Source organism: Helianthus annuus, chromosome 12 (assembly GCF_002127325.2).
Source record: "Helianthus annuus cultivar XRQ/B chromosome 12, HanXRQr2.0-SUNRISE, whole genome shotgun sequence".
Taxonomy (NCBI): Eukaryota; Viridiplantae; Streptophyta; class Magnoliopsida; order Asterales; family Asteraceae; genus Helianthus; species Helianthus annuus.
The window spans coordinates 91604743-91676831 of NC_035444.2; the positions used below are offsets into that span (position 1 = coordinate 91604743).

The window sequence follows — 72089 nt, forward strand, 5'->3', positions numbered from 1 at the left end:
AATAAACCAAAGGGGTTTAAATACTAAAGATTGAAACTTTAGACTTAAATTGCCAAAGATTGAAACTTTAGAGTTAAAAAAAAAAAGAAATCAATTTCAGATTATTAAAAAAAGAGATAATTAAAGGGATTAAATTGCAAAAGACGAAAACTTTTAAATTAGAAGTGAAAAATCAAATTAATCAAAAGGGGTTAAAATACCAAAGATTGAAACTTTAGACTTAAATGGCTAAAGATTGAAATTTTAGAGTTAAAAAAGAAATCAAATTCAGAATATAAAAACAAAAGAGATAAATAGATTTAGTTAAATTGATATTTATTATTATTATTATTATTATTATTATTATTATTTAATAAAAGAGATAAATAAAAAATAAAAGTGAGAAATTACCAGAGAATAACACGTGTCCAAAAAGGATTTTTATTTATTAGTATAGAAAGATTTTTTTTATTATAATATATTTTATCATTAATTAATAATTAGAGTTAAATGACATTTTAGTCCCCGTGGTTTGTTTCATTTTACCAGTTTAGTCTAAAGGTTTTATTTTTCGTCTGTGGGTCCGAAAAAGTTTCACCATTGCCATTTTAGTCCATTGGGTTAAGTTCATCCATTTTTTCTGTTAACGAGAAGGGCGGTTCAGTCATTTTATATGTAATTTTGTTAACTAGAAGGGCAATTCAGCCATGCACACACACCTTAAAATCTACCTTTAAATATATCTGTTGTTCATTTTATGGGATTTAAACACACATAACTTTGATAAGGATAAATTACTAGTGCCACTAGGTCAAGAGGTCTTCGACTCTTTAAGCGACCTTGAAAATGTTATGACATTGTGCTCAGATGATGCATTTATAAACCCGGCATTATTATATGAATTGGATACTCTAAGGCTATGGGGGTGGTGGATTGGATCATGGATCGTCATGTGGGACATAAATCTTGTGGTACACCGCCCCCATCCGAAACCATAGGGGTTCGCATGGTTTAATCCATGGCAACCATGACTCTCGTTCAATTAATTTAGAAGAATTCGATTGGTGGGTGATGATAGTGGATGATAGTGGGGGTCATGGTCGACACCATATAGGGTGGTGGATTAGGTTGGTGGATTAGGTTGGTGGATGAGGATGCGATGGGATGGGATGGCATGACACTGATGTGGAGGGTGGAGGTGATCATTTGGGTCATGACCGCACCTAATAGCCTTATACACCGGATGTTGACATGTCACTTGATACTAGTCAATGTACAAATGTGCATCAAGAACAATACACCAATCTAAAACCATATCTTAGGACACTAGGGGCAACGGTCGATTAAGAGCTTCGGGTACTTGGGTTAATCAGGAACACTGGCACACTGGCGCTAGCTTCTCGAGAAGCGAAATCGGGAAATCAATTTGGGTAGATGGTGTGAACTACAAACCACCCCCTCCCTCGGCTTGAAGGAACCATTTGATCTTGAAAAGCTCTCGAGTATCTAATGGATGATTATTGTTTTGTTTAATTTTTCATTTGAAATTAATTAAATTAGTTTTAACTGTGTTTGAAATATGTAACTTTGTTTTAATGTTAAAACAATTAGGTACTTTTAGTTGGATTTTGGTAAAAATGACGTGGCTATCCATCATTGGTAGATGTTTTTTTTAAACGACCAACAGAATCAATCCCGAGCACTCTCAGGGCATCCACTGGACTAAACAGAGTACTCCGAGAGTAACTCGAGTCCACCACCAATTCTGGGGAAAACCCGGTAACCCACCTCCCGTAGACACGACGGTGAAATTACCGGTAAAACCCGTTTGACTCAAGGATCGAACCCAAGTTTCTCTGGATCTCCTATCATTGCCCACCAGTGCCTCACTCTGCACCAAATAGGAGTTGAACTTGCATCTTTCAAGAGAAATGCAAGTCTTCCACCACTTGATCTAGAGATCATTGACCATTAGTAGATATTAATTGGGTACTTCGGGTACATTAGGTAGTGTCTTTAGTACCCTTAGGATGAGGGAGTGCCCTACTCAACCATCCCTTTAAGTGGATTGAGTAAACCGGGTAAATAGGGGTAACACCACCCCCTCCCTTCCAAGTATCAAAATCGAGTTGCATAATTGGGTTTCCATACTCGATCATCTTGTGCGTCTTGTAGCCGTTGTTTAACTGTTACAAAGACATTATTTAAAAAAAAACAACTTTTTAAAACTATATGCATCTCAACATTTTAGCCTTTTTTCCTCACAATCTTTTATACTCTCTACATTTTTCTATTCCTCACAATCTTTTATACTCTCTACATTTTTCTATATATACTCTCTACAATTTCTATACCAAAAATTACACAATGGATGTTCCATCTAATTCTAGTACTCTTGGGTTGCCTTCGGGTTAACCGATTCCGACAATTACTTTTATTTTTATTTTTTTTCTACTGTATTTTATGTTTTTTCTTAATTTTTGATTGTTGTATTTTCTTTTGCAGTAAAAAAGTGTAGTTTTTATTTTTAATTATTGTATTTTTTGTGTTTTGCATTAAAAAAAAGTGTATTTTTAATTTTTAGTTAATGTTTAGGTTTTTCAATTTCTTTTATTTTTAATTAATGTTTGGATTTTGTATTTTTTTTTTAGAAAAAAAAACTGTAGTGAGTACCTGAGGTAAGGTGTCCCTTTTCCCTTTTAAAATTTTTGAGGTAACAAACTTCTATTGACAAATCATATTAAGTACTCGGGTAAATGAGCAGGGTGTTCTCTCTATGAGTTTTTTACTGAAGTGCTGCCGATTTCAAAAATTTAATCAAAACTAATGTTGCTTGCCAAAATATTTCACAATTGATGCCATTGCCATTCAAAATGGCGATTTTTTATGGACTTGTAGGCTGTGCAGAACTTTTCAGAGAATTGCAGACTTTTGCAGGGAATTGCAGGACCAATCATTGGCCCAGGAAGTATCAGCCATTACAAATGGCGAATTTCCTGCACATATGCCATTAATAATGGCGATTTTTTTTGAATCCTGCACACAAAACCATTCTTAATGGCAAAACATTTAATTCTCTGCACAAATCGCCATTGTTAATGGCATATGTGCAGGAAATTTGCCATTTGTATTGGTTGATACTTCCTGGGCCAATGATTGATCCTGCAATTCTCTGCAAAAGCCTGCAATTCCCTGAAAGGTTCTGCACAGCCTACAAGTCCATAAAAAATCGCCATTTTGAATGACAATGGCATCAATGGTGAATTATTTTGGCAGGCAGCACTAGTTTTGATTAACTTTTTGAAATCAGCAGCACTTCAGTAAAAAACTCCCTCTCTGTCCTTAGAGACTCAACCTCGTGGTAACCATATTGTTTCAGATAAGAGACATGCCGAATTTTTTTTCCCATTGACATCCCCGTTTAACCCTTTTAGAACACATGTCCCGGTTAAAAAGAAATCAAGAAAATATAACATATTCAGTAAAAAAAACTAGCTATAAACATCTATAACACAAATTTGAATGTTTATAAAAATAAATAAAAAAGTGATTTTTTTATGTTGGATAAGTTATAAATGGAACCAAAGGAGTATATTCTAAAGAAAAAAAAAACTAGAAAGTGAAACAATTTTGTCCGTGTATAAAGTTAGTGACACGTGAGCCGACATCCAATATTTGACGTGGTTGCGTATATGAGTCATGGTCGCCATGTACACCATCTTATGCTCATCGCACTTGACAAATGGAAAATCCACCTGCTTTCCAATAAACAAATGTTTTATTATTCTTTTTTTATAACTAGAATTACCACCCGCCGCAATGCGGCGGACAATTCATTAGTTATATATCATGTTAGATGAAAAACAAATGTTTGTCACATGACCACGAACCTATGTATAAAACCAAGAAAAAATAATTAATCGCACGTTGCGACAGACCTATTAAACGGGAAAAATAGACGCTCTGCGACGGACATGTCAAACAGGAAAAAAATAAATGAAAAAATGGTGAACCCTACACGCCCGTTGCGGCGTGTTAACTCGGGAATTTAGAATGACACGTTAAATGAAAAACTTATGAAAGATGAAAAGTATATATAAGAGACTAAAGTTGAAAGTAACAAAAGTGTTGAGATTAAATTGCGAAAGATGAAAAGTTTTGGGTTGAAGGTAAAAAAATTAAAGGGGTTAAATTGCAAAAGATAAAAACTATTGAATTAGAAGTGAAAAATCAAATTAATCAAAGGGGTTAAAATACCAAATATTGAAACTTTAGACTTAAATTGTCAAAGATTGAAACTTTATAGTTAAAAAAGAAATCAATTTTACATTATGAAAACAAAAGAGATAAAAAGATTTAGTTAAATTGATGTTTAATATTATTATTACTATTATTACTATTATTATTATTATTATTATTATTATTATTATTTAATAAAAGAGATAAATAAAAAATAAGAGTGAGAAATTACCAGAGAATAACATGTGTGAAAAAAGGATTTTTCAAAGATTGAAACTTTAGACTTAAATTGTCAAAGACTGAAACTTTATAGTTAAAAAAGAAATCAATTTCACATTATGAAAACAAAAGAGATAAAAAAATTTAGTTAAATTGATGTTTAATATTATTATTACTATTACTATTATTATTATTATATTATTATTATTATTATTATTATTATTATTTAATAAAAGAGACAAATAAAAAATAAGAGTGAGAAATTATCAGAGAATGACATGTGTTAAAAAAGGATTTTTGTTTATTAGCATAGAAAGATAAGTTTAGGTAAAAGGAGATATTGTAATTTGTATACCTTCATCTTGATTTTATTTTATATAATGTTATGGTTGTTTTGTTGACCCATATATATTTTTAAAAGAGATATAATATTTTTGAAATAAAAAAGAGAGATAATATTTAAATAATTTTATAATTTCAAATTAAATATTATATAAAAAAAACTATTCTCACAAAATAATTTCATAATTTCAAATTAAATATTATATAAAAAAAAACTATTCTCACATGTTTTCTTGTTTGTAGAACATTTTTAAAGTTGAAAATCCATCTAGAAGGGTAATTTGATGGAAGTGAATGTGAATTGTAAAAAAAAAAAAAAAAGAAAAACGTAACATTGGCAATGGGGTTTTATCTTTCACACGTACTAACATACATGTAAAATGTAAAATGCGATGGCAGGGTTAGACGAACATGTGTAGTAGGCAATATTCATCCTTAGGTGTTTTGTGTTATGTGGCAGTCTAGTCAGTAATTAGGTATTATTGGGCGTTTTTTAAAATGGGTGTAGTAGGGATGAAGCATTATTGGGCATTATTTTTTGTAGTAAAATAAAATAAAAAAAAACATTTAAAAATCTTAGTGGCCAAGCAAATGGAAGCTCAAATGTGTTTGGCCAACAATCCCCCCATTCGGCGTTTTTCAAACCACACCAAGGGGCTTTTTTTGCAAGATAACGCCCAATCACGCCCAGGGGGCGGTGAAGGGGCGTTTTTGGGTGTGATTGGGCAATTTAAAAAAAAAAACGCCCCACTACGCTTGGTCTAATATGATTCTAAATAATTAGCCTATATATTATTCAATTATTCATTGTTTAATAAAAGAAACAAGCCCCCCCCCCCTCCCCGCGACAAACACCATGCCTGATGCTCCCAATCTCCCTTTTTTTATTAAAGGAGTTTTCGATGACATAAGAAAAACTTATGTGTCGAGCTCTGAGCCACGTCAACTCAATTTTCTTTATGTTATTATTACATCATAATTTTATCACTTAATTTATTTAATTTAACAACTTATAATACATAAATAAAAAATCTTTCAAACCTTATCCCGTCCAATCTCATGACACATCTCAAAATTAAAAAATGGGTTGTGCTCCTAATGTCATTTCAAAATTCAAAGCTTCTCTTACTTCATTTTCATCTCTCCTGCACTCCCTCGTTATTCTCTCTAGGGCTCAATCACCATGATAAGGAAGATTAACAAGAAGAGGCGACTGATAACAAGCGGCTGCGTTTAACGACATCCAAAAATGGTGGTGGTGACCTAACCTCCAGTCGCCGACGACGACAACTAGGGTATCATCACAAATCTGAAGTTTAATTTCCGGTGAGTTTTGGTAAATAAGCGACCATAAGTACAGTGTCGCTATTAAAATAGAGTCACTGTTAAGATAGTTCGAAGAGATAAATTCTGGCTATGGTTGGTTTTCAGCCTTTCACGTTCTAGACAATGCATCCAGAACCAACCAACAACAACACCGCCAGCGGCAGCGGAAATCCCAAAGACGAGTCCACTCTGAAACCACCTTCAAAAGATCCGAAGAATAAAGAAGATAAGAAAGATTTCGGATCTCGTAACTAATCACTAATTACTTCTTTTCTTTTTCGTATTTAGGTTTAACGATTCTGATTATTGTTTTTGAATGTGACAGTCGGAGGAGGATTTGGCGTTGAACCAACAGTTGGAGCTTTATGTTGAGAGAACTCAGGATGCAGACCAAGGGTTACAGAAGGTTGCTCTTGAGAGCATGAGGTACTGTTTGTTGAATGTTGATATAGATAGTTGTTTTGTGATTTTGTATTTGGTGAAACTATTGGTTTTTTGAATATATGTTTTGGTAGTGGTGTTGGTGTAGTATGTTTGAGTTCTGTTAGGGTTTTAGATTCCTATAAGGTGTTGATTGAGGAATATGTTAGTTTTGATAAGCAGAAGGAGGTTAGGGTTACATGTTTTATACTTAGGGATAATATTGTATATGTATATCCTCCTCAAAACTTGATTATAATTATAATATGAGAAATACTTAGTTTCGTATTTATGACATTTATACCTATATATTATGTAAGGATTTAGGTTATCACTTATTAGAGTTTGAACTGTTTAGAGAAGTAGAAAGGTATATTGGTAATATTTAAAGTTTCACCTAATGACACGAATAAATATTAAATTTTTAGTGTTTTGATTGATATTATTATTTTTTGGTTGGGTTAATATGAGGAATATGTACTATGGAACTCTTAAATCGTATGGAACTCTGAAGTTTCTGCGTCCACATTATGGAACTCTCAAATCGTATTACGAGACTATGCCAGATTCTGATTTAAAGGTATTTCTTTCATTTTCTTAACATAAATGATAAATTCCTTTTTATTAACTTTCTGATCAGGCTTTGTGTTTTTAATGCAGAAATTGCTTGCAGATGTACTATTAGTTTTGGCTTTGACAATGTCTGCAGAGGGTGATCGGGTAAGGGAGCCCTAGGCATATACTAATTTTTTTGTTTGATTATTGTGTTTTTTTAATGACGAGAAACCCCTTCCTATTGATATTCGCCTCCTTGGTGCTCTTGCTGAAAAGATGTGATGGTTTACACAGTTGTATACTTGTATATATAAACTTATGATGCATTCACTTATATTTCATTTTCACGGCATTGTTTTGATTATACGCCTAAATCTTATGCAGTGTCGAGCATTTGCCAAGGGTTTGCATTACAAATAGATGGAATTCGAAGGTGCACTTACCAAGAAGATGGATGCAGAACCTGTTGCTGTAGTCGAAGCACTCATTCATATAAACAATCAGTTACATTAGCATGAGGTGTATAGATATAATATTCTTTGTAGATCCATATAACTGGTCTTTCATATGAATGTACGACAGTATTGACATAAATATTAATTTAGGCTACAGTTGGAATATTGACCTAGGCTCAACAACTTCTGGATATGCAACTAAAAGAATCATGGTATATTATCTAGGATGATTTCATCCTGAAATCATTTTCACTTTCGTATTTCTTCTATAACCGTATCTTAATTCTGCAAAAGTTCCTTATAAGTACCATAACTAAATCATTATGTTGCTTGCAAATACAAGGTGTGAGAATTGCAGCGGTAGGATGATGCCCTTAAGGCATATACTGCAAAATCTGCTCAGGCATCAAGTCAACATCTCATTTTGGATGCTACGTTAGGTATTGTTTAAGTTATGAGATGTTCTGAATTTTCAGTACTTATCTATTGTGTGCTTCTAAAATTTATTGTTTTTCTTATTAAGCTATGCATTTACCTGTGATTAGGACAGATGAGGAGTCTTGCTGCACTGGCTCGATGGGAAGAGCTTAACAACATGTGAAAGGATTATTAGCACCAATGGTCTGTTGATAAGATATATGACTCTCAACAATATTTTGTTGCATTTGCATCAGTCTTATTATTATTCTTCTCTATGCCTCAGGCTGCTGATGCTGCCTGGAACATGGGTTAGTAGGATCAGATGCGGAATACGTATCCAAACTGGACGATGGTGATGAAACTAAACTCAGAGTGTTAGGAAATACTGCTGCTACTGGTGATGGTGGCAGCAATGGCACATTCTTCAGGGCTGTTCTGTTTGTTCGTAGGGGAAACGTACTGTTTGGATTACGGATTTGTTCGGTTATTTTTGTTTGCTTGGATAATTTTTAACTTATTATATTTTTACAGTATGATGAAGCACGCGAATATGTGGAAACAGCAAGAAAATGCTTGGCAACTGAGCTTGCTGCATTGGTTAGTTTATCTTTTATAAGTATAATATTTTTTCCAGCCTTATTATTGTAAAGAGTAAATTTCATTTTTGGTCCTTGTGGTTAGTTTTAGGGTTGTTCAAATCGTTCGCTGCTCATTGCTCGCTTGCTGATCGCTCGGAAAACGCTTAGAATATGCTCGCTTAGTTTGGTTCGGTTTGCAAAGGAGCCAAGCATGAGCAAAGGTCCGCTCGGCTTGGTTCGGCTCGAATTAATTTTTATTAATTTATTACATATATAATTATATATGCACACACAAATTACATGTATATTCATATTTTATACATACCGCTCTATTAGATTTGGACCACTATACTCAAATATATAATTATATTTGTAGGATCGAGTTTCGTGACCGAAACCGTGATTCGTGTGAGATCAGTTCAAGACGGGAGAGATTAGAGATGATAAACAAACAACTTTGTATTAATTCGGTAGTAAAACATTACAAATCGGCCCTATTACATGATAACCAAACTAATACCAAAGAAGTATACATCAGGGGAGAGACCAAGTGGTGATCTCTCCCCCCACACAATAAAGCAAACTGAGAACTCTCACAAATGAGCTCTCTGTCTCTCACTCTCCCCCTTGCAAATGAGACAAAGGGTGGTATTTATACCCACACCCATTTGTCTAGCAAACACACATGGTCAAGCAAATAACCCTCTCGTTGGACCACTTCAAACGAGCAGGTCAATACACGTTCGTTTGACCGTTTCACTAACTATTACAAATTCAGTGTAAAATAATAACTAATCTATTCGACAAGCATCGGACACAAAATCCGCATCAACAAATTCCCCCTTGTCCATTGCTATCGAATGCTGAAAATGCAACTGAAATCGATCTTCAGTCAAGTATTTATCTTCTTTGTGTTAACAAATTCCCCCTTGACCGATGATCCAGGTAGGTAGTATCTTGACGCTCCTTGTAAAATATTTCCCCCTTAAAGTACGCGTATCCGTGTTGGGTGTTGTGCAATTTCCTTAATTGACCGATCTTCCGCTGATCTTCCAATACTCCAACCGGCATTTGATAAGGGTTCCATTCTTTAAGAACTGCATCAAGTCTTGATCTATCATAAGAACTCTATTTCATACAAGCATACTACATTGGTAGAGGTTTCTGGTGAACTGTCTTCTGTAAACCGTCTTTGTGGAATCGACCAAGTAATGCACTTTAATCTTCAGCATCAACACTCAGGTAAGTCAGCTAGACCAAGTGTATCCCTTACAAGCTCAACCAACATGCTTAGTTGAACTACATCCAGCTCTCATTGTCTCGCCTTTGTGAAGTTGACCACGTAATGCACTACGGATCTTCAGCATCAGTACTCAGGAAGTCAGCTTGACCAAGTACATCGTTTGCAAACTCAACGAATTGAGTTACCTCCAGATCCCTGTAAAATCCCAAAGAAACATCAAACCCAAAACTGAATCCTGCAGGTCTTCAGTCTTGAATTATCAGCTTTCATAAAGATTCCCCAGGTCTTCAGTGAACAACGCTTTTGTAACTACTGTAGACTTTAGAAACCTGTATTTTTCCGTGCAAAACCCTTCACGCTGGCTGGAGAATTAATTAAAATCCTCAAATATGTGTCTGTGCAAAACATTCCACGCCGAACCGTTGGTATCACCAGAAAATCACAAACTCTACCACCTGTGATTGCGTTTAGAAATTTACCGAAGAAATTCATCATACGTTTATTCCCCCATTTCTTTGGTAAGATCTCTAAACCTTAACAGATTCCCTCCACTTCAAAGGAACTGTCGTCAACTTTCAAATGTTCACCAATTCCCTTCACTTAGTGGAACTGTCGTCAATCTTCACTGAATGTTCTCGGTTCCGAAAAATCACAAAAAACGACTTTCTTCTTTGCATATTCTAGTTGAATAAGAACGTCCCCTAGTACCCCGTAGGATCCGACTTGTATCCCTCCAAAGACTTTGTGAACTCGTTAGGACCGGTATTGACATTCTAGGTTCATTCATTCGTTACCAAATGCGAGAATATGACAATAAACAAAAAGATTTCTTCGTTGCATATTCTAGTTGATAAAGAAATTTCGCCTAGCACCCCGTAGGATCCGACTTGTATCCCTCCAAAGACTTTGTGAACTCGTTAGGACCGGTATTGACATTCTAGGTTCATACGTTCGTTTCCAAATGCGAAAATATGACAATAAACAAAATGCTTCGAACATTTACGAATGACCGATAACAATCATAAACATTGACGTGCGGAAGTAAACATACCGTTCTTGGTTTTTGGCCCATAGTAGTCAAGTCACCAAATTTGACGTTTGCATCGGTAACCGTGACTACCCCACATTTAAAAAAAATCATCATCTGTTTTCATCATGCTAAAGTGATTCCGCGCGCTCCCGAACCCGTATGAATTTTGACGTTGACATGTAGAAGCGCGATTCAAATCAACTCCGCGAATACCCGACCGATTCTCTCTTCATCAACTGGGCTTCATACGGCAACAGCCCAAAACAAATAAGAATTAGGGTCAATGGCATTCATGGTAATTTGTTGACTTCATTGAAGTTAATTTGGGAATTTTGCTTCTTTTCCTTTCTAAACGTCTGATGCACATGGTTTTTTTTAATTATCATTCTCTAAGTAACTTGTTGGCCCACCAATATTCTAGACAAAACTTTATGACCAAACTTTATCCTTCACTTTTGCACAAGTGGGCCCAATCACTAGTTGCCAAACAAATCAATTGTGCCAACACCTATCTTATACAGCTGTGCACCAAACATAGCTGCCATTTTTAATTTTTTTTATTTAGTCAGCAAACCCTCTGGAACACACAACATCCATACCCCAAAAGTCAAACATTTGTGCAACCATCTACCTCTTTCTCTCTCCTTCGATACTCAGCACCAAAACCAGAGATTTCCCTAATAATTTTTTTATTAGATGCATATCTCTGCCACACACAACATCCACAACCCAAAAATCAAAAATTGATCTTTCTCTCTCTGTGATGAACAAAGAAACAAAAGCAGATAAACTTTAACCCCAATTTCAAGTCTCTCTCAATTTCCCAAAACCCCTTTCTTCTCCTCTTCGATACCCAGCTGATCTAAACACCAAACAAATCTCTAATGAAAAATCAGTTCAATCATCTATTCACACCTACAAACCCCCAAATCAGTTGGTACCCTCAAACACACCAGCCGATAATCATCATCTCTGTCTCTCTTTCTCAGCGATACCAGCTGAAAGACTTGGGGAGCCGACGAAACAACTTCGATGAAACACCAGAGACGACGAAACATGAAGCCGACGAAACTCATTGGTGTGATGTCGACGAAACTGATGTTGAGATTTTGCCGACGAAACTGAATGGTTGATGTGTGTTGATCGATGAAACAGAAGTTGAGATCTTGCCGACGATGAAACTCATTGTCTGACGAAACGACTCGACAGAGGGTTTCGCCGAAGGGTTTTGTTTCGTCATGGGAAGTGGGGTTTCGTCGGAAACCCTAAAATTTCTTAACAGCCGCCACCACTTCTTCAAGAACACAACCTCTGTTCACTTTGCAGATCTGACGAAAATCCTTAAAAACATGATATTTGATGATGAAAACTTGTTGATTTCGGTGTGAAACATAAAACCCAACACTTTGTACGGTCCGACTCAGCTCAGATCCGTATATTCGGTCTCGAATCTGGGTTTTTCTTCATTTCACCATTTTTAGATCTTGAACAAAAATCACGAAAATCACAGATCTAGAGCACATGTGACTTAGCAAACTGTTAGATTTACTAAATCAGGCACCATGGCTCTGATACCAATTGTAGGATCGAGTTTCGTGACCGAAACCGTGATTCGTGTGAGATCAGTTCAAGACGGGAGAGATTAGAGATGATAAACAAACAACTTTGTATTAATCCGGTAGTAAAACATTACAAATCGGCCCGATTACATTATAACCAAACTAATACCAAAGAAGTATACATCAGGGGAGAGACCAAGTGGTGATCTCTCCCCACACACAGTAAAGCAAACCGAGAACTCTCACAAATGAGCTCTTTGTCTCTCACTCTCCCCCTTGCAAATGAGATAAAGGGTTGGTATTTATACCGACACCCATTTGTCTAGCAAACACACATGGTCAAGCAAATAACCCTCTCGTTTGACCACTTCAAACGAGCGGGTCAATACACGTTCGTTTGACCGTTTCACTAACTATTACAAATTCAGTGTAAAATAATAACTAATCTATTCGACAAGCATCGGACACAAAATCTGCATCAACAATATTTATCCATACTAGCCTAATAAAACCAATAAAAAAAACTGACATATTTCTCTCATCAATCGTCAGTCGTCAATCGTCTCACACTCTCACCATACGCCACAATGCGACAATTTTTCTTTGTTGTATATTCATCACCTCACCTGCCTCAATCAGAGCCTCATCCTCATATGATCCGATCTCAATCTTTGTGTCATCTCGGATAGTTGGACCTTAGTCGTGACCCGATAGCGGAGACATCGAAGGAAACATGCTAAATCTATGGTTGTCCAAATTACTTGTCGCTCGTTTCTCGCTCGCCGCTCGCTTGGAAAATTACACGCTCGAATATGCTCATTCGTATTTCGCTCGGTTGTAAATGAGCCAAGCACGAGCAAAGGTCTGCTCGGTTCAGATCGGCTCGTGAACAACCCTATTGGTGTTAACTTACAATTTACGAGGTCATGCAATAGTTTGTTATTGTCACACCCCAACCGATGACGGAAACATCGGGATGAGACGAACAAATCGTTCAAAAGCATCATAACACTATTGTGACAATATAATTTAAATCAAATTTCATAAAGATTCTAAAATGTCATACAAGGTTCAAACATAATCAAAATTGTTTCAACATAATCAAAGCTTTGTTTATTTCTAAGATGAGTTTCTAAGTTCATCGTAGCTTGTTTCTTGTTCACTTCGTCTATCGACCTGCAACATGTATTAAAATAACATCAACAGAAAGTTGGCGAGTATACAAGTTTAATACATAGCATAAAGTAGAATAAAAGTTTAAATACTCATATCCAACACGAATAACATGATCCAAGTTACTACTTTGCCTTTCCCAATAGACAAGCGGGAGGTTAACACGTTCAACTTGTTCAATATGTTCAACTTGTTCAATACGATCAACTTGTTCAATACGATCAACTTGTTCACTATGATCAACTTGTTCAATACGATCAACTTGTTCAATACGATCAACTTGTTCAGTACATTCAACTTAACAATACCCCAAGACTCAAGGGCATTGAGATTAACATGTTCAACTTGCATAGCATATGAGAGTAACAAGCAGCAAAATGTTTCGTGTTTAAATGTGGATAGAGTGTGAATATAACAAGTTTCAAGCGTGGCGTGTTTTTGTATAGAATACATGTTGCACCCAAAGTGTTTAAAAGTAAAAATGGGATCGAGTATACTCACATTGATTGCGTTGCGATTTCTTGTAATAACGCACAAGTAAGGATTGGAGAAATTCAAGAGGACGAACGAGTGTGGTTATTCTAGATATAACACGTAACGAACTCATTACAGGTTGTGGATTAAATATAATCCCTAAAGCTTATGATTTACAGTGATATTATATTAATGATATAAAAGAGTTAAACTTAATTTGTGAGTTATCAATTATATATATATATATATATATATATTTTAAATATACAAGTTGACAACAAATATTTAGTATGAACATGTGCTCCTTACAAACAAAACTCAAACTGAAAAAGAATATGAACCAATAAAAAACATCCACTGTTAGTTTTACTTGAATTATACTATTCTCTATAGTGTCTTCTTCTCCATTCGTAAAAACAGACCCAAACCGATGACTCTTAACTGTTATATGTAATAGATTCAAAATCTCGTTTGTCTCAGTTATGATATATATATATATATATATATATATATATATATATATATATATATATTTAATAGATGATAAGAAAACAAAACAAGAGGATCGAAGATAAGGGTGTACCGAGCAAGACGAGTTCCGTCCTAACGACTCCGATTCCGGCGGCTGCGGCTGTTTGAAGGTTTATACGATCGAACCTAAAGAATTTCAATAGAGTTTAAACAAGAACTAAACGAAATGGATTTAGAATGACAGAAGGTATACCGAACAGATAGGGCGCGGTTTCCATCCTGTTTCCGGTACGTCTCTTGTGAACTCAGTTCACTCCGGCGACTCCTGGGTTACTCCGGCGAGTGTGCGGGTCAAGGAAGGAGTGTTGTGGTGTTGTGAAGGTGTGAGGGAGTAGAGAAGGCTTGTGAATGACCAAGGCTTTTATAGTGTTCAAAATCTCGCATAATATGGAAAAGGTTGTGATTGATTGAATGTATGGAGCCATGATTTGGATTAGTGTAACAACCCGACTTTTTGAAGTCAAAGTACAAGTCAAAGTCAAAATCAAAGGAAGAAAAGATTGCTAATTGGATCTGTCATTCCTTGCTTAATTATTGATTGTACTCTTTGACTTAGTAATCGATAATCTAGTTTATATTACTTTAATTGTATTATGTGGAGTAAAAGTAATAATCGCAGTCTATCGCTAGTCGACTTAACGCAATCTCATCGGTATCGCATCGCAACTCGAATTACAGGTTATAGATATTGTTTTACGTGTGTGTGCTACTTATGTGTTACTTGTGCATGTTTATTTATGTTTGAGGTGATTCGAAAACACCATCGCAACTCTATCGCAACGCAATCTCATCGCGGACTCGAAATATAAGGTTTACTTTTGTGTTTATTAGTAGTTGTGTTATTTGTGTAACTATTGGTTAGTACTACTGCATCGCTTACTCGCAATGTATCACAACGCTTAACGCACGGAATGAAAAGTCGGAAACCAACCCGCTTGACCCATCCGATCGAAGGACCATTCGATCGAATGGTCATCCGTTCGGATGACCATCCGATCGCCCTTCGATCGAATCACTTACACCGCCTCACTCTCCTCTCACCTATAAATACCACCTGTCACATCACTGTTCATGATGTGACAACTCTCTCGTCCGACCATCACGCTTTTGGCTTGTTTTCTCTCGATTCCTCGCGATTCTTGTAAGTCTCTACCTCAAATCTTGTACTTTCTCAATCAGCACACACTTTCTCATCATTTTCATCATCAAATCTTAACTTTTCACCCTGAAATCGGCTGATTTAGGCTGTTCTAGGATGATGTCATCATGAGTTCTCATGAACTTCAAAGTGTGACCTCATTCCACCAAGAACAACTCAGATCTAAGAGATTTCGACATGTTTAAACACTGATTTCTCCTAAATCTAAACATAGTTCCAATGTTTCAAACTTTTCTTCAACATTCTCAACTTTTTCACATAAAACCGATAGAATCTGAGCTTGTTCAGGCCTTCTACTCATTCTCTAGTGAAGTGCTGGTTCGAGAACTGATTCCTATCAACGAGCCACCGATTTAACGGGTTGAACATGAAGACCGTCAAGAACGGTTACTATAACAACCCTCCAAAATTATTTCCGACACCCCTAGTATGTTTAGAGTGCCCCTATACGTCTTAAATTGCACCCCGTATACGAAAACCGAGCCCAAAATACCTTATATAATTAAAAATAAAATAAAAAAAAAAATTTAATGGTTCTTGGTGGGCCGCGAAGACTCCTTCTTCGTCTTACGCGGGCCACGACATCTCAAAGTCAGGGCGACACCCTGAGCTACCACGTGGCAGCAACATGTTGGGTCTAGGGTTTGAGTCGGACAAGCTAGGGCCTACCCTAGCTGGCCTCGCGGGTCGTGAAGCCCTTAGCTAAAGTTTATGCGGGGCGCGACAAAGTGTCGAACAGACACTATAAATAGATGCAATCGGCCTTCAGTTTACATTGGCTCATTTCTTCGATCTCTCTCTCAATTTCTCTATAGTAGGCACTATACCCGGGCATAATACCCCCTAATTAACGAAGTTCTGCCTCGTTGTAAGTATCATAACCCCCGGTTACGTATTAGATATGCTGCCCGATTGATTTAAGGTTCCGTAACGGCTGTCGAGGTTTTGCCCGACGTAGTCGTTGGAATTCTGTCTCGAGGAGGGTATTACTAATGTAAATATTGGGTTATTATACTAACGCGTATGCATTGTGTAATTAATAGATAATCACCAGGAAATCACAAAGGAAAACCCAAAGATAGCAATGTGAGTTTATCCTCTTTTTGTAAATCCTTTTTGTGAGTAATCCTCCTTTTGAAAACTGTTTTTACAAAACCTCAAATGATTTACATTATATTAAACATTAATTGAGTATTTGTATTCTACAATTATCGTCAGTATGTTGGGGTTTTGTTTACAAAATTTGTTACTACACTGTGAGTAGTAACATGACCACAAGTCGGGTTGACAGTACCATGGGTGGTAATTAAAGTAGAAAGTAAACAAATGTAATTGCGCGACCGCCCTCAATGCTTTAATACGGTTTTACCTGTCTTGATTAAACTGGGATTCACTCACCAGTATTTCCCACTGACAAAATGTTTTTAAACGCGTTTCAGGTAACAAAATGTGAAAGCCAAATAGAAGCCAGCTGGACAGCACTGAAGGCTTGGAAAAGTGGCTATAAAAGTTACCTAAATAAGGAAGATGTTTTTATTTAAATAAAGTAGGGTTTATCCCTATGAAAATATGTGTAATGGAAACTTGGGATTTTCCTATGTGTTTAATATTATAAAAGTGTGGTATTTTACACTGATAAAATATTTCCTAACTACGGTCCTGATGTAAATTCCGCTGCCAAACTGATAAACACCGATACCACTGAAACTGGCAGCGGCCGCCTGTTCCCGGGTAAATAGGGGACGGGGGTTACGACAGAAGGTGGTATCAGAGCTACAGCCACTGATTCTGCCACCGAAGTTTTCTGCTGACACCCAAAATATTATTCAATATGTTAGGAAATAATTTACATGGATACGTGCATATCTGTATATTATTGTTGTGTGTTATTTGACAATTTGTTAGTTTACAGTATGAGCGAACAAGGACTTTAGACGCTTACCGTCAGTTGTCCAGCTCACCTAGGGACGAAGGCACCTCTTCACAGCCTACCCTCTCAGGGTATTCGGCTGACAATGAAGATGGGATTTTTGTGTTCAAGGCACAATCTGAAGAGCCATTCCCTCCTAAGAAGAGAGGATGGTTCAGCAGAGGAGCTCATGAATGTAGAAAGAGGATGAAAAAGTTACAGCAACAGCGAGCTTTAGCAGCCGCTAATAGAGAAACGAATGCTCACACCCTGGATATGCTCAATAGGAGTCTAGCAAATTTTCATATCTTAACAACCATAGCCGCCGACCTGAATCTGGAGCAACTCATAGCACCCCAGCCGTTACCACTATTTCCCACACAACCAATGGAAATTAAAGCCAATCCAGAAAACCAAACCCCAATGCCTGCCTTTGACCCAGCTGAGATACCTAGAATACCAGCACCCCTTCCCTCTAACCCAGATTATGACCCACGGTTTGACGACCATAGGGATTACCAACAACGCTACCCAATACCAGACGAACCCATGCCAAATCTAGCAGCCTACCCAAACCTGGACCCCCTGGACCCATATTATGATAATGATCAATTCATCAGGGAGATCCTAGAGAACCCTTACCCACACGAGGAACCCATGCCCCAGTTCCCAAACCCAATACCAGCACCTGCACCACCCATGTGCACTGAAAATGTGCAAGAACTCCGGACCTTTGGTGAGGAGATTTTAGAAGAAAGTGAGAGGATGAGACAAATAGGGGAACGACTCATCTGGAAATATGACGAGCGTAAAATGGACTTTTGGATGAACCCCTATCAGTAATAATATATATATAAATATATATATATATATATAGATTTCAGTTCCATTTTGTACTAGAAGCATAATATATAAAATAGATTAAAAGGCCGCAATGTTCGACGATTTTGATCAATATGCCTGTTGTGTGATTGTTTGCATCAAATATTATTTTGTAATATTTGTTAGTGCATATGTCTATCGACTTCGTCTTGTATCGAGTCTTGTATTAGATTAGATAGATCAGGGCATGAGTTACGAGAAAATTGAGAAATCATGTAGGATGGACCATTTCGCACGAAATGGAATATGTCCATTTCGCACGAAATAGGCAATGGCCATTTCGTACGAAATGGAGAAGCCATTTCGTGTGAACCGTTTCGTGCGGAATGGTGATGCCTATAAATACGTGCCTTGGTGATTTCATTTGTAATGTTTTTGATTCCGGTAGCGAAGCTCTGCCGAAGTGTCTCCAGCATTGTAAAACGATCTGATATCAATTCAAGAGACAGTTTAAGTGATTTTCTGTGCAATTCAGCTGAAATAACTCCGATACATCTGTTTCCGCCTTATGTATTGGACGAGATCTCTTCTGAACGACTCGTTGGGTTGTGCAAACGATCCTACAAGTAGTATCAGAGCTTAGGAGGAAGATTTCTTACCATTTTCAGCTGAAATTTCTGATTTCTACTCACTTTCTTCACATTTTTCAAAATTAAACATAATTTCACGGGTAAAATGGCTTGAATTTCACATATAACGTGCGAAACATTGTTTTAACAAAGCCTTGAAAGAATCAGACCTTAATTTGAAGTAAAACTTGATCAATTTTATCAAAAACTGTCCGAAAGTGTGACATCAGATCCATTTCGCACGAATTGGATATCAGGTCGTTTGAACTTGCAGCCATTTCGCGCGAGATAAGCCTTCATTTCGCACCAATTGTCATTTTGTGTGAAACTATATTCCATTTCGTACGAATTGGGAGTAGTTGATTCCATTTCGTTTGAAACAGACATCATTTTGCACGAATTGGGAGTAAAGGGTCCATTTCGCTTGAAAGGTTCATTTCGTTTGAACTGAGTTCATTTCGCGTGAAAGGTTCATTTCGTTTGAACAGAGTTCATTTCGCGTGAAAGGTTCATTTCGTTTGAAGAGCATTTCGTTTGAAGAAGTCCATTTCGTTTGAGCAGGTCAATTCGTTTGAAAGTTGCTCCATTTCGCTTGAAAGTGTTTCAGCAATTTCATTTCATTTGAAAGTCTGAATTTGTGAAATTTTGATAACTGAATCATGGAGAGTGAATTCTATAATGCCTTTGCTAGTCCGATGACTATTACTCAGAATACGATGCTAGAAAATGAAACAGGGACAACTCAAAAACCGCCTAAGCTCATGAGTATTGAGGAGTATAGTGGATGGGCAGAACGTTTTGAAAATTGGGTTCAAGCATATTACTTAGATGCATGGGAATATACTGAATTTCGATATATTAGACCAGTTAAGGACGACGGAAAGAAGGTTGATATTAAAGATTTAAGTGTTGATGAGAAAAAGAAATACAAAATTGAAAAAATGATGGTTAGTCTTTTGCAGCAAGCTATTAAGGAAGAAATCTTGATTTTACTCCAACATAACGAAAGTGCACATTCAATATGGAAAAATCTAAAATCGAAGTTTGTTGGAAGTAAAGAAATGATCAAGAACAAAATGTCGCTTTTGAAGAAAGAATTTGATCTATTCCGTGGATTAAGAACAGAAAACACCAAGCAGATTATAGAAAGATATTGCAATTTGGTGATGAATATGAATAGATTGAACATCAATAAAGATAATGATGAATTGATTGAAAAATTGGCCGATGCATTGCCACATGATGTCTGGGGCACATATCTTATGATGTTGAAAAATAAACCAGAATTTGACAATCTAACGCTGAGCTCGTTTATTGAACAACTTGAAGCTCATGAGATGGAACAACGAAAGATAGCGAGAATGAAGAACAATGATGGTGAACAAGACATTGGTTTGTATTACAAATGTGGTGCTAGTGATAAGACCAACATTGCACCAAAGATTGAAACTGCTTTTAATGCAAAAAGCTCATCTGAAAGTTCATCTCAAGGATCTAGTAGCAAAACTGGATTTTCTTCATATCCATCATTCGATCCAAATTTTTCAGCAACCAAGAGTGGCAAAGTTCTACAATGTAATATTGCGCTAAATCTTGAAAATGATCAAAATTACTCTGAAGAAGTAGCCAAAAGTCATATGTCTTTGTTGGTGACTGTGCTAGAGTCTTATGGGAGTTTGGTTGCAGGAAGGATCGGAAATCCAATGTTGACAAAAGAGGATTACGATCAAATCGATGCTGAAGAGATGGAGTTAATGGATATAAAATGGTGTTTGGCTAGTGTGTTGAGAAGAGCTGAAAAGTTTAAACAAATTACGGGAAGAGATGATTTTCGCGATGCTAATGTTTCTACTTTAGGATTTGATAAATCTAAAGTTACTTGTTTTCGTTGCAGGGAAAAAAGGCATTTCAAGAGAGAATGTACAAACCGCGAAGCAAGTGGAGCTCAAAATCCTTTCGGAAACAATGATTATTATCGGAAAGCAATTTATCATCAAGTTGCTCAACAGCCATATCAACAATCGCCACAAACTTCACATTCAAGAAAGGAGATTGAAGAACCAAATAAAGCTTATTTAGTTAATCAAGAGGATGAAAGATTGCCAGAAGGTTTTAGCTGGGATAAATATTGTCCAGATGAAGAGATCTTAAAAGCTAAAGCTTTTGTTGCTCAAGTTGTTAAAGACAGCGATGATGGCAATTCGTATTGGGCAGATAGTATGAAAGAGCACTTAAAATATCTAGCTGAGAGAGATGCTGAAAAGTCTCAAATGGCAAAGAAGAAGGTTGAAAAACAAGATGATCGTGATGATGATAATTCATACTGGGCAGACAGAATGAAAGAGCTTTAAAAATTTCAAGCCGAGAGAGATGCAGAAAGAATGAAAGGTAAACATGATGATGAAGAAGAGGTCCGAGTGATAAAGGTTAAAGAAGTTCCAGCTTTCGAGATTAAAAAGGAAGCTGATGCAGAAAAGATATCTGAGTATTGTGAAAACTGTGAAACAATAAAAAAACACAACAATGAATTGATTCACAACATGAACAGGTTGAAAGAATCATATGATGTCTTAAACAAAGCCATGAATCAATACAACGAGTCAAGCAGTGAACAAGCTACAACCATGAAGACACTCAATGGAGCATACATGATAAAGCAGGAAATGGTCAATTATTACATTGGGATGTGTGCTGAGCTTGAACAGAAATTGAAAACTCAGAGAATCGAAACTGAGAGAGTAAACAAATTATTGAAAAGTTACTCATGTTCTTCTTATGTGATTGACAGGATTTACCCTACAGTTGAAAGCATGAAGGCGTTTGAAAAAGAAGCATCTGAAGAGAAGAATTCCAAAACAAAAGAAGATACTGAAGTGAAGATTTCTGGTAAGAAACAAAGTGTCAGTTACAACAAGTGTCCACCTCCGCTTGAAAATGGATATTCTCCACGAAATCCAAATTCAGAAAGAGTCAAAAAGGCAACCAACTTACAGTGGGAATCTGAGCCTTCAGATAAATTTCCAGAAAACATTGATGTCACTTTCACATCATCCGACACTAATCATGAGTCCGAGTTAATTAAGAAAGTGGTCGATCAGGTGTTAGATAAAGATGAAGCAGAGGAGTCAAAGTCAGAGACAAAGTCTGACACGTCAAGTCTAAAAGTCAAATAGGACAAAAGAGTTTATAATAAAGAATTTTTGTTATCACAAAATAATTTGAATGACGAAACATTCAAAGTAGCATATACCTTGAATGTTTCTGACAAATTATTTTCTGATGAAGAATTTCCAATAAGAGGTGTAAAAATTGAAATGATCAAAAAGGTTTTCAAACTAACAGAAATTAATATTTCTGAAATAAAAGATGTAAATCTTGCTTAAAAACCTAGACCTTACACCTCAAGGGTTCAACAAAGATTAAACAAGAAAAAGGGTTACAGTTCTGGTTCAGGTTATCGAAAGAAACCAAACCGTAACGGTAATTACAAAAAGAAGGGATTAGGTTTTATTCCACCAAAAAATTATAAAAATGAGAAAACTTATAAACCAAAAACTGTTTTTGTTTCCGAAATAACATCTGATGAAGAAAAAGAAAATTTGTTAAGGAAGCAGACAAACAAAGAATTCCTTGCTAAGAAGCAAGAGGGAATGAAGAAGGAAGTTGCTCAGAAAAAGAAAGAGACGAGAACCTGTTTTCAATGCAAAACAGTTGGTCACATTGCCAGGAACTGTCCAAAGGCAATCCAAACAAAACAGGGAGTCTCTGAAAAATTGAAAGAAAAGATGGTTGAAAATGAACCACCAACCAAACAATTTATTGTTTTCAAAAATTCAAAATTTGAGGTTGGTGAGTGTTCAAAGAGTGTTTTCAAAAGGAAAGTGAAGCTTAACAACCGAAGATGGGTTGTTAAGAAGACGACAGTTCTGGCAATGATTCTGATCCGTCAAAATCAGAAGAGCTATTTTCTAGCGATGAATCTGACTTGTCAAAGCCAGAGGAGCCACAAGTTGTGATAAAAGGTGAAAATTCAGTTCTGCCATTGGATGATGCAAATTTTCCACCATTGTGGGCTAAAAATTTGAAATCAAAAATTGGAAAAATTGAAATTTCAAATCAATTCTTTTCTGAAAAGAGAGAATTTGATGTTGAAAAAGCCTTTAACCCCGTAGTTCAAAATATTTTTGGAAAAATGATTGACGGGAAGGTCAAAGGGGTAAAGGAATTTTATGAATTGAAAACGAAGAAACCAGATGAAGATGGGTCATCCCAGGTTAGTAACTGGGACAGAACCTATCATGACTAAACTCTGGACTTGCCGGAGCTCCCAAGTTGGTAATCGTGGAGCATGAATCGGCATCTTTCTTGAAAAACCGAAAATGGTTTTCACCTACAAGTGGTTAATCAAGGTCATTAAGTTGAACTTGATTCAACTTTCATACAAATGGTTGATAGAACAATGTGATGAATTGAACCCCTAATCTACAAGTGGTTGAGAAATCAACAAAACTAATTTTCCGGAAAAACCATTTTGATTAAAACAAACTTAAGTGTTTTGAAATCATAATGGGAAAATAGTTTGTTGACAGGGGGAGTTCTGATTGTTTATGCCTAGTGAATGGAGATTTGAAGCAATTCACAACAGTTGTCACTTTATTTGTACAGTTTGTTTTCAAATTTTTCCTTGAAAATCAAAAATTGAAACATATTTTTGATTTTAGGGGGAGTAAATTTTTTTTTGAAATTTCGAAAATTTGAAAAAAAATCAAAAACATGATAAAATCTAAAAAGCCAAAAACATTGAAAAATTCAAAAATGAGTTTTGTTGTGAAAAAGAGGAAATGATAGTACATCAGTGGACTATCACAGCACGCTAAAGAATTGGAAAGTCAAATGTGATAAACGATCTCACTGATGATATGCCAGTAGGTTTTTACACATTCAGTAGATTGTTTTCGAGATATAAACATAAAATTCAATACTTACTTATTTCGTGGGGAACATCTCTCGGATATATGGGTAATCCCCGAAATCTTGTTTGAAAGATTTTCTATTTCTGACATACTAGGTCTTTGTGCGTGATGATATCTGGGGTATTATACCAGGACTTCTGATTTTGCGGGAGCAATAGCCTAGTCCTCGTATAATGCTTTGCACAGCTTTAATCTTAAAGCCCACCCTCAGTATAAAAAATGATATAACATTGAAAAATGCTAATCATGTGCTGTTGAAGAAAAGATCCCCAAACGGGACACACCTAAAGTTGAGCCATCATCTCTTTGTCTGAACGAAAGTTCTAACCTGAGCTCTCATGGTCTCGCATTTACCCGTTTACAGATATCATTAGTGTACATTCACCTGTAAGACTGAATATAGAAGTCTGGATACGGGAGTATATTCTGACGTGGTACACGCGAATAAGTTTAAATGCTTAAAACACTAATGTCGTATCTCGGAACAATTGGACTTTGTGTGAAAATTTAAGTGGATCAGTATACTGACAATCTAAGTGAATCGTTTAGAACATAAAATGTTTAAAGCTTAACGGTGTTAGTGATTTGTCTCATAAACTGATATGATCCTCTTACACAATCTCACAAAAATATTATTTGTAAATATTTTTTTTACTGCATTTCATTAAAAAGACAAAAATTCAAAAATATTGTGTTTTAGCATAAATTTTGAAAAATCCAAAAAGATTTTCGACAACTGATGTTGAAAAGCTGATTTTCAAAATTCCGAGTACTAAATATGATGAACAGCAGGTTTGGGAGAGTTTGTTTTGAAATAAAATTGTTATAAATAAATCTACCCAAAAGTAAGTTTGTTGATGATTAAGCGATACCTGCAAGTGATATATAAATTTGTCAAATTGTCAAATTTTTGAAATTTATTTTGAGATAGAGTTTGTGCAGGTTAAAGCCAGGATTATGATCTTAGAACCTGTGAGAATTATAAGAGCCAGGTTTTAGATCCAAAAGCTTGAAGATTGTGAATTCCAGACTACGATCTCAGCTTATTGAAAGGGGGAGTCTGAAGATGTGAGAGCCAGTTTCTGATTCTGGAACTGTATTGTCCACACAAGCTGCTGATGCAGATGAACTTAAGGAATCAAGAGATCTGATCAAGAGAAGAGAGAGACAGGTTAAGATTCTGGAAGAGAAAAAGAGAAAGAGATTGATTGAGGATGCTTACAATGGAGAATATTTTGGAGAGAGCTTGAAGACTGATAAAGACTGAAGATGTGACATACCGAAGACTCGACACCGAAGACTTCGTCAACATCCAAGGGGAGTCTGTTGGTGCATATGTCTGTCGACTTCGTTTTGTATCGAGTCTTGTATTAGATTAGATAGATCAGGGCACGAGTTACGAGAAAATTGAGAAATCATGTAGGATGGACCATTTCGCACGAAATGGAATATGTCCATTTCGCACGAAATAGGCAATGGCCATTTCGTACGAAATGGAGAAGCCATTTCGTGTGAACCGTTTCGTGCGGAATGGTGATGCCTATAAATACGTGCCTTGGTGATTTCATTTGTAATGTTTTCGATTCCGGTAGCGAAGCTCTGCCGAAGTGTCTCCAGCATTGTAAAACGATCTGATATCAATTCAAGAGACAGTTTAAGTGATTTTCTGTGCAATTCAGCTGAAATAACTCCGATACATCTGTCTCCGCCTTTTGTATTGGACGAGATCTCTTCTGAACGACTCACTTGGTCGTGCAAACGATCCTACAATATTTATATGTGACAAATGTTTAAAATTCAGATGGACAACGAAGTGAACCAAGAAAACCAGAATAACGATAACCAGAACAACAATAATAATGGAAACCAAGTGGATAATAGTGCAATCCAACACATAGTGGCACAAGGAATTATAGACGCAATGCCATATATTATCAAAACGGTTAAGGAAGCAGATAATAAAAGTAATAATGGCAGTAAACGACCTACTGAACCAGAATACAACGTAAACAATGGACCAATACTTCAAGTGCCCATTCCTAAAAGAAGAAGAACCATGTCTTATGGTTGTTCTTATAAAGAATTCTGGTCCTGTAAACCAATAGAATTCTCGGGCAATGAAGGACCCATTGCAGCTCTACGCTGGATAGAAAAGACTGAGGCAGTCATAAAAATAAGCAAATGCACAGAAGAGGATAAGATAATGTTTGCCTCCAATTTGTTTAAGAACTCAGCCTTAGAATGGTGGAACACTATCCCCCAGTCTAGGGGAAGTGACAGGGTTTACAATATGGAATGGGAGGAATTTAAGAACATGGTGGAAAGGAAATTCTGCCCTCCCAATGAAAAAGAACAGATAGCAAATAAGTTCTTAAACCTTAGAATGACTGGAGTGGATAGTAAGAGTTACACTACTACTTTCTATGAATATGCTAGAATAGTGCCAACCCTTGCATCACCAGAACTAGTATTAATCTCCCGATACATATGGGGATTAATCAGTGAGATTAGGCATGTAGTCAAGGCAGCTAGACCTCAAACTATAGAAGAAGCTGTAGAACTAGCAAACACCTTGACTGATGAATTAGTACGTACGTGAGAAGAGGACCAGAGGAGGAACCTAGCTCAAAGGCTTACCCAGGAATTTCATTATGGAAATTCCAATCGTGGGAAAAATATAGGATCTACCTCTGCACCTTACTGTAAGGCCTGCAAGAAGAAGCATTCAGGAAGATGCTCCACTTACTGCAACTTCTGCAAGATACCGGGACACAAGGAAGAAGATTGTAGGAAGAAACCCAGTAATGGAGTGTGCTTCAACTGTGGAGAAAAAGGTCACATCAAGCCACACTGTTCGAAATTAGCTCCAGCTATGAACAACAAGACTACCAAAAATGCTAGACCATTTGTTCTGACTGCAGAAGAAGCCAAGATGATTCCGGACATGATTACCGGTACGTTTTTAGTTAATGATGTTTTTGCTAAAGTATTATTTGACTCTGGTGCAAACCAAAGTTTTATTAATACTTCGTTTTGCAAACTTCTCAATCAACCATTAACTAAGCTCCCACAAGAATGTTTAGTAGAGACAGCAAATGGAGAAACCATTAAGATTACTGAAATCTTGCAGGGAACAAGAATAGAGTTTTAAAATCAAAGTTTTATTGCAAACCTTTACCCAATGAATCTGGCAGGATTCGATGTTGTATTAGGAATGGATTGGTTAATAGCCAATAAAGCCAGTATTATATGTGATCAAAAGTTAATCCAAGTAAATTAACCAAAGGGTGAAAAGATCACAATTAAAGGAGATAAACCGTCTCGATCCACGAAATTCATCTCTGTGATGAAAACAGCCAGTTATGTAAGAAAAGGATCGTTAGTGTATTTGATTTCCATAATCATTAACACTAAAGGAAAGGAACTGAAGGATATTCCAATAGTATCTTAGTTTCCAGATGTATTTCTGATGTGTGTAAAATGCAACATATAAATTACATCAAATGAGGCATAAAACTAACCCTTTTTAGTACAAATGTTGGAAAAAGTGTGCTTTTGTCTTCCTTTTGTATTTTCAGGATTAAATGAGCGTAAATGAACAAAAGGAACAAATATGCAGCAAAATCTAACATAAATACAAGAAAAGGAACAAACGTGGCATGCCCGACCCCTCGACAGCATCTTCCCAAGCAAAAACAAGAAAACAGAAGGCTGACCACGGCCCCATGCCGAGCGGAAACGGGGGCGTGGCCAGGTGTCTGCAGAAAGGACAAAGCTATAGAAGCTTCTATTCCCGACACGGGGGCGTGCCCAGCTCAACACGGGCCGTGGTCAAGTCTAAGATTCGCAGAATCCAAGCAAATCTTGAGAGTACAGATACGCTTCTACACACGGGGTCGTGCCCAGCGGATACGGGGGTGTGTGGAGCTAATGCAGACAAATTGAAATTAATGAAGAAAGAGAATAAGGATGGACACGGGGCTGTGGTCAATGGACACGGGGCCGTGTCCGGGCTTCTGTGTAGGCTATGAATAGAGGTGCTTGGTTCACTTCAAAGGTATCCCTTGGAAAACCACCTCTCTCCCACTTCACCCACACTCCACCACCACTACAACCCACATCCACCACCATCATCCATCATCCATCATCCATCATAGAGTGTGTGTAGTAGCCTTGGGATCCAAGATTGATAGTAAGAGTTCTTGACAATCAAAGGCCATGTTTGCCTAAGTCTCTTATATCACTTGGTGAAGATAAGCATTTAGTGTAATACTTTTGATTTTTAATCTTTTTGCACTTTTTATTTGGTTTTGTATTAATGACTTTAATAACTAGTTTCTTATGTTGAAGGTGAAACTTCCTTATCATTTGTCCGTGGTGTCTTGGCATTATTTTACTATCTATATAAAATAAAAGATTTACACCATTTATATCTCTACGGTCTATATAGAGATATGTTGGCTACCTGGTCGGGGGTTAAGGGAATGGTTTGGTAAGGTTCTTGCCTTATTCAGTGTATAGATCCTGCAAGGACCTGGGTCAAGCTTACTAGGACCTCCTTCAATACCCACTGGTATTGGATGGCGGGGGTGTGAATGACTTGATCCCCTCATATGTAAACTACTATTAATACATTAACCCGGCTACTTGGGATTGTATCCCTGCTGACTCAAACCACTTAGCCGAGCGTAACGTCACCTTCAAAAGAGGAGCCTACCACATTATGCATTAATAACTTAATTAATTATCTTTCAACATTCCGACCCTTTAGGATTGTATCCTCGCTGACTCAAACTACTAGGTTGAGGGTAACGTCACCTTCAAAAGAGGGGCCTACTACTATAACTAAGATAATCTCTTAAAAAGGGCAAAAGTGCAGAAATCATCAAAGGTTACACTAAAGACGAGTCAGATCCAAGTGATTCATCTTGTCTATCTTTATGTTATTTTATTTTTATTTTCAGCAGTTTTAGTTTTTATTTTCATGTTTAAAACTTTTTCTAAATTTTTGATTTGATTGGACGTTGAGGATAAACCGGTATTAAAAGCTCTTGTGTCCTTGGACGACCTCGGTATCTTACCAACGCTATACTACACTCACGATGGGTGCACTTGCCCATATGTGTGTTTAGTGTTAGTAGAATATCGTGTTTTATAAATTTAAAACTTGACCAAAGTGTTAGAAAAGGGCTTAAAATATAACTAAAAATATATCACACTCGACACGCATCAATTTCCAGAAGAATTACCAGGATTACCGCCAGACAGGGAAGTCGAATTCCGAATTCATCTGCTACCAGGAACAACACCAATTGCCAAGGCACCCTACCGGTTGACACCGGTAGAAATGCAAGAATTAAAGAAACAGTTAGACGAATTGTTGGAGAAGGGATTCATACAGCCAAGCTCATCACCCTGGGGAGCACCAATATTTTGTCAAGAAGAAGGACAGGTCAATGCGTATGTGCATTGATTACCCTGAATTGAACAAAGTCACGATTAAAAATCGGTATCCATTACCAAGAATCGATGATTTGTTTGATCAATTGCAAGGAGCTCGATTTTTCTCTAAAATCGATTTACGCTCAGGATATCATCAACTGAAGGTACAGGAAGAGGACATTCCTAAGACCGCTTTTAGAACAAGGTAGGGCCATTATGAATTTAATGTCATGCCATTTGGTTTAACCAATGCCCCAGCCGCATTTATGGACATGATGAACCAAATATGTAAGCCATATTTGGATACATTCATAATTGTCTTTATAGATGATATTCTTATTTACTCTAAGAGCAAAGAGGAACATGCAAAGCATCTGCATTTACTCCTAAATGTGTTGAGAAAAGAAAAGCTTTATGCAAAATATTCGAAGTGTGAGTTTTGGTTAGAAGAAGTACAGTTTCTTGGCCATTTAGTCAATCATGAAGGAATTCATGTGGATCCTACAAAGATTGAGGCAATTACCAAATGGAAAACCCCTGAGTCACCAACTGAGGTTAGAAGTTTCCTAGGATTAGCTGGTTATTATAGAAGATTTATCCGAGATTTTTCTAGAATAGCCATTCCCTTAACTAAGCTAACCTGTAAATCTGTTAAGTTTGAATGGGGACCAAAACAAGAAGAAGCCTTTAGAATTCTTAAGTAAAGATTAACCAACGCACCCATACTAGCGTTACCAGAAGAAACTGAAGACTTTGTAGTCTATTGTGACGCTTCTAAGTTAGGTTATGGATGTGTATTGATGCAACGTCAAAAGGTTATAGCCTATGCATCTAGACAACTTAAGAATCATGAAGAAAATTATTCAACCCATGATTTGGAATTAAGAGCCATAATTTTTGCCCTTATAATTTGGAGACATTACCTTTACGGTAGTAAGTTTACCATTTTCACAGATCATAAGAGTTTAAGGTATGTTTTCGGGAAAAAGGAGTTGAATATGAGACAAAGACGCTGGATGGAAATACTTAGTGATTATGATTGTAATATCCAGTATCATGCAGGAAAGGCAAATGTAGTAGCTGATGCTTTGAGTCGAAAATATCATGAAAAGCCAAAAAGAGTGCGTTCTCTTAAATTAAATCTACAAGTAGATTTAAATGAACAGATTAGAAAGGCACAAGAATCAGTAATCAAGGACGATACTGAGAAACTGAAAGGAATGATTAAGGAATTAGAACAAGGAATATATGGAATTTGGAGATTCCATAAGAAAAGAATGTGGATACTTAAATTAGGAAACCTACGCCACCGTATATTAGAAGAAGCCCATAAGTCTAAGTATACGATGCATCCTGGAAGTGACAAGATGTATCAAGATTTAAGAAAGAACTTCTGGCGGATAGGAATGAAAAAGGACATAGCAACTTATGTTTCTAAATGTTTAACCTGTTCACAAGTTAAAGCTCAACATCAGAAACCCTCAGGTTTGTTGCAGCAGTTAGAAATGCCGGTGTGGAAGTGAGAATTAATAACAATGGATTTTGTTACCAAATTACCCAAAACAAGAAAAGGTAATGATACAATCTGGGTGATTGTAGACAGGCTAACTAAGTCAGCTCATTTCCTACCAATGAAAGAAACTTTCAGTATGGAACAATTAGCTAAGTTATATGTAAATGAAATAGTTTCATTGCATGGAATTCCTTTATCAATTGTTTCTGATAGAGATAGCCGTTTACCTCTCATTTTTGGACAAGCTTCCAAAAAGCAATGGGAAACAAGTTGAATCTAAGCACTGCTTATCATCCTCAAATGGACGGACAAAGTGAAAGGACAATTCAGACGATGGAAGATATGCTTAGAGCTTGTGTAATTGATTTCGGAGGTAATTGGGAAGATCACTTAACATTGATAGAATTTTCATACAATAACAGCTATCATACCAGTATCAATGCTGCACCATTCGAAGCACTTTACAGACGGAAATGCCAAACTCTAGTCTGTTAGGCAGAAATCGGAGAAAAGCAATTATCTGGACCCGAATTAGTGCAAGAGACAACGGACAAAATCATTCAAGTCAAGGAATGACTGAAAGCAGCACGTGATCGACAGAAAAGTTATGCTGATAACAGGTGAAAGCCGTTGGAATTTCAAGTAGGAGACAAGGTGTTACTGAAAGTCTCTCCTTGGAAAGGAGTGGTAAGATTCATTAAAAGGGGAAAGCTAAGCTCCAGGTATGTTGGACCTTTTGAGATTATTAGAAGAATAGGACCTGTAGCCTATTAGCTACAACTGCCAGAGGAAATGGTAGGAATACATGATGTATTTCATATATCTAATCTCAAGAAATGCTTAGCCGATGAATCATTAGTAGTACCTCTTAAGGATATAGAGGTAAATGAGAAGCTTAAGTTTGTTGAGAAACCTCTACAGATTGAAGACAGAAAAGTCAAGAATCTTAAACACAAGAGATTAGTTCTGGTCAAAGTAAAATGGGATTCCAAGAGAGGACCAGAATACACTTGGGAGCTTGAATCAGAGATGCAAAAGAAATACCCGCACCTATTTCAGTAGACCTCGAGGACGAGTTCTAAAACAAGGTGGGGAGGATATAACAACCCTCCAAAATTATTTCCGACACCCCTAATATGTTTAGAGTGCCCCTATACGTCTTAAATTGCACCCCGTATACGAAAACCGAGCCCAAAATATCTTATACAGTTAAAAATAAAATAAAAACAATTTTTAATGGTTCCTGGCGGGGCGCGAAGACTCCTTCTTCGTCTTACACGGGCTGCGACAGCTCAAAGTCAGGGCAACACCCTGAGCTGCCATGTGGCAGCAACATGTTGGGTCTAGGGTTTTAGTCGGACAAGCTAGGGACAACCCCAGCTGGCCTTGCGAGCCGCAAAGCCCTTGGCTGAAGTTTGCGCGGGGCGCGACAAAGTGTCGAACAGACACTATAAATAGATGCAATCGGCCTTTAGTTTACATTCGCTCATTTCTTCGATCTCTCTCTCAATTTCTCTATAGTAGGAACTATACCCGGGCATAATACCCCCTAATTAACGAAGTTCTGCCTCGTTGTAAGTATCATAATCCCCGGTTACGTACTAGATACGCTGCCCGATTGATCTAGGGTTCCGTAATGGCTATCGAGGTTCTGCCCGACGTAATCGTTAGAATTCTGTCTCGAGGAGGGTATTACTAATGTAAATATTGGGTTATTATACTAACGCGTGTGCATTTTGTAATTAATAGATAATCACCAGGAAATCACAAAGGAAAACCCTAAGATATCAATTTGAGTTTATCCTCTTTTTGTAAATCCTTTTTGTGAGTAATCCTCCTTTTTGCAAACTGTTTTTACAAAACCTCAAATGATTTACATTATACTAAACAGTGATTGAGTATTTGTATTCTACAATATCGTCGGTATGTTGGGGTTTTGTATACAAAATTTGTTACTACATTGTGAGTAGTAACATGACCACAAGTCGGGTTGACAGTACCGTTGGGTGGTAATTAAAGTAGAAAATAAACAAATGTAATTGCGCAACCGCCCTCAATGCTGTAATACGGTTTTACCTCAATGCACTAAAGGTGATGTGTGTCGGTATGTATATAATTTAGATGTATATTTAAGCCCCTTTTACACTTTTAGCCAAGTTTTAAATTTATAAAACACGATATTTACTAACACTAAACACACATATGGGCAAGTGCACCCATCGTGGACGTAGTATAGTGTTGGTAAGATACCGAGGTCGTCCAAGGACACAAGAGCTTTTAGTACCGGTTTATCCTCAACGTCTAACCAAATCAAAAAGTGAGAAAAATGTTTAAACTAAGAAAAATAAAAACTAACTAAATGCTGAAAAATAAAATAAAATAAAAACAGATAGACAAGATGAATCACTTGGATCCGACACGTGTATTAGTATAACCTTTGATTATTTTCGCACTTTTGCACTTGTTTAAGAGATTATCTTAGTTATTGTAGTAGGCCCCTCTTTTGAAGGCGACGTTACCCTCAACCTAGTAGTTTGAGTCAGCAAGGATACAATCCTAAAGGGTCGGATTATTGGAAGATAATGAATTAAGTTATTAATGCAAATTGTGGTAGGCCCCGCTTTCGGCGGTGACGTTACCCTCGGCTAAGTAGTCTGAGTCAGCAGGGATACAGTCCTAAATAGCCGGGTTATAGTATTAATAGTAGTTAACTTATGAGGGGGTCAAAGAGTTTGGATCCCCGCCATCCAATACCTATGGGTATTGAAGGAGATCCTACTAAATTTGACCCAGGTCCCAAGCAGGACCTCTAAACGCTGAACAAGGGCAAGACCCTTACCAAACCGTTCCCTTAACCCCCGACCAGGTAGCCAACATACCTCCATATAGACCGTGGAGATATGAATGGTGAAAATCTTTTATTTTATATAGACAGTAAAATAACGCCAAGACACCACGGACAAACGATAAGGAAAGATCACCTTCAACATAAGTAACTAGTTATTAAAGTCATTAATACAAAACCAAATAAAAAGTGTAAAAGATTAAAAATAAAAAGTATTATACTAAACACTTGTCTTCACCAAGTGATGTAAGAGACTTAGGCAAACATGGCCTTGATTGTCAAGAACTCTTACGATCAATCTTGGATCCCGAGACGACTCACACACTCTACGATGGACAATGGATGATGGTGGTGGATGATGGTGTTATGGTGGTGGTGGGTGGTGGATGAAGTGTGAGAGAGGTGGTGTGCCAAGGGATGAAATGGAATGAAGCCAAGCACCCCTATTTATAGGCTGAACAGAAGGCTGGGCACGGCCCCGTGTCCGCTGGACACGCCCCCGTGCCCGTCTGACATTCTCTATCTTCATTAATTGTAATTCGCAATTACAATTAATGCGCCTGCTGTACTTTCACCACGCCCCCGTGCCCGCTGGACACGGCCCCGTGGTGGGCAATGGAAGCTTCTACTGGTTTGTCTTTTCTGCTGCTTCCTGGGCACGCCCCCGTGTTCGCTGGACACGGGGCGTGTTCAGTCTCTGTTTTCTCTTCTTTGCCTTGGGAGGTGCCGTTGAGGGTCCGGGCAGTCTACTTTTGTTCCTTTTCTTGTATTTATGCTAGAATTAGTTGTCTTTTTGCTTCTTTTGTGATTTTGAGCTCATTTCATCCTGAAAATACAAAAGGAAGACAAAAACACTCTTTTTCCAACATTAGTACTTAAAAAGGGTTAGTTTTATGCCTTAATTGATGTGATTTATATGTTGCATTTTACACACATCAAATACCCCCACACTTGAACTTTTGCTTGTCCTCAAGCAAAACTCTTTAAATGTGGCTTACACTCCCAAATGGAATAGGTAGAAGAGAAAGTTTTTAGCTTGTCCTAGAGTGTCGGGAATCCAAGGTCTTTGTAAGTTTTATTTTTATTTATTTACAATCCTATTCGTTATGATTTATTTTGAATGTTTCATAAGATAAATTACTTATTTGGGCATAGCATGCGTTATTAAAATTCCATTTATATACAAGTTCACATACCTCACGGGGGATCACTCAACACTCGGCCGAAGGTGTATTTTTTTAGTGAATCACTCGAGAGCGGCATGGAACTTACGCCTTCCATAGGCTTGCCAAGCAATCAATCCTCCTCCTTTTTAACTTTTTACCTTTGTAAATATCAAGAGGACTTTTGGGGTGAAGGGTTAGGCTTGGGTTAAAGGTGGGTGGTTGGGTTAGTGGTTAGTAAAAAGGGCGAAAATCGTAAAAAGCGTCGGTTTTCGTAAAATACCTTGTCTTTAGCGACTTTTTATTTTGAAGTATTTCTCCAAACAAGCTTTTATATAGCTTTTGTTTGTTTCTGACTTCATCATTGTTTTTTTTATCACATAAAAAGGCGAGTTTACGAAGAACCGAGCTGGTTACTAAAATAAAGGGTGAAAAATAAAAAAAAATGGTTTTTGGTGGGTAAAAAGGGTTTTAGGGTAATGAAATGAAAGGTTTAGGCTCAAAGGGGCTATCTAGGGGGATTTTGGGTAGGTGATAAAAAAAAAGAAGAAAAATAATGGTTTTGAAAGAAAAATGGTTAGTCCTAATGCCTCCATCATTTACTTACTTGGGTTTAAGTTGGTAAGGACCGGGAATGTATTGTTGTGGCAAGTTCTAGATTTGTAAGAACCAAGCGGCTATTCACACAAGAAACGAAAAATGAGCATTTAGTCTAAATATGTATATTTTTATGCTCAATAAAGGCTCAAAACTCACTTTTGTGGGAATGGGTTTTTAATGTGATCAAGTATATATAATCGAATTTTTAACTAGACTTGTTATGCCGTTTCATAATTTTCTTATGTTGGTTCTTTGTTATCACGACGCTATCGGTTGTAAACTTGTAAAAATATAACCTTTTTAGAACTTGTTATTCCCAACTTAAACTAAGACAAGTAAATAAAAAAATGAAAAAGTTTTTGAAAAAATTTGGGGTGTTTAGCGGTTCCAATAGAGTTTTGTGTAAGGCTTGTGTTTAGGATTTGCAAAATTCAAGGTTTTAGTATCCCCCCCACACTTAAATTACACATTGTCCTCAATGTGTCCAAAAATAAGGTTTTTGGTCGATTAGGATGTGTAAAAGTAAGTTAAAAAGCAAAGATTTATGTTACTGGCATCCTGGACACGGCCCTGTGGTGACCGGGCACGGCCCCGTGGTCAAGTCCCAGTAACAAAAATTAGAGAATTGAAACAGAAGCCTGGACACGGGGGCGTGTCCGCTGAACACGGCCCGTGTCCAGTTACCTGAACTGAGTGTTTTCCTGCAGGTGGCTCAGCACGGGGGCGTGTTGGTTGGGCACGGCCCGTGTTGAGCCTTCTGTGATGAGAATTGTGTCGGGTTGCTCTGTTCTTTGTGCATGGTTCCATTTTTCTCGTTCCCTTTTTCATCCATTACCACCATGAGTGTGTTTTATTCTGAAAAATAAGACTAAAAGATTAAACTAAACTAAGGATAGTTCCGCGGAATGCCTCCGTGGTGCGCCACGTTTATAAGGGTCCTTGGCTAGACCCGATTCGAGGTTATATATTTTCTGAGTGGGATGCTTGGCGTCCCATGTTACACCGTCGGAGAGCAGCATCCAAGCTCGAATCAATAACCTTCATGTAATTGACCGGGTCGTCATCTTCTATTCTCTTCCCAACTCCGAATTTCACTTCATCATCCCCATACCTCAAGGTGAGTGTCCCGTCATTCATATCCACCACTGCTTGTGCTGTGGCAAGGAAGGGTCTCCCTAGTATAAGGGGGACCTCGGTGTCTTCCTCCATATCGAGTATGACAAAGTCAGCTGGATAAACGAATCTGCTTACCTTTACTAAGACATTCTCGATGACACGTTGTGGGAATTTGACGGATCGATCAGCGAGTTGTATGCTCATTTTTGTAGGGCTCGTGGTTCCCAAGCCGAGCCTTTTGAACATTGACGAGGGCATGAGGTTAATGCTAGCTCCTAGGTCGGCTAAGGCATTGCGAACGGGCGATTCCCCTATTGAGCATGGAATCGTGAAGCTTCCGGGATCGATTTTCTTTTGGGGAAGTTTATTGAGCACGAGGGCAGAGCATTCTTCGCCTAAATTAACTAATTGCAAATTTTCAATTTTCCTCTTATGCGTAAGGAAGTCCCTCATGAATTTAGAGTATTTGGGCATTTGGGTTAGGACTTCGATAAAAGGAATATTGACGTGCAATTGTTTTAACAGACTTTCGAATTTTGCGAATTGCTCATTTGTCTTTTGACGAATTAACCTACCAGGGTAGGGAACTCGAGGAGCCTTGGTCGGCTCTGGTGGTGGAGGAGAGTTCTTCTCCTGCAGAGGTGTCGGTACTGTTTCTTCCGTTGGCGGTGGTACTTCTGCAGGCCCTACGGTGCGGTTTCGTAGTGTGATGAGGTGAACTTGCGCCTTTGGGTTTGTTTCGGTATTGCTGGGTAATGCGCCTTGTGGTCTCTCGGAAAAGTTTTGAGCTATTTGATTTAATTGTTTTTCTATGTTTTGAATGCTAGCTTGTTGATTTCTAAAATTAGATTCTAATTGTAGAAATCTTTCCGAGTTTTTCTTATCAGTGTCAGAGACGAGGCGAGATATAGTATCTTCGAGCCTTTCTCGTCCACCTTGTTGTTGAGTGAAATTTTGTGACTCATTTCTTGGTTGCTGAAAGTTTGTTCGTTGGGTTTGTTGGTTACTACTATTGCCGGGTTCCCTCCAACCAAGGTTTGAGTGGTTTCGCCATCCTTGGTTGTAAGTCCCCGTTGGGGGACCCGACGGCCTAGGTCTATTATAAATGTAGTTTACCATTTCTTGTTGATCGTCTGTTTCTTTCATGCAACTCCAATTTTCATGAGACCCACCACACCCTTCACAAGCCATAACCGAGACTGTTTTTGTCATTTCCAATTTTTTTATCTTTGAAGAAAGAGCCTTGATTTGGGCTTGTAAAGAAGTGCTTTCATCGACCTTATGGGCGCCCGGGGCGATAGACTTATTTCCCCGGGGGGTGTGCCACTGAAAATTGGTTTGAGCAATTTCCTCAATTTGATTATATATTTCGTGTGGGCGTCGATTACCTAAAAGTCCCCCGGAGCTAGAATCAAGTGTCTGCCTAGTGTGTGGCAACAATCCATTATAGAAAGTGGATACTTGTTGCCATATTGCGAGGCCGTGATGGGGACACTTGCGTAATAGCTCCTTGAACCTTTCCCAAGTTTCATATAAGGATTCCCCGTCCTCTTGTGAATATGTATTAATTTCAGCCATTAACTTAGCAGTTTTAGAAGGAGGGAAATACTTATATAGAAATTTTTGGGCTAGTTCATCCCAGGTGTTTACCGATCCAGCTGGGAGGGTGTTGAGCCAAGCTTTCGCTCGGTCTTTTAGTGAGAAAGGAAACATACGGAGGCGGATGGCGTCGTTTGATGCTCCATTGATCCGAAAGGTATCACATATTTCCAAGAAATTAGTTATATGTAGATGGGGATCCTCGTCCGCAAGCCCATGGAAGGTTGCGGAGTTTTGGAGCATTTGTATCAAATGTGGCCGAAGTTCGAAGTTATTGGCTTCGACATTCGGAGCATTGATAGCGGCGCCTAGATTACCTACGGTGGGTCGTAGATAATCCATAAGGGTACGTTGGTCCGCCATTGGAGGTGGATTACCCGAAACCTTCTCTTAGTTTTTGGCTTTTAACCTTTTTCTGAGAAAGCGTTCGGGTTCTTCTAGTGGTTCTTTTATGTCTTTATTGGAACTGGAGCTCATACACTACGTGAGGTTGGCGTCGGGTTCCAAGTCCTGCAATAAAAACAGAAAAGAATGTTGGTCAGAAGGTTCACCACGGCCCCGTGTTGAGTGAACACGGCCCGTGGTCGGAATTTCAGTGATTGTTTTCCAGATCCCAGTTACTGGAAGTTGGACACGGCCCCGTGTTGCACCGGCACGGCCCCGTGGTCAGCCTTCTGTAACTTGGAAAACAAAAACTGTCAGTAACGATGCTGGGCACGGCCCGTGTCCGACCAGGCACGGCCCCGTGCTGAGCTCTGCAGAAGCTGAAAATTTAAGAAAAAATCCTAAAAAATTAAAGAAAAATAAAAATATGATTAGACCGTTGATTCCTAACTTTCTTAAAATCCTTGTGTCCCCGGCAACGGCGCCAAAAACTTGATGTGTGTCAGTGTGTATATAATTTAGATGTATATTTAAGCCCCTTTTACACTTTTAGCCAAGTTTTAAATTTATAACACACGATATTTACTAACACTAAACACACATATGGGCAAGTGCACCCATCGTGGACGTAGTATAGTGTTGGTAAGATACCGAGGTCGTCCAAGGACACAAGAGCTTTTAGTACCGGTTTATCCTCAACGTCTAACCAAATCAAAAAGTGAGAAAAATGTTTAAACTAAGAAAAATAAAAACTAACTAAATGCTGAAAAATAAAATAAAATAAAAACAGATAGACAAGATGAATCACTTGGATCCGACACGTGTATTAGTATAACCTTTGATTAATTTCGCACTTTTGCACTTGTTTAAGAGATTATCTTAGTTATTGTAGTAGGCCCCTCTTTTGAAGGCGACGTTACCCTCAACCCAGTAGTTTGAGTCAGCAAGGATACAATCCTAAAGGGTCGGATTATTGGAAGATAATGAATTAAGTTATTAATGCAAATTGTGGTAGGCCCCGCTTTCGGCGGTGACGTTACCCTCGGCTAAGTAGTCTGAGTCAGCAGGGATACAGTCCTAAATAGCCGGGTTATAGTATTAATAGTAGTTAACTTATGAGGGGGTCAAAGAGTTTGGATCCCCGCCATCCAATACCTATGGGTATTGAAGGAGATCCTACTAAATTTGACCCAGGTCCCAAGCAGGACCTCTAAACGCTGAACAAGGGCAAGACCCTTACCAAACCGTTCCCTTAACCCCCGACCAGGTAGCCAACATACCTCCATATAGACCGTGGAGATATGAATGGTGAAAATCTTTTATTTTATATAGACAGTAAAATAACGCCAAGACACCACGGACAAACGATAAGGAAAGATCACCTTCAACATAAGTAACTAGTTATTAAAGTCATTAATACAAAACCAAATAAAAAGTGTAAAAGATTAAAAATAAAAAGTATTATACTAAACACTTGTCTTCACCAAGTGATGTAAGAGACTTAGGCAAACATGGCCTTGATTGTCAAGAACTCTTACGATCAATCTTGGATCCCGAGACGACTCACACACTCTACGATGGACAATGGATGATGGTGGTGGATGATGGTGTTATGGTGGTGGTGGGTGGTGGATGAAGTGTGAGAGAGGTGGTGTGCCAAGGGATGAAATGAAATGAAGCCAAGCACCCCTATTTATAGGCTGAACAGAAGGCTGGGCACGGCCCCGTGTCCGCTGGACACGCCCCCGTGCCCGTCTGACATTCTCTCTCTTCATTAATTGTAATTCGCAATTACAATTAATGCGCCTGCTGTACTTTCACCACGCCCCCGTGCCCGCTGGACACGGCCCCGTGGTGGGCAATGGAAGCTTCTACTGGTTTGTCTTTTCTGCTGCTTCCTGGGCACGCCCCCGTGTTCGCTGGACACGGGGCGTGTTCAGTCTCTGTTTTCTCTTCTTTGCCTTGGGAGGTGCCGTTGAGGGTCCGGGCAGTCTACTTTTGTTCCTTTTCTTGTATTTATGCTAGAATTAGTTGTCTTTTTGCTTCTTTTGTGATTTTGAGCTCATTTCATCCTGAAAATACAAAAGGAAGACAAAAACACTCTTTTTCCAACATTAGTACTTAAAAGGGTTAGTTTTATGCCTTAATTGATGTGATTTATATGTTGCATTTTACACACATCAAAAGGCTTGGAAAAGTGGCTATAAAAGTTACCTAAATAAAGAAGATGTTTTTATTTAAATAAAGTAGGGTTTATCCCTATGAAAATATGTGTAATGGAAACTTGGGATTTTCCCATTTGTTTAATATTATAAAAGTGTGGTATTTTACTCTCATAAAATATTTCCTAACTACGGTCCTGATGTAAATTCCGCTGCCAAACGGATAAACACCGATACCACTGAAACTGGCTGCGGCCACCCGTTCCCGGGTAAATAGGGGACGGGGGTTGCGACAGTTACTGATCGGACGGGGTGGTTCCCATCCGATCGGATACCTTAGGCTTGACGGGGTTTCTGTTGTTTGACATGTAGTCATACCGTCTCGGTCCAAACGCAAAACTTTCCAAAACTTAGCAAATTTTACAAGTTTTCAAAACAAACAGGTTGCTGAACGGACTGCCGTCCGACCGGATGACTTGTGACCTTTTCACTTAAACATTTTCACAAAAACTCAAGGAAGATTAGTTTCAAGCGAATCGCCATCCGATTGGACGGCCATCCATCCGGATGACCTGATTTGTAGAAACACTTCTCCGTTTTTAAAATGCTACAACGAAAACTTCAAAGTTCCATAATACACAAACACGTCCATCCCAAACGGATCACCCTCCGACCGAATGGCCATCCGACCAGAAGGTCATCCGATCGGATGACAATCCGTCACTTATTCCACTCGACACCGTTTTACACATCGTTCAACGCTTATACTGTCGTACTGTGTTCAGGCTAACCTCTCAGCGCTCCCTTCAATCCAAGACTATGTTTACTTGTTAAACACTATATGTGAGTATACTCGATCCCTTTTTGCTTTAAGCACTTTTGGGTGTTACATACGTTACTTATATTAAATCACATCGATCACACAACTGTAACACCCCAAAAACTCGAATTATTCACCTACTAGTATGTACCACATTTAAAAGAAGGAAATGAAATAACTAGGTTATTAAACCTAGTTATATGCTTGGTTAAAACAAATAAGGATAGGAAATTAAGTTAATTATGAATAAATGACAAACTTGAGGGGTTGATTTGGAAAAGATGGAAAGATGAAATATAAAATAAAAATGAGTAAACTGCCATTTTGGTCCCTGAGGTTTGGTCACTTTTGCCACTTTAGTCCAAAACTCAAACTTTTTAAATCTGGGTCCGTTTGGTTTCAATTTTATTGCCATTTTCATCCAAAAATAAAATCAACTCAAATTTCTTAAATAAAATCCTTTGTTTTTGTCCTTTTCCCAGGGGCAATATGGTCATTATAAGTTTTATTATAACAAATTATTAATTAAAAAAATAAAATTAAATATTGTTGATAAGCAGACACTTTCATGACCATTTTACCAAAATCATCAACATTTCAACTTCCTTCATCTTTCTTTCTCTCCAGTTGAATCGAACAGCCTGTTTTGATCCAAAATGTTTTGAACTTGGACAAAACTCTTTTGAAATGTATGCAACACCTTCCCATCTAATTGACCCCCTCCATTGCCCTCCATCAATTTGCACACAAAATCACCCGCAAAAAAATCATTTTACCTTTTTATAACAGGAAGTTCAGGGATAAAACAAACCACAGATTAAAAGCTAATAACCCGACTCTGAAATCTTAGAAGAAAGAAAAATTCGAGGATAACGTGTAGATCCACAAATAAGGAGAAACATAAATCAAAATCGAACCTTAACCTCGGTTGCAAGACGAATTGTGGTCGGTCGGGTGAGCATTTTCCTATTTTTTTCAGTTTGCGCAGACTTGTACTAACCCAAATCTTAAAATTACAACTCCAAATAAACCCACAACTTAGTCCATGGGTCGGTTTTGCCTCCTGGAACACCTTTTGAACCAATAATTCACTATGGTGTTATTATTCGGGGTATGGTGAGATAATATGAGATGAGATGAGATGTAAAAAAGGTGATTTCATTTCCATAAAGGGGAAGGTTTCTTACTCATAAATAACACACACCCACCAAACCAACAAAGCTAACTTCTCAAAAACGCATATATATCTTACACACAGTGACTGTGAAAAGAAATCTGAATTTAATCACAAAAACAAAATAGATTTATTGATTCCACTGAAATCCAAATCTACAGAAACAACACAAGATATAATATTTAAAAGAAAAAAAATCAAGGAGTTGAAGAATCCAAATCAACGAATAATAAATTGTTTAGATTTTGGTGATAAATACCTTGAAAATCAGGGATCATTATATTTTAAGAGAATAAGAGCATTCACATCCAATCCATCAAATTGTGTGTGTGAAGTTTTTATAATGTAAAGAGTATAAAAAGTGGTTGTGAGTGGAGGAGAGAGAAAATGTTACTGTTCATCTGTATATTTGGGGGGACACTGTTCACCCTCTATAATTTTTTAATATATTTTGAAAGTGATTGTGAGTGAAGGAGAGAGAAAAATGTAATGATAAAGGTATAAAAAATATTATTTAATTGAAAAGGAGAGAGAAAATGTAGTGTTTTTTAGTGTAATTTAGGGTGAAAATATGGTGGAATGGATGTGAATGCTCTAAGAGCATTCACATTCTAACAATCAAATTATGTGAGGAGGGGTTTTTATATTATAAAGAGTATAAAAAGTGGTTGTGAGTAGAGGAGAGAGAAAATGTTACTGTTCATCTGTATATTTGGGGGGACACTGTTCACTCGTTATAATTTTTAATATATTTTGAAAGTGGTTGTGAGTGGAAGTTAGAGAAAAATGTAATGATAATATTATTTAATTGAAAGGAGAGAGAAAAAGTATTTGTTTTTAGTGGAAATATATTGATATAGGAGTTGTTTTTTAGTGGAATGTATGTATAATTTGATGGATTGGATGTGAATGCTCTAAAACATGGAATTTTAGAGAGAGGGTATGGAGATTTGACAGTCTCCCACCTACCCTCTTTCTAACCAAACCCTCATTTCTTCTAAACAAAGAAGATAACCAAACCTTCGATTCAACATTCAACTGGGTTGAAAGAAAGATGAAGAAAGTTGAAATGTGATTTTGGAAAAATGGTCATGAAAGTGTCTGCTTATCAACAATATTTAATTTTATTTTTTTAATTAATAATTTGTTATAATAAAACTTATAATGACCATATTACCCTTAGGAAAAGAACAAAAACCTAGGATTTTATTTAAGAAATTTGAGCTGATTTTATTTTTGGATGAAAATGGCAATAAAACTGAAACCACAGGGACCCAGATTCAAAAAGTTTGAGTTTTGGACTAAAGTGGCAAAAGTGACCAAACCTCAGGGACCAAAATGGCAGTTTAGTCAATAAAAATAAAACTCAAAAACACACACTGAGTGTGTGTGGGGGTGCATACGATCGCACAGGAGAAAAGGCAGAAAAGGGCACAAACCCTAATTCAGCATAAATCTTCAAATCGAAAGAGGAAATTGGCTCTAACCTGATGCATGGACCTAAACATGATCATCTAGCCCTAACAAATACATGGTAAGTTGTTATTTTGAATTTGATGATTTTTGTATGAATTGGGTTATGATCAATTCACGAAATTTTATGAAATTGAGCACGAATATATGTTAGAATTATCATATGGAATGTGAATTTTACAAGATTTTGATGTTAGTTGACGTTTGAAGATGAAACCCACTTGGGCTAATGAGAATGGCAATATGGGTATAACACCCATGTCGAATTCTTGTTCAAAAAATTGATGTAACATGTTGTATGTGATGAATATTTGTTTGATAGTTTGAGTATGGTGTGGTTTTAGGTCGATTTTAATAGTATTTGATTTTTAAAGGCAAGAATAGGAAGATGAACACAAGATACTTGTACAATATACTCTATAAATGCGAAACCCGCCAAGTGTTTGATAAAATGTCTAAGTGATGTTTGGATGTGAGAATTATATGAAACGGCTCGAGATTATGAATGAATTGTGGAAAGACGAGGTTAGTAGCAAACTAACTTGAATAGTGTGCTTTAGATACAATTCGTATGAGTATTCGGAAAAATGTATGTTTCGATAAAGATTATGCTTTAGGAACTTGTATCTTGTGCTTGAATGGTGTAATGCTCGCCTTGTATTTGATGCGCTTGAATCATGGTAATTAAGAGTGAATGTGTATGATAGGTGAAACGAATAGTTAATTGGTCAGTAATAATGTTGGAAGTTATCTCATATTGTTACCATGGATTATATTGCCAAATGTAGAATCACAAAACATTTACACGTGAAAGTATATGTAAGCAAACGTGTATGCGAATATGATTATGTGATCATGCGGTTGTAAGTACATTTGCATCATGAGTACAAAATGTATATAGTGTTATATGGTATGTGCTAAATTAATATGTGTTTTATGCGTTAACATGATGGATTGTATGAGTTTGAAAATATGTGATTTTGGATATATGCTTTATGTTTATTAGATTTGACTATGAAAGTCAAGTGTGATTTATGCTTTCGATATGATCATTTATATGTAAAATCGTGTACACTAACAAGGATGTGATTGCGGTGACACGAAAGCATTAGGGATCATGTGGAAATGGACTCAAGCAAGAAAGACTAACGGATCAAGAGAGGACAAGGAAGCCAAGGTAAGTGACTTCCGACTCACTTCTTAGTATGCATATAGGATTTTTATGTTCATGAATATGGGGACATTATGTAAGGTTATGTAATGATGAAAGTTTTAAGATAAGTATTGATCTAGTTTAGACGAGGGTAGTTATCTAAGTCGAAGGTAGTTTGATGGGATTAAACGGGTTGAATAAGTAAGATAGCGGTAATGAAATTTGTGAAGATTAAGGACCCGGGGCAAGGACTCTTAGTCAAAGATGTAAGGGGAATATTTTTACGGACCATTAGGAATAAGTTCTATGTGTTTCGGATGTGTATGGGGCAAGATATGGGAGTTTTAGTGGTTAAAATGGGGGTTGAACTGGTCGCCACCGTAGCTTACGGTAGCCACCGTAAGCTACGGTAGGTTCTGAAGTCTTTTGGGCAACCGTACGGCAGTAGCATCTCACCGTAAGCATTTTCAGGCCACCGTAAGCTACAGTAGCCACCGTAGCTTACGGTGGAGCTGTCGCGCCCCGCGTAGTAAGCATGACTTACGCGGCCCGCGAGGGACCGTGCTGCCGGCTTTTTGCTGAATTTTTGATGTTTTGAACATGAGACTTGACTAAAAATGGTTTTCCAAGGCCTCATACATTATGTTAAGAATGGCTTTGAATATAAATGATGTTAAAGGTCGTCAGTTGGTGAATGAACGGTTTGTTTCGTGCTAGTGTAGGAAAGTTTAGAAGTGTATATATATATATATATGTATGTATAGGAATCTAGAAAGCATGTAGTTCGATTTGTATATCGTCTATACCATGTAAATTTGTGATTATGTTATTTCTGCATAAATCCATGTGTAAGAAGTGGTAAACAGGAGCTAGTGCTTATTTTTGTGAATAATTGATTGAGCGTAGGAAGAGTGTAGACATGTGTGAAGGTACGTATGTATACACGTATATGTGATGATAAGTGTTTAAGTGTGAATGTTTGTGTGAATGAATGTTCGATCCTAGAGACATATGTATGAACGTTATCACGGTATTTGGGTACTTACGATTACTAATGATGTGCCATGAGTTGGAATGTAATGCAGGTATGAATGTATCAGCTTCATGAAGGAACGAAACCGGATTTGGATAAGAGTATTAAGAAGGCGTTTGGACAGTTCCACGTTTATTTTATAGAATGCCTTACGAATTTCTAGTATATAGTTTAATGTTGCATGGTGTGTTATTGACTAATGGTTGGGTTGTACGTGGTGTCCACAGGTATCGCTCGGGTACCTCTACCATCATCGAAGTGAAGCGGACTTAGCTCGAGTTGGTGCAAGGATTGTACGGGGTAGAACAGTCACGTAGTTTGTTTTAAATAGGTCATGAAGTCATGATATAATTAACATTGTGAATGTATTACAAGTTGTAATTGGGTATTCATGTAGTTAATATGACTTTTCAAGAACGAAATTTTTGGGCTCGTATTTTCCGCTGTGTCGTATTTAAGTTCTTACAAGTTGGTCATACAGGGAATCGTTCATTATATGAACGGGTCATGCCCGAATTTTGTTAAATAAAAGTATGATAATATCACATTTCGGAATGTGAAATTTGGGCGTTACAACAACACAAACACTTTTTATCCGCTAACCACTCTGCATGTTATACGTGTTATTCGATGAATGCTTGTATGTTATGTTTACACAGTGATTGTTGCCTGACACTTTAGCAACGATAGTACTATAGTTTTGACTCAGCACCTGTCGTGGATGGGGGTTGCTAAGGGTATTTCTTCACGTGTCACAGTGGTGATATGTGTTGTGCACTCTACAACGCGCAGTCACGTCTATGCATATTTCATTGTTGATAACCTACTTGCTTCGCATTACTACGTGTTACATGTTGGTTATGCGTAAACTCGCTTTCGCTACTATTATGTTATTAAACTTGTATGCTCACCTTTACACTATGTGTATTGACTTTATTTTAACGTATGTGACAGGTGTTTAGGATGCTTACGCTTTGCTTGCTTTGTGGAATCAAGACTAGGAGAGTCTAGAAATAAACAATTAATATTTTGAGTTGTCGGAACTATGCTTTGTCTTTGAGATAACTATGTCTGTAATAACTGCTTTATTTGATGAGTTATGGTATGGGACATAATGTTAATTATCTGGTAAATTAGTTGTTATGGATTTCTCCTAGACAATCTGTTTCGCTCAGTGCCTCACCCCGATGTTTCCGCCATCGATTGGGGTGTGACAATTAGGTTCTTGATTGGTAATCAAGATGGAAACCGTGTAATCATGTTTAGTCTCGAAAAATCAGCAAGCGCTCAAATAGGAAACGATGGGTTGTCATGGTTCTGTTCTTCTTTTGGCGTCAAAAACTGAAAAAAGGAAACGAAGACTTCGTTGAAAATGTTAAAGACTTTATGTTAGAAAGATGTGAAGACTGTAGCGGAGTGGTTAGACTGTTGTGTGTTTATACGCGACAATCCGGATTCGAGTCTGGGCACAACCCATTTTTGTTTCCTTTTTAGATTAAAGGTTTTCCAATAATACAATTTAACCCCCTTGACTTACAAGTTTGTAATAACTGACACTAACTTGATTAGTAAACCTAAAACTCATAACTAGTTTACATATATATAATCCTTTTTTTCTTTAAATTGATTAATTAAATAATTAACTAGTTTATTTATATATATAAACTTTTAAATTAGTTAATTTAATTAAATAAACCACTATATTGATAGTTTAGATTAAAAGCATTGAATTTCTCAATCAGTTGAATAAATTCGCGAAAATTTCCGAGATTCAAAATTTAGGTTTTTCGGGTTTCAAAACGGTTCGGATTTTGGATATCCGTTTTTGCCGGATGTTACAGTTATCACATAAAAAAGCATTTGAGTGGTGTTTAGATTTCTGCTTGTGTATTATATTGTAGGTCCTTGTGACTATGAACGAGCATACAGTAATATGGTTCGTGTTCAACAGTTTCGGAGTTAGAGAAGGTATTTCATTTCAGTATTTTCTAAGGTTATATTGTGCAACTTTAACCGAATTTCTGTTTTCCATTCTGGAGTTTGATGTTTTTATTATTTTGATCTCTAACAGGTCATTGATTATTGTACTATTCCTGTTGGAGCTTTAGTTGCTGAGGGGCGAAGAACGCTCATACGTAACACGTGGAATGAGCGAATAAAAGGCACAAAACGAAATGTTGAGGTATGTAATCAAAGTATTGGGACACGCATTACCTTATGATTTTGTATCTGATTATACTACACATATACGTATAAGTTTTTTATGAAGGAAAGGGAAAGAGGGCAGTGGGTTTGAAAAGTGAGAGACGTGCATAACCTTTTACCATCATATACAAAATATTAATGGTTCTTTGGCCTTTATCCATCATAACTCCAATAGACGCCACTTTTATTCCGTCTTCCCATTTTGAAAATAGAGAGACGTGCGTATCCACCGTTCCACCACCGTACCGACGGCACCGTCAGCCACCACTGCAGCTGCTTCAGGTCCAGAGTGTGCCGCACGTATAGTGATGTGTAATTATCCCTTCTTATAAGCCATTTGTTCATCGAAATTCGATTACATGTGTGTTTCTTTTCTGGTCTGTATTTCTTTGAGCTGGAATTCTTGAGCTGATTTCTTTCGTAGTTTTTGTTTTTTGATCTTAAGTTTTTGTTTTTTTATTAGGTTTGTTGGTGCTCTTCTTCATTAGTGGCAGCTCAATTGATGTTCTTCTTAACTTGGATGACGCTTGGTATATTTGGATTTTTATGTTTTTATTATTTGTGTATCTTATGTTTTTGTTTGTTAAAACAGGTTTGCTGTTTTGGTGACATAGCGACAATTGTGATGGTGGTTCGTGGTGGTCAATAGCCGCACCTTTGGGTGGCGGTACATGGGAGATTGGCGGTGACGACTGCTAGAACTAAGGTTCCGGCTAACCAACTTCTTCAGCGAGGTTCCAAGTAGCCGATTTTGGCCCAATGAGCGAATCCCTGTCGTTGGTAGGGTTGGTCGTCAGTGTCGGTGGTGTTCGTCACCGACATTGTCTTCGTGCAAGAAGTGAAAGTTATTGAAACTTTGTCTCCATTCGAGATTTGCTTCTATTTCACAAATTTCGTCTATTATTTTTAGATTTGTGTTGTTATTCGTAAACCAAAACCCACTGTGCACGTAGCTAAATATGTAAAATAGTGGCTGTCTGATTTCAATGTAAATTTTGAAAGTAATGTTGAGTACTCATATGTTAAACCATGGTGACTTTATTGTTTGGATGCTATTGCGAGTGGTTCTTCATATCTATTTATTAAAGTTATTCTATTTTTCCTCTCACTGACATTGCATTTTTTTTGTCAGCAACCTCTTATTCATCCATCTGATAACCAATTAAGCGTGGTTTATTTCGATGTGTTTAAAGTTGTTCAAAAAAGAAATGGAAGGACTGTTCGATTGGTGCAGCGCGGATGGACAATGCATTTTTTTGCTTTAAAGTAGTTTTAAGTCTCAACCATACTAACTTTTAGAGTGTGACAACGACAACCGTAACAATTGTGATATGCTTTTTATGTTAGTACTTTACGCTTAAAGGTGTTGGGTGGTTAAAGTTCCACCATTTAAGTATGAATGTCTTCTTTAAAGACAACCCATAAGGTTTTGGTTATCAAAACTCTATTTTACATTAACAATACATAACTTTCCATTTAGGAATTGTATTTCCTTTTACTGATAGTCTTAGATCTAAATTACTTATTTATCCATTAGGAGGAAACTTGAGTCATTTCTAATACGGTCACATGATTTCAAAAAAAAAAAAAAAAAAAAAAAAACTCTCCACTATACTTCAATAAAAATCAAGTGTTTTGGATTTTATAAAATGATATTAAAACAACTGTATAACAAATATTTTTTTTTATATGAAAACATGAGAAATCTTTTGTATTTCTATAATGGTTCTAAAAGTTCATTGGTTTTAATAATGGCTTTTAGAAGTTGGACGATTTTGGTCCTGGGATCTCTTACTTTCATATTGTTTGTTTGGATAATTTTGTTGTGGACTACAGTTTACAGGTGTTAGGTTTTTGCATAATCAGATACAAAAACATAAGGTAATGCATAATCAGGTATTCAACCAAAATATTGGGACATACATTACCTTATGTTGTAAATATCAACGATTTCATATGGACTTTTGATAAATAGACTATTTTATTGTTAATTGTGTGGTATGTAAAATTTCTAAAACTATTCGTGTTTAATAAAATGTGGATTACTATAATATTATTTAATAGCATATATTAAAACTTCTAAAACTACCCGTGTTTAATAAAATATGGTATGTAAAATTTCTTAAAACAACCCGTATTTTTACACGGGTTTTACATCTAATGTACTCTTATAGGGTGGTGTTTGTGCCCGAAATGCCAGTGTGGCGGGCTCCACGCCCCTTTCGCATGGCCACAATACATGATTTAATAAGATTTCAACAATACTAAATTAAGCATTTCTTTCTTTATTTTTTTTTTACAATTGTGTGTACAAAACAAACATTATACGTTTGACGTGGTTATAATAACAACATTCAAAAATAGTTATACTTATATAGTGTTCGTTTCATTGAGTGTAATAGAATTGGAATTTGATTTTTCATAGAAATTGGATTTAGAATTTAAACATTCAAATAGGAATTGGAATTTGAATTTGATGGAATTGGAATCTCAATTCCATTCTTGATTTGTTCGCTTGGTAAATGAATTGGAATCTACCGATCTCTTCCCGCCGATCGACTGAGCCAGTTCGGGTTGTTAACGGGTCGATTCAGGTCGAGATGTTTCGGATTCTCAACGAGCCGGGTTGGGCCGAGACGTTTCAGATCGTTAACGAGTCGGGTCACTTTGATATGTTTTAGGCCGAATCGAGACGTTTCGGGCGTTAACGGTTCGGTTCGGGTCGGGTCGTTAAAGGGGCCCAGTTCGGTGTGAGACGTTTTGAGTCATTACCGGGTTGGGTCGATTCGATACGTTTTGGGTCGTTAACGGGTCGGGTCAAGATGTTTCGGAACGTTAACGGGTTGGGTCGAGACGTGTCCAGTCGATGTTTGGTTGGGTCGGCGTGGGCTGATTAGGTCAGATTTTTGTGGGTTGGGCGAGGCGTTGTGTGTTGGCGACAAACGAGTTTGGGTTGACCCTTTAGACATCAGTGACTGACTGGGCAAAGATTCCAATGACTTTCCTTGAATTCCTTCAAAATTTGGAGAGTTTTTAAATTCCTTTAGTTTAAGGAATTTGAAGGAATTCATTTCCATTTCCAATTTCTTTGCTAACCGAACATGATCATGAATGGAATTGAGATTCCAGTTACTTTCTTTGTTGAAACGAAACGAACAACATAAGAAATAGAATCTAAATTCCAGTTTCATTCTATTTTATGAAACAAACGCTATCTTAGTGAACACTAAATTTCTACTAATATCATATTGACAATGGCCATCAAATGACCATAAATAATGACGAGGTATGGTACTGGACCCGACCCGAACGGTCGGACTTTCCTGTTATTTGTCATCTTTATTATTATTATATGTTATTATTGCGTACTAACCCGCGAAGCCTAGCGCATTGTAGTTTGTATACTACACTAGGTTGTGGGCTCGTAGAGACAACCCCTAACTGGGCCTGGCCCATTGAGGTTAGGGTTTTCCCATATCTCCTATATAAGGAGGTTTCCACCTCCTTATTAGGGCATGAGATATAGGGCAACACTTTTGTAGCTGGAAATAGCGGATTTCTTCCTCTACCGGCCGTCTCTACATTGCCCACGTTTTTTTCTCTCCTTGTTTGCAGGTCTAGGATGAGACGGAGAAGATGAGGTGTGGCCATGTTCGTGTTCATCATCGTAGAAGTTCCGACCCGCTCAGGTTCATACTTCTTCATTGGCGCCATCCGTGGGACCGGCAACAATCACATCTCATTTATCTCTACTCGATCTTGATGTCTGCATTCATCGTACAGGTTTTTACAAAGTGTAAGCCTTCAAATCTTCTCTATTAATTAATACTAAATAAAATTATTAATAGACATCTCTCTAGATATGTTTCGTTGGGGTCCAAATCTCCTTTATTGGCTAAGCACATATACTTGCTCTAGGTCTAGAGGTCTACAGAGACCTGACATCTTTGTTTCTTGAGAGATCCAAATAAGAAGGTTTGCTAAATAGGAAGATTTGCTTCACAACTATATTTTGATGGCTGATGCCATGCCACAAAACGAATTAAGTTCTAAAAAGGTGTATGCAAGGTTTTCAATACACTTGATACCTTTTTTATTATTATAACACGAAAAAACAGGGGATAGCCCCCACCAATCTTCTCTTTTTTAATCATACTGTATTTGCGCCTCTTTCTTTCAAACACGCATACGGGCGGGTACACGGAGATACACTATTTTCTTTCAGTATTACCAGGTAGCCTTTAAACATGTATTACCAGGTAGCGTTTAAACATGTCGGACAACTTATACGCGCATGCCTGTGCGAACTATCTTGTTCCGCCATCTACAGCGGACCACCAACTTCCGCCATCTGCGGCCTGATCGCCTTCGCTCCGCTCGTGTTCGCCACCCGCCTTCGCATCACCGGCATGCATAAGCACTTGCAGTTGACAACCCGGTCACATTCTTCGCGGATAGGCGTTTCCTTTTTGCTGCCAAACACAACACATCCCGGCCACCTCCGGGGGGTCACTTATATGCCCCGCCACCTTAGGTGGACTACAATCACGCTCCGCCGCCACCGCGCGCACAACGAACCATCTTTCTCCTATATGTCATGCAAGTAAGCTTGAACCAGTTTATGCTAACCACAGATATCGGCACATTAATCCTTTATGTGATTTTGAAAGTGATGCCCATTTAACCTACACCAAAACAACTATTTGTTTGCTCGTTAACTAAGTAGCTATTTCCAATTTCAACCTTTCTACTTACAGGTGTTGTAAAGTGAATGTGTACAGAAAGAAATAACATTAAGATGTACGCAGTGCACCCCACTTGGTGTTAATGAGACTTTCATTAGTCTTACATCTCCCCATTTATTGAAAATGCTCTCTGGTCCCATCTTCTACATATTGCGATGGGAACTTGGTTGGAAATTTTAATGCCAATCACCCTACTACTGTCTTGATAGACTACGATGGCTCATTGTTAGGGGAGGCGGGGTGGTCCGTGATGGCCACCCCATCACGCGTGAAACAACAACGAACACCGCCGCCGCCAAGCTTATAACGCGTGATTTTTGTAACGCGTTGAAAGTTTAACGCCTTTTGGAACGAATTTGCAGAGATTGTTTTGTCGTATTTGTTTTGCAGAGATAGAACTTTGATGAAAAGTTCAAATTTAGCCCCTCAACTTTGGTTAGCTATTTTTAAATAGCTATTTTCTATCACTAGTGACCACCCCCACTATATTTCTATCACTAGTGATAGAATATTGGGTGATGACATGGCATGAGTTGATTGGTGCTTGGTAGTGATAGAATCGTATCACTAGTTCCGCATATGCTAGACACGCGCCCGCCGCACGAGCAAGTTCGGCATGCGCGGACACGCCGTTGCGCAAGCGAGCAAGTTCGGCATGTGTGTGACACGTCCGCCGCCACGCGAGTGCACCTCGCCTACCGGACACAACCCGCCGCGGCGAGAGTAATCTCCGCCTACCGGACATACTCCCCCGTCGCGCGATTACACCCCGCCTCTATGGACAAGCTCCGCCCATGCATTCTTTGTCCGCCACAATGTATATTACTTACTCGTCAAAACTGCCAATTTTGAAAGAGGCTGTAAAAGCTTTAGTCTTTAATTTTTGTGGGACTAAAAGGAACGAGTCCGAACTCCTCTTCGAGTTCACAAGTCTTCTTTTAAAAATTTATACCATAAGCTCATACTTTATGGCTCAGAATACATACCAACATATTATGAGAATTGGTGCATGACTTTTAAACATACGTATGGACATATACTTTTTTAACTGACATATGGCCAAACATCCGCATTCACATGACACGATGGGAAAACTAGGCCGCGCACACGCGTACCATGCATTTGCCGGAATAGCTTCACTGTGTATGTCGGACACGCACTCCGCTACCCGCTCACTCCAAACTAGTCTACTACTACGCGTACGGGGCAAACTCTACCCGTGTATCCACCGGAAATGCTCCGCGCACGAGTAAACTCGGCTTGCGCCAGTCAGACTCCGCTACGCAGTGATGCAAACTAGATGATCTTAGTCAGACGACCCTTTTAACACAAGGCTTATTCTCGAACCGTATTTAGGTGCGAAGGATTTTTATTCGGTCTATATGTCCGATGATCTTCTTGTTACTCCAAATATACATATGGGTATTAGAGTTTCACTACGAACGACATGCGATGAAAATGGCATATCGTCATTTTCTCCTAACACACTCAGCAATAAATCAGTATATAAGGTAAGGTGATTCATACGACCTATCTCCGGTGTACCTCGTTACTGATTCGTGTTATCTATACAATTTAAAAGCAGCATTGCATAGTTGCTAATTGGTTGCAATAATTGGTACGTCTCTTTGCATTATTATGGTCCAAGAGAAAGTTGTAGCCAGCTCCAAACGAATTCTAAAGACCCAGCGATGCTTGATTCCCCTTTATGAAATATTTTTAAGACTCCATGACGTCCACTATGACCCAGTGAAGATGACTCTACATGTTTTAATATTATTAACCCCTAACGAAGTATAATCGTCCTTGTCGGCATGATTGGGCATACTCCATAGTCGATACAACCCTGCTGGCATGTTTCGACATGTCTCATCAACGGGTTTCTTTATTACAAAACTTACTCTTGATGGGAATCAAGGGCCCGGACGAAAACTTATATCCACCCCGCAACTCAGGCGGTCACTCTTCATCCGCCCACATATCCGGCGGACACCTTTATGCGTCTCGCCACCCCAAGCGGTCAACTATCTTCGTCGCGCCACCCTTGGGCGGACAACCTCCTAGGTCACGCCACCTCCGGCGCCGGACACCTTTATTCGTTGCGCTACCCCTAGCAGACAGTTTTCATTCTACCCGCCACTCCAGCGGATTTTTTCACTCACTCCCACCATCTCTGGCGAGATGCCTTCGGACTCCGACTATCTCCGGCGGGTGACTGTTTTGGTCACGCCATTACCGCACCCTAAACACACAGCGTATAATAGACTCTGCCATCTGCACAGCGTGCCAGACCTCCTTCACCCTTCGCATATGACGCGCCAGCAGACACATCTCCGTCACTGCGCGCAGCGTGCCATGTCTCCGACAACCACTCGCAACTAATCTCGCTCTGCTACTTCATATTGCTCAGCCCTCTCTCTGGCAGACTGTTATCCAGGTCCGCGGCATCCAGTGGATCATCAACATGTAGCCCCGGTGGGCTATCGTTCGTTTCCCACTAGTAAAATGATTGTAAGTTATTTCCGGAGAGCACAATAGCAGAAGCAAGCATTTACAGTGGCCCTCTTTAATTGCTGGATATATTACAACAACTAATGTCAAAACTGAGGACAAGTCATACAAATTTTGAAACAATACTCAAGACATGACATGGGTGGTTAACAAATATACACATGGTGGTTGGACTTTAGCAACCCTCATGATGTCTTTATTTGACATACCCATGGACAAAAACTGTTGAAAAAAAAAAGCATGATCATAAGACTTCGTTGTCACTAAACAAATATATGTTCGTTTTGTTTGAGCAATCACAGTGATGTGATATACCCATTACATCTGGTATATTAATATACATATGTTGCTTATTCACAAACCAATATTTTAGTTCAATCTTGCTAACTTTATCAGCAATAAACTTGAGGACTATCATGGAGCAACCCTCGCACAATATAGAATAGTCATCTATTTCAAAAATAGATATTCATAATGTTCCACCAGGAGACTTTGCGATACATTCAATTGGCAAAACGCGATGAACGATCTTCACGCACACCTGAAAACCCTTCTTCAACAATGAGATTTCGGTTTGACAGCCTCTTGTCAAGCTTTCTTACTGCTAGGTAATTTCTCACCATACCGCCTCAATTGCTGAATTATCATATCCGATAGACAGTCTTAAAATCGGCGCAACCGCGGAAGACTCACGGGTGACAGGTTCTTAATCTCATCCTTAAATATGGAACTCTCACATAACCTGATAGCCTAACGGAATGCTCCATAAGTTATATATTTACTTTTCAAAATAACCTGACAATCCTTTCATGTATTACAAGAATACCTATTAGAATTGCCCACTAAAGAAAAAGTGTCGATAAAGGTTTCACCTCTATTTTACGCACACTTATTTACAATAAGTTTAAATCGATTAATAAGCATGTTAGAGTCTTCTTAGCATGTTATACTTCGTGTTTACTTGTCGATTTCTTTTTTGTACTCTTCAAGTTCAAAGCTACTAACATACTTCAGCAGCACTGAACTGGGGGACTAGCAGGGTATAGCACCATTACGCCTTAAAAGTGATCATCTTCTCTCAGGCTGCCCATTAAGGTTATACCCACTGTACATCATCCCGCATCGGATCTCATATAATGTGGGTGTCTTGATACGCCATACGATATTTATACTTCTCACATCATTTGGCCTATGACTATACCACCTGACACAACATATGCAATTTGGTAGTCAAGACAAACGCACGACAAAACCAATATACGTGATCATTCGAATAAGTATTCCACACGCTATGCGACAGGAAAAATGCTTATTCGGATGTGTGTTCTCCACACTAGTCCGCGACATGGATAAAAGAAAACCCTCACGCCACAGTCGGCGAGGTAAACAGACATGCCACCTACTATAAGCATTCCACACGCCAGGGCGCGTCCAGGAAAAGCACATAGTAGCTTACATAAGTGCTCATTCACGCCTAGCACGTATAAAGCATTTTATTATCTCAATAAGTGTTCACTCACGCCAAGCGCGTAGAAAGCACTTTGTTGTTCAAGTGTTCACTAACGCCGCGCGGGTTATAAAGCACTTTCTGATATCTACAAGTGTTCATATAAACATTTGTAAACACAACATACCACCGCATTTGAACTGCATATCACGGTAAAACATAGCTCTGACACGAAATACTTTTCATAATAACAAGTCAGATGATCAAATTATACAGCGCTAAGAGTGGGCATCTTGGTAATAGATGTATTCAACCACTACTACTCCAGTGGGTATCTTGGTAATAGATGCACAACCACTGATGAAAAACCAAGTACTTGTCCCACAATTATAAAAACATTGTGGGGAACATAAATAACGCTCTAAGCACCCTTTCAAGGTCACTGAGCATAGCGAGCACTTCTGCAGGGTGCCTTGTATATCTTTCTTTCCGACTGCAACGATAATTGCTATAACCAGATCGTCAATAACAACGACTGGTACAACCACTAATGGCTGCACATTACGACAACGGGGATCCCGGTGACACGGACGCGTGGTAGGGATCGTCGTCACATTAACATCGGCTCTTTCAATGGGTTGAACGCCGTTAGCGTACCATATGCTAACCAACAAAAGTCACACCACATGGTGGATATTCTACAGTAGCCCACATGACAGCGTGCGCACCGCTAAGGCAGGGCCACATCCGCAAAAATAATCCAAGGGAGAGCCACTGAACTACCAAAACTCAGCCTGCTCCAAGGCTCACACGCGGGACCTAATCGCATACGCGCAACCTTAACAAGCTCATGGCAATGCGCCAGTACAACTGGCAATTGTCTATAACCAACCAGCGTGCGTCAGGTTTACCCAACCAATTCCCACGATGAACAATCGTATACTATTCATTGCTCCATTATCTCTACTCACAGCCAGCGACAACCACAACAAACGTGGCCAACAACTTTCTCGCACTCGGACAACATGTAAGCCTAAAATTAGTGATCTTCACTCCCGAGCTCCTAATAAGTCTAAGTGCTCCTCCCACGCTTGCACGCGGGAGCAACACTAGACTGGGGGACATGACGAGGTATGGTACTGGACCCGACCCGAACGGTCGGACTTTCCTGTTATTTGTCATCTTTATTATTATTATATGTTATTATTGCGTACTAACCCGCGAAGCCTAGCGCATTGTAGTTTGTATACTACACTAGGTTGTGGGCTCGTAGAGACAACCCCTAACTGGGCCTGGCCCATTGAGGTTAGGGTTTTCCCATATCTCCTATATAAGGAGGTTTCCACCTCCTTATTAGGGCATGAGATATAGGGCAACACTTTTGTAGCTGGAAATAGCGGATTTCTTCCTCTACCGGCCGTCTCTACATTGCCCACGTTTTTTTCTCTCCTTGTTTGCAGGTCTAGGATGAGACGGAGAAGATGAGGTGTGGCCATGTTCGTGTTCATCATCGTAGAAGTTCCGACCCGCTCAGGTTCATACTTCTTCAAATAATAATCTAAAAAAGTAAAATATATTATCACTTGCATGATATTACGAATCAACAAGAGCAACAACTGATCATGTAATTTGAAACATTTGTGATACATTACCTCTTTTATATGAGTTTGGTTAGTTGATACTTATTTAATAAGATGTCCTTGGGTATAAAAGTAAATGTCTGATACATCAAACGTGGTCAAAAGATTGTATTGTAATATCCAAACGTAAAGAAAAAGTCAAGACTAAATAAAGCCATGCATTCATGGTTTTGTAGTGGTGTATTGTATACGAAATGTGACATTTGATGATACGTAAATATAAAGCAAAAGGTTGTATTGTAATTTCAGAATGCGAAGAAAAAGTCAAGACTATAAATAAATTCAAATTCATGTATTTCATGGTTTTGTGGGGGTGTATGATACACAAAATGTGACATTTGACGATACGTAAAGCAAATACACAAAATAATTTCATGAAGTTCAATTTATATATACATGTAAAGTGAAGTCACGTATGATAACTATTATTAAATTATATATGATCTATATAACTATATAATAAAAACGATCATTTTTCATGGGTTGTGCTTGTTTGATTGTTAATTTATAAAATATATAAATGTGATGTAACGCTACACTTTTTCATGAGCTGTACTTGTTTGCTTGTTAATTTATAATATATATATATATATATATGTGTGTGTGTGTGTGATGTGACCCTACACTATATAAACATCAAACCAAACATTCCACTACAAAAAATCTTGTCATGAACATCAAATCATATAAAAATGCAACAAGTAAATGACAAATGACCATTGTCCTTTTTTAATTTACTTTTAAAAATAATAATTGTCCTTGGAATTCGTTGTTTAAGTCAAGTTACTTACTTACTCTAATACATAATAATAGAACAATAGTTAGATCATGCGCTACGGATCAAGGGAGGAGTGCTACATCATCTATTAACGGCCTTAACATCCCCCTGTCCGTTAATGGCTTTAGTTATGGGGTGGTCATGAATGAGTTGGCATCGTTAATGAGAAGAAGGTGTGGAGTTGGCATCATCAATAGTGTTCGGTTCTTTACATGCTTGGTCGTCGGCCCGGTTCTTGCCTTTGTGGAAACCTAACATAAACATAAAAAAAACGATTGGTGCTTAAGTTAAATGATCAAACGCGTATAGAATAACAACGAAAACAATTTTGCTTAAAAAGGGTGCCCTTACGCGTCCTTAAGGGGCAGTTTTCAGAATGTTTCCAGAGCTCGTAGTTTTCACCCATAACCGAATTTTTGTCAAATATTCGCAATTTTTACGCACAACTTGGCCCAACTTCAATTTTACCATTTTAGGAATTCCCCAGCATTTAGAGGTTCAAAACCTTGATCTAAACCCGAGCTTTTTAGCTTTTAAAGCATTCTTTCGGTTTGAAGTTTATTACCCAACCGACCAGTTAGAGGCATTATACACTCTAGTTCATGCCTCCTACTTTCTTACCAAGTTATTCATCATTCTTACAACGACAACCTCAATTATGGTGGGTTACTGCAACACCCCGACCATGTGGAACTTGTGGCGGAAACATCAAGGAGTCACGCTACAAATTGTTCACAACACATGGTACTAATATTTCATTATGTTGATTTCATTGTATTACAAACACAAGGAAGTACAAGTAATTGGCCCGAATCTGTTCCTATGTGAAGTGACATGCACCAAATGCAACATATAAATTATATCAAGTAAGGTATAAAATCAACCCTTTTTAGTACTAATGTTGGAAAAAGTGTGTTTCTTTGTATACTGTTGATTTTTAGGATTAAAAGTAGGCTTGTAAACGAACCAAACATTCAGTGAACTGTTCATGTATCGTTCAACAGGAAACTCGTTTATGTTCGTTTATTTAGTAAACGAACGAACATGAACATTTTTTTCCGTTCATTTAACTAAATGAACAAACACGAACAATGTCTCGTTCGTTCATTTACGTTCATGAACGATCGTTTATGTTCGTTCAGTTATGTTCGTTTGAATTCGATCATTTATGGTCGTTTATTTCTGTTCGTTTATTTAATTGTTTAACTTTATATATTACTAATATTAAGTTTAAAACTAATACTATATTTAAAATTTACAAGATTTTCTTTACCATCCCATTACATGTTTTGAGTTTCCGATTTCAAAACAATCATGGTGGAGATGGATATGATCGGGTGGTTTCGCTATTGGCACAATAATACTCTAGTGGTCCATCAATGATCCAAATTTGTCGTTCAAAAAAAAAAGAATGAAGTTCGTGCATTGTTGATCATAATGGTGAATTGGTGATTTCAAGATGGTGCTTTGAAGTGTCTACTAGACTATAATTTTAACGAATTTATTTACATTTCAAGTTCTTTTTTATGATGGTTATGTTTGAATATTCACGTTTACTTTCAATTGGTGTTTCATCATTTGCGTTCGTTAATCTATGTTTAGTTATTTTCGTTTATGTTTGCTCATTTATGTTCGTTTAGGTTTGCTTATGTGAAACTGTGTTCGTTTATGTTCGTATGCTCGTTTATGTTTGTGAACTATTCATTTACACTATTAATAAACGAACATAAACGAACACGAACATTTTCATTTTCTAAACGAACGAACACGAACAAGAAAATCCGTTCGTTAAAATGTTCATGTCTGATCGTTTGTTCGGTTAAACTTTAACGAACGAACACGAACATGCCTCGTTCGTGTTCGTTCGGTTCATTTACAAGCCTAATTAAAAGAGCTTAAATGTACAAAAGGAACAAATTAACGACAAAAACCAGCATAAATACAAAAGAAGGAAAGTTGATACATCACGCCGACTCTCCGAGCTTCAACCCAAGACCAAAAACAACGAACAGAAGACAAGCACAGGGCCGTGCCACCATGGCATGGGGTCGTGCCCCACCCAAGATTCTAGAAAGAAAAAGAAAAACATAAACAGACAAGAGACACAGGGTCGTGTCCAATGAACACGGGCCGTGGGTAACTCCCAGATATGCAAATCTTAGGTAGTGCAACAAGTACAATGACCACGGGGCCGTGCCGTTGACACACGGGGCCGTGCAAGCATCTGGACTGACACAACTCATTAGATGAAGACAGAGAAGAAGGAGACACGGGCCGTGCTATCGCAACCCCCGACCCCTACCCCGAGAGCGGGAGCCACGAAACAGGAGCCGGTGGTATCGGTGTTTATTAATTTGGCAGCGGAAATGAGACATTAGGATCGTAGTTAGGAAATAAATTTCAGAGTTTCAAAACACCAAATTTTTTATATTAAACAAATGGGATAAAACCCATATTTCATTCATAATATCTTTATAGGGATAAACCCTAGTTGCTAAAAATATAAACTTTTTATTTATGTAACTTTATAGCCACTTTCTTTAAACCTTCAGTGCTCCATAGCTGGCTTCTAATAGCTTCACATTAAGTTACCTGAAACGCGTTTTAAAAATATTTTATCAGTAAGAAATACTGGCGAGTACATTCTAATTTATAAAAACATCAGTTGTTATAACTTTACAGTATTAAGAGCGATTACAATGTTTATATCTACCCAATTACTCGTTCAGTACTTGTCACTCGGCGGATCTGTGACTATGGTCATATCACACATTGGATACCCGTGCCCAATTGTGAAGGTTATCAAGTACTATATACAAACCCCATAATACTGGCAGCAATTGTAGAATACAAAGACTTAATCATTGTAATTATAACTAATAAACATTTAGAGTTTTGTAAAACATTTGAAATAATGGCTCACAAACTGTGAGAAAAGGAGAATGACTCACAAACTGTGAGAAATAATCACTACATTATAGTGCAATTTTCGTCACCAATCAATAATTCAAACACCCAATCAACGTGTTCTTCAACTTTTTTTGAAGAAATCCAGTTTAATTTCATACAATATCTCATTTTCCCTGTGATTTTGAAGCGAATCCCTCGGTTCGTTCGATTCGATTGCTGATAAGTGTTTCTAACATTCAAATTTCGTCAGTCGCTTGATGTGTGGTAAAATATACATATTTGCCCCGTGTAAAGTGTATTATTTTTGTATAGTTTTATTTGTTTTTATTTAGTGTTAGTGTTATTTTATATTATTTTATGTTTTGCTAGGTCCAGGTGCAAAACGAGCTAAATGTGAGAAAACTAAGCACCGGTTTGGGTACGGGTGATCGAGAGAATTAAAAAGTGAAAAAAATCAAGTTTTATACCTTTCGTGCGTCGCGAAAGGATTTAGTGACGGTCTGCGTGTTGCGAAGGTAGACGTTGTGACAACCTACACTTTCAGACTACCACTGTTTCCTTATTATTATTATTATTATTATTATTATTATTATTATTATTATTATTATTATTATTATTATTATTATTATTATTATTATTATTATTATTATTATTATTATTATTATTTTGTCTAGTCCAGTTAAATTCAATACTCGTCCGCGCTAACTTTTCTCATAAATGGGAGTTATGTTTACTTTATATAAATATAACAATAATAACAACAACTTGTTGCACAATGATATGATATAAAGTACGAATTTATGCATGAACACGTTTTGCGAGAACACGTTTCTGTGGTATGCATGTATAGGTGATGTGTTATATATGAAGCTTTACCTTGATTGTGGTTATAAGATTACATGAACGAGCATGATTAGATGGTTGTGAGTTTGCTACCTGTGAATTGATAAATGTTTAGATTACATGTGTATATTCAGTCACATGTTATAATTATATGTTTAGGTCATAGGTGTTGGTTAGTTGTTTAGGATCTTGAACTAATTCAGCTGGGCCGCAACTTACTTGAGCCGTTTACACACACTGTTTGGCCATAGGCCCCTCTCATCTCGGCCCACACACCATACACATTCTGTTAAGCCCAATGTGGAGGACAAACCAAACCCTTATAGTATACCCTTTTAGCTTATGGGAACCGAATGGAGTGAAGGCCCAAAACTGCCACCAAGTCCCATTGGTTGGCAGCATTATTTAGTGTGATGGCAGCCCACTGCATGAGATTGAGCCCATCACGGTTAACAGGAACCGCCCCAATGTGTTATTACTTATAGGATGCTTAAATATGGTTATTTAATATAAACATTAAACCAAAAACAAACCCTATCATCCCCCATATTTACGTACGGCAGTGGGAACCCTACACCCACCCCCTCTATTTGTTGTGCGACGGAAGAAGACAAGATTCCCCCTCCCCTCTGTCGAAGTTCTGGTTAGTAAAATCCTTTGGTTTCTTATGGGTGTGCAATTGTGTTGATTAGTTGTATTGATTATTTGTGTGGTCTATGTGTACATCTTGGTCAAGTAATGGTAATACTCATTGTTAACAAAGGGTTTCGGGTATAATAAACCATGCTATAATGTTGTTTAGAACTGATTCAAATAAGAAATTGGATTAACATGGTTACATAAAATAAGAAAGTTGTATGCACATGATGAAGACGATGATGTAAGCTGATGTCAATGTTTTGATCATTATGTTTCTTCAAAAACCTATGTTGACTTTGTGCATTATTGTCGAAGACAATGATGTCTGCTGATGTGTGTGCCTTTTTATGATTACTAATTAATTATATATTGTTAAATAAACTTAGGTTGTACAAAGCATGATATCTATTTAATTGAATAAAGAGAGCTGCTGACTCATCGTCTGAATTTTTGAGCATTGAGGTTTTTGTATATTATCGTGATGTTGCTGATAATTGATTTAATTGGGCCGATTAACATAAAGGAATAATGATAGCATTTAATTGATGAATTTAATTGATAAGGTCCGATTCTCATAATAATAAGTGATGATTTCATGTATATGTTTATTCAAGTATTAATGCATATAATTTGGTTAAGAAGTTATTAAGGGCTGATTTAGAAGGTGCCAATAATAAAACTGTTCGGCCGATTATTTTGAAACAAGAGATGGATTGTGCATGTTGTTGATAATGTCTATTATCTATTAAGGGTTAAATGGTAGGTTCAACTATTGGGTTGTTAATTGGGCTGAACTTAATTGATGAGCACACCCACATGTATATTGGTCTAGTGCACTTGGGTCACACACCAATTTAGATTAAATATGGGCTGCATCTTTAAGGGTGGGCCGATAATTTGAGGAAATCACACACTTGGTGTGTGACATGTAACTGTTAAGTGGATTTGTAAAACTTGTATGCACAAGGTGAATTGTATGAGATATGAACATCTATTGTGTGTTATACAATAACTTTCCTGGTATATGTAGCCTGCTGAGTATATAATCTGAAACTGTACATAAATGCATATACATAAATACGAGTCTGACTATCATTAGTAACTATGTTAGGATTTGGTTTGAGCAACTTGAGCACGTAACTAGTCTAACCGAGCAAATCAAAGGTGAGTTCATCTCTTGAGCATGCGTCCCGGTGGTTGGGACAGTCAGTGGGTATCCCAGGGGATGGATAAGTCTTTTGGGTAAAAACGGGAATGTTGAATAATATACTCTTCCTATCACCTTTAAAGTCCCTCCGTGTTGTTTGGTTACCTGGGAGGTACCATGGTATTAGTTAGTAGCGCTACTTAGGTTTGGCAACCTCACCCTGTACCTGGGAGGACGGGTGTTGAACTAATGACCTAGTCATGACCAATGCTTTGATAGGAACATTGGAGAAAGGGCAAAATAATCAGAAGCCGTCTTGTATTCGGGTTATTATCAACATTACTTTCGGAATTAAACTCAATGGATTAACTAAACACTTGGTAATCAACGTTTTTGTAAAACTATGAACTCACCAGCGTTGTCTGATACACTTGTTGCATGCTCGCAGGTCGTTAGATTACTTGGATTTGGAACTTGTTGTCTGAAGTAGCTGGAGTGGTCATGGGTCGTGCTGATTGGTTACGAATGATGGGTTTATTGGTTACATACATTTAATTTGAAACAATTAAACTATGATTTCTTTTATTTGCTTCCGCTGAACATCTTGGTTTTCATTTAAACTTATTAACGGTACTTTTCAGTAATAATCGATGATTTTATTCAACAGTTGTGATTGGTTCAATATGATTAGTGGCTCGTTATTGGTTTGTCACACGCCTAACAGGGACACTCCCTAGGTGGTATTTTGGGGGTGTGACAGTTTGGTATCAGAGCCACTGGTTATAGTGAACTTGGTTTTAAAACGTTTTTATAAAACCAGACTATAACCGAACAGTACCGAAATCGACCATGACACTCAGCTCCAGACTGCAAGGTTCGTTTCTCATTTACTATTGCATAGTATATCTTGTGTACACTTATGTATAACATTACACGTGAATGCACACTTGGCACAGCAGTATGAGCCCTTATGTTATCAACCTCGGTTATGTGATCTGTTAGTGTGACCCTACCCATTGACTATCGTGATTCTTAACCCTGTAATGCCTTTCGTTTGCTGTTTGGACAAGGGGAACCTTTTAGCGTGAGTTAAGAGGCACTGAGATAAGCACGCAAATTGCCTTATTATTATCGGTGCACAGATAATAATAATGTGGGGTGCATGCGAGTCCCAGTGAGGCTTAATGAACGTGAGAGGGGTTCCGCTCTGTTGTTTGATGTGAATTCTGTAGTCTATAAAAGTCATTAGGCGGTTTGACTCCTACCTTATTTCGACTCGTAACCTTTTCCCTCTTCTCCTATAGAATCATGAGCGGGCGAGGCCATGGACGCGGCCACATTGCTATGACTCAGGCTGAATTAACCAACTTGATCAACACTCGTGTAGCTGAAGCCCTAGCGGCTTACCAGGCTGGTACGATATGTGCCAATTACTTTCTATCCTTGTGTCGTATACTCGAATCTTACCTGTTCGTTGTACGTTCTTTTGTTTTAGGTCAACCTGCGAATCAAAATAATCCACCTGCTCCACTTGCTTGTACGTACAAGATGTTCATGGATTGTAAGCCACAGACCTTCAGTGGGACTGAAGCGGCTGTAGGACTCCTGCGACGGTTCGAGAAGGCAGAATCGGTATTTGCAATGTGTAACTGTCCTGCTGGGGACAAAGTGAAGTATGCTACGGGCACACTCCAGGATGGTGCCCTGACGTGGTGGAATGCCCAGGTTCAGATGTTAGGTATTGAGATGGCGAATGCCACTACTTGGGATGATTTCAAGGAGTTGATGCGAGAGGAGTATTGTCCTCGTGATGAGATTCAGAAATTGGAGAACGAGTACTATAATCTGAAAATGGAGGGATCTGAGATTGAAGCATTCACTAGGAGGTCTAATGATTTAGCAACTTTGTGCCCTAACATGTCTCGACCCCCACATCGGCGAATTGAGTTGTATCTCAAGGGCTTAGCACCAGCTGTTAAGGGGTACGTTATTGCTGCAAACCTAGACAATCTGCCCCGTATCGTCCGTTTGGCACATAAGATCACTGACCAAGAGGTCGAACGTGGCAACTTGCCGCCACGTGTTTCTACTACTACCTCGACTGCTACAGCTACCACATCTGCTAGTGATCACAAGCGAAAATGGAACGATACTGACAAAGCAACCAGTGTCAGCCAATCTCAGAAAAGGGCAGACAACAGCATCCACCGTAGTTTCAGCCAGTCGTCTTCTGTGAATCAGAATCAGAGCAACATTTCAAATCAGGGTTCTTACGCGGGAAAGCAACCAAAGTGTGATAAGTGTATGTTCCACCATCACGGGCCATGCACCCGGGTATGTCATAGGTGCAACAAGGTGGGTCATATGGCTAAAGATTGTAGGGTCTGGCTCCCAAAGCAGGCGCAGCAGCAACCACGGCAACAGGAGAGGCAACAGCCTCAACAGAATCAGGGAAATCAAAAGGGGTGCTTTCATTGTGGTGATGAGGGTCATTTTAAGAGGGATTGCGCTCGGCTTAATCAGAATGCTGGCAATAACAACAATACTGGGAATGACAACAATGGGAACAATGGTGGGAACGGAGCAAGTGGAAGAGCATTTACTATTGGCGCTGGGGGAAACTCGCAATGATGGCAATGTTGAGACCGGTACGTCTTCTTTGAATGATCTTTTTCTGCTTCTGTTTTATTTGGCTCTTGTTTCGATTGGAGTTATGTGCCTTAGGGTTCAGTCATCAGTTAGGACTGACTCCCACCCCTCTTGTAAAATAAGCATGTAGTAGAATTAACTGATAGTAAAACGATAGAAGCTTCTCATGTTCCTTTTGGTTGTAAACTCGATCTCATGGGTCAAGTGTTCGACATTGACCTACTCCTCGATACTCTTGTAAGTTTTGACGTGGTCGTTGACATGGATTTGGTTATCTATGCATCAAGCGGAAATTCCCGGCAAGGAGAAAATCATGCGTATCCCTCTCCCTAGTGGGGAATCCTTATCAGTTTAAGATCACCTCAGCCATGAAAGCCCAGAAGTGTCTACGAAAGGGCTACCCTGCTATTCTAGCTCTCGTCACCGATTCGCAACCTGGAGAAAGGAAGATCAAGGATCTTCCAGCTGTTCGAGAATTTTTTGACGTGTTTCCTGAAGAGTTACCTGGTTTACCTCCATATCGTCAAGTGGAATTTCAGATTGATCTTATGCAATTTTAGATTCCTGCTGGGATATAGCAATCCCTTGGGTTCGCTGGATACTACCGCAGATTCATCATGGGATTTTCGAAGATTGCGCGACTTCAACCTCCTCAGCACAGCGGGGAGCTGTGAGTTCATGGGAAATGCACTGAGCATCGTCTTTATCCAAGGGTACTGATGATCTGGAGGTGTACCATGATGGCTCGAATCAGAGTCCCAGTTACACATCGATGCAACATGAGAAGGAGATGGCCTACGTGGTGGACTTATAGGAAGAACTGCACGAGCCACGATCTACGGTGGAAGCCATGGTCTTTGGATTTAAGTTGGAGGCATTACTTGGACGGTACCAAATGCACTACCTAGACCGATCACATGGGCCTCCCGTATACCCTTGTTTCGAAGGAAGAGAGTTCTCAAGATTAACCCATGCGGGGCATGGGGAAGCAACTTTTGGCAGGACGGACGATATTTGCTACTTCATGGGACGAATATGGACCTCACTATACAGCAACCCTAGGGAACTGGTGCAGGCAAAGCACACGGGTTTCGATATCCTATTCATTTGAGTTTTGATAGGATGAATTAAAACCTGAAAACCATGTACGGATGATCGGGCCTGAAGGCCTGCATAGCAACGCATGAGAACGATGTTTGACTTGTGGGAAAGTCAAGGTGAGATATTAGCAACCAGGAACGCATATATGGAAATGGGAGCAGACTGCCAGGGATTTTATCATTGGTCTACTTACAACTCGAAACGGAAACACTATCACCTGGATGATCGTTGATGGACTCACGTTACCAGCACACTTTCTCGCAATCAAGAAAACTGACGAGTCTTTACAGTTGTGAATGTTCCTCTGGGAGAGGCGGCTTTTAGGCACGAGGTGCCAACTCCTGTTACCTCTGATTTTGATTTATTCCTAATTTATGACAAACAATACACAACACCCTTGGCTCACGTCTAGACATGAGCATTGCTTATCACCGTAGGACAGACTGTCTGGGTAAACAAAACATCCTGACGCTCGAAGACACTTACCTTTGGTTGAGTTTTACTTGTCAAATTTCAGGACGAAATTTCTTTCAAGTTGGGGATGATGTGGTACCCGTGGAAAATCCACAGTCATCCTGATTTAACATCCTGCTGTTTTGGGTTACTTGTCAAATTTCGGGACGAAATTTCTTTCAAGTTGGGGATGATGCGACAACCTACACTTTCAGACTACCATTGTTTCCTTATTATTATTATTATTATTATTATTATTATTATTATTATTATTATTATTATTATTATTATTATTATTATTATTATTATTTTGTCTAGTCCAGTTAAATTCAATACTCGTCCGCGCTAACTTTTCTCATAAATGGGAGTTATGTTTACTTTATATAAATATAACAATAATAACAACAACTTGTTGCACAATGATATGATATAAAGTACGAATTTATGCATGAACACGTTTTGCGAGAACACGTTTTGTGAGACTCATTGGGAAACTGTGGTATGCATGTATAGGTGATGTGTTATATATGAAGCTTTACCTTGATTGTGGTTATAAGATTACATGAACGAGCATGATTAGATGGTTGTGAGTTTGCTACCTGTGAATTGATAAATGTTCAGATTACATGTGTATATTCAGTCACATGTTATAATTATATGTTTAGGTCATAGGTGTTGGTTAGTTGTTTAGGATCTTGAACTAATTCAGCTGGGCCGCAACTTACTTGAGCCGTTTACACACACTGTTTGGCCACAGGCCCCTCTCATCTCGGCCCACACACCATACACATTCTGTTAAGCCCAATGTGGAGGACAAACCAAACCCTTATAGTATACCCTTTTAGCTTATGGGAACCGAATGGAGTGAAGGCCCAAAACTGCCACCAAGTCCCATTGGTTGGCAGCATTATTTAGTGTGATGGCAGCCCACTGCATGAGATTGAGCCCATCACGGTTAACAGGAACCGCCCCAATGTGTTATTACTTATAGGATGCTTAAATGTGGTTATTTAATATAAACATTAAACCAAAAACAAACCTATCATCCCCCATATTTACGTACGGCAGTGGGAACCCTACCCCCACCCCCTCTATTTGTTGTGTGACGGAAGAAGACAAGATTCCCCCTCCCCTCTGTCGAAGTTCTGGTTAGTAAAATCCTTCGGTTTCTTATGGGTGTGCAATTGTGTTGATTAGTTGTATTGATTATTTGTGTGGTCTATGTGTACATCTTGGTCAAGTAATGGTAATACTCATTGTTAACAAAGGGTTTCGGGTATAATAAACCATGCTGTAATGTTGTTTAGAACCGATTCAAATAAGAAATTGGATTAACATGGTTACATAAAATAAGAAAGTTGTATGCACATGATGAAGACGATGATGTAAGCTGATGTCAATGTTTTAATAATTATGTTTCTTCAAAAACCTATGTTGACTTTGTGCATTATTGTCGAAGACAATGATGTCTGCTGATGTGTGTGCCTTTTTATGATTACTAATTAATTATATATTGTTAAATAAACTTAGGTTGTACAAAGCATGATATCTATTTAATTGAATAAAGAGAGCTGCTGACTCATCGTCTGAATTTTTGAGCATTGAGGTTTTTGTATATTATCGTGATGTTGCTGATAATTGATTTAATTGGGCCGATTAACATAAAGGAATAATGATAGCATTTAATTGATGAATTTAATTGATAAGGTCTGATTCTCATAACAATAAGTGATGATTTCATGTATATCTTTATTCAAGTATTAATGCATATAATTTGGTTAAGAAGTTATTAAGAGCTGATTTAGAAGGTGCCAATGATAAAACTGTTCGGCCGATTGTTTTGAAACAAGAGATGGATTGTGCATGTTGTTGATAATGTCTATTATCTATTAAGGGTTAAATGGTAGGTTCAACTATTAGGTTGTTAATTGGGCTGAACTTAATTGATGAGCACACCCACATGTATATTGGTCTAGTGCACTTGGGTCACACACCAATTTAGATTAAATATGGGCTGCATCTTTAAGGGTGGGCCGATAATTTGAGGAAATCACACACTTGGTGTGTGACATGTAACTGTTAAGTGGATTTGTAAAACTTGTATGCACAAGGTGAATTGTGTGAGATATGAACATCTATTGTGTGTTATACAATAACTTTCCTGGTATATGTAGCCTGCTGAGTATATAATCTGAAACTGTACATAAATGCATATACATAAATACGAGTCTGACTATCATTAGTAACTATGTTAGGATTTGGTTTGAGCAACTTGAGCACGTAACTAGTCTAACCGAGCAAATCAAAGGTGAGTTCATCTCTTGAGCATGCGTCCCGGTGGTTGGGACAGTCAGTGGGTATCCCAGGGGAGGGATAAGTCTTTTGGGTAAAAACGGGAATGTTGGATAATATACTCTTCCTATCACCTTTAAAGTCCCTCCGTGTTGTTTGGTTACCTGGGAGGTAACATGGTATTAGTTAGTAGCGCTACTTAGGTTTGGCAACCTCA

The 72089-nt window shown here is 38.1% G+C and overlaps 1 long non-coding RNA gene and 1 other non-coding gene across 3 annotated transcripts; both read left to right on the plus strand.

The window, feature by feature from the left end:
• Positions 1-38191: 38191 nt before the first annotated feature.
• On the plus strand, positions 38192-38298 carry LOC118485241. Its single transcript, XR_004875546.1, has one exon. It is a non-coding gene; the product is annotated as a small nucleolar RNA R71 (small nucleolar RNA).
• A 10358-nt stretch (positions 38299-48656) lies between these two features.
• On the plus strand, positions 48657-49825 carry LOC110895437. Of its 2 annotated transcripts, none has more exons than XR_002567144.2 (3): positions 48657-49094; positions 49181-49247; positions 49310-49825. It is a non-coding gene; the product is annotated as an uncharacterized LOC110895437 (long non-coding RNA). The 2 variants fall into 2 exon arrangements; XR_002567143.2 differs by having other exon boundaries at positions 48695-49078.
• Positions 49826-72089: the final 22264 nt, after the last annotated feature.